A 72,089-nucleotide genomic window follows, 5' to 3' on the forward strand; every position below is an offset into this window, starting at 1 on the left:
ATTATGAAACAAAACAGATGGTGGAAAAGGATATGTTGAAATAAAAATGACTGGAATAGGATTTTAAAACTGGATGGAATTTATACGAAAACATGAAAAGGAGCAGCATCATGAACTAAAATGTAAAACTGTATGAAAAATGAATGCCTCTTTACTCAGACTGCTGCATATTTGTGATTATTATTAAAACTTATTAATACTTAATACATTTTTCCTCTTAATAATAATAATAATAACTGACCAATAAATGATCGATATAGACTTTAATTTAAATTGTAAGTTATTGTTAGTATAAACCATTATCATCATGTGCCTGTTTCATAAACAACTCTTTTCTTACACCGCTTATCCTGCTTCTCATTAAATACTAACCGATTTTGTCCTTTCACAGCCACCGTAGTGTGAAGTCACAATCCAAGATGGCGCTCCCCATGCGAGCTCACTTGAAGCAAATATTCAGATTCATTCAGAAGTTAAATTCACCGAAAAGGTCCTTCTGCGCTGCGGTCTGTCTGGAAAACAAGGTACGTGCTTGGTTTAATTCAGCTCCAGCTTCGTGTGTAATGACTTCGTCCTTCTGAAACGCTGTTTTGTTAAACGTACGCTGTCGGTGTTTGTTTCCTGATGAGGAGTGCGCGGAGGTCGCTTGGTTCATTAGTTGTTTTAATTAAAAGGAGGTGTGCTGCTTGTAGGGTGGTCTGCTAAGTTAACATGCTAAACAGTTTATGTTGTGCGCTTGGTCCCTGAAATGCTTTGACTGGCAGCTGTATAACACTATGACAGTTTTATGTCTTTATTGACATTGGTATTTGGCAAACATTAGCTTGTTTTATGTACTAGTGTGTTTACTCTGCATACTGTGAAGTCGCAGTAAATAGGTAAATAGGCAAGACTCTTTATTCCTAGTCAATAAGTACAAAAATATATCTTTCTCATGAATATTAACATTTCCCTGAAATGTTTAGCGCGCCCCTGTTTCTATTTATTTATTTCCTCCCTATCAAATTTAGTTTTAAGTAAATTAGTCGGCAGAACCTTCTCATCACAGATGATGTTTTCATTCTTCTTTTTTAAACTGGTTTAATTTAACAGTGCAGTCATGATCAGGTGTGACAACAAGTGACAAGTAAAGCAGAGTTTACCTAAAAAGATGTAAAAGTCATGTATTGGTACTTTGGAAAGTTATTTAGTGTCCTCTTCAGTAATTCCCTGACCTGATCAAGGATGGCTTGTAGATGACGACTGACAGATTCATTCTATCACCTGCTGACTGTTCTGTTAAAAGAGTGTGATTCCAAATACTGTAGTCTCCTATGGCAACTTCCCAGATGGTTCTCCCTAAAAACCATCCAGTGGGTCAACCTGCAGTTAACCTGTATTTTTAAGCAGCTGCAGAATTTGAATGTCTTTGAATCAAAACAATGAATAGTGTGGATGACTGAGTGACAAAAAGCTCAAGTGTGCAGAAGTGAAATGATTGCTTTTTTTTTCCTTGGTCCAGTTCTTGTGCTTTTAAAAGTTTATATTTGGTGCATGTGGAGAATAATAGCAGAACTGCATCTGGAAGTTTTGGTATTTATGACAGCTGCACTTAATTTGACAGCAGAAGTGTTTTTCACTGTCTTAAAACCTCAACAGTAACTGTCAGCTTTGATGTCAGTTACTCAAAATCAAAGAAGGAAGTACAGATGAAAGCAAACATGTCCCCAGTCCCTTAGGGAAAGGAATTCTGGGAAATGGAGGAAATCCTAAACTGTTGAAGGAAAATGTGGTGGGAAAGAACTTGAATTAAATGTTCTTATTAGTAGACTTGATTGGCTCAGAGTTTATAAACCCATAAAATCATTATTGATATTATTATGACTTACGAAATGTTTTGCGCTATTTATCTGTCCCAACTGCTTGTGCAGTTTGCTTTCCTAGTCTGGCATGTGACATAATTTCCTCAGTAGCAGTCATTGAGTGTACCTTCCAGAAACACACCTATTATAAGTCAGCTTAGTGTTTTCTATCATTGCACGGCTCCTTTAGAGAAGTAAATGGGGTGTTAAGGCAAACAACGAGTCTCCAGACACACATAAGAGTAACCAATTTGTTTTAGTGTAACTACGTTGCTAAATATTGAGCTGTTCTTGTATTACGGTGGAGTTTAAAACCTCACCCATCTGCCCAAAGGCCTGTTGCTGGTTGATGTATGAGCTGTAATACAGTATGCATGGTCACTGCCGCGCGTCTGTATTTGGTTAAGACAAAGTCTCAGGAGAGACCAGAGAGGTGTGCGACGAGAGGGGAGGAAAGGGTAAAAGTGGAGGGAGGGGGGGACTGAAAAAGCATCACAGCAGTGCTTCATTACCAGCAATAACATCGAAATGAAGTGTTGGTTTTCATTTGTTTTAATTTTCTCCAAATGTGGACGGCTGAGTGCAAACACCAGCATGCTCACAATGCGCCGAGGTGTGATGTGCGTCAAACATTTTGCTCTTTCTGAGGTTTTTCTGCACTGGAAAAAGTGCTCTAAAAATGTTACTAAACCACATCGTGGGATGCGTGACCTTTGTCAGATGCTTTTTATTTCTAAGGAATGTTTGTCAGTTCTGGTGTGCTTTAATAAGAAGTTTTAACACTTAGTAGCCAGGTTAGCTGAATGCTAATCTATCAACATGATTAGTTACTGGGTCAGGGCCCAGTTTTTTTTTAAATGATTAGTGTATGATTTTGTGAAGTGTAACTCTGGAAAATTTACACGACGAAGTTCAGGTTTGAAGGCTTTAAATGCTAATGCCACAATTGTTTTTCATTACCTTGGTGATTGCAGTTCTATTTTAACTGAAAGCCTGATGGAGAACTTTGAACCACATGAATGTGTAACATCTGCTACATTGCATGAAGGCAAATGCAGGCTTCCTCCCACAGCCCAAACAGAACGTTTAAATGCCCAGTGACACTGTCTCGTTGTCATGGCTGCATGGCTATTCCGTCCTGATTGTTATTCTCATGCCTGAAATTCAGGTGTTTTCCGATTTGTGTGTCTAAAAAAATATACAGTATAATTTACATAGCATAGATAAATTGTTTAGACAAAATATAAAAATACACAAAAATAGTTTAATAGGTTAAAACGCAGTGTTGTGCTTTCTTCTTAGTGTGGTTGTGTAAATGCTTTCTGTCATGTCAGTTCATAGACTTGCCTTTTTTCTGTTCAATGACAAAAAAAGTATGTGTGTGTTTAGCCTATGACAAAATGTAGGCATATTTGTTTCTGGTGGAGCTACACAAACTATTAATCTGTCTTTAAAACCAACAACTAATAAATTAGGTGTATGTATTGTACATGACATTTAGTTCTAGTACATTTTTGCACTGGAATCTGTTCCTCTTACCAACTGGCCTGTGTAAGTTTGACCCAATATGTTATAAGTTACTAAGAAAGGTTTTCTGTTTGAGGAATTCATTTGAGTCTGAGTAGAGTCATTTGTGGTTAGTTAGAAGATTGTTTGCATCTCCAGTCTTACATCACCTGTAAATATGGCGCTCCCTGTCCAGCCTTCCCTCGCCTGTGGTCCTGTTATTGGCTGATATCAGTCATGTCAGCCCGTGGCTCCAGGAAAGAGGAAGTGACTTCTAATTTGCCTCTCTGTTCTCTTCAACTCTGAATTCACTTACTCGAGTGTCAGCTAAAACCATTAGAGCAGCTCCTGCGCCACATGGGAGAGGCCAGAGAGAGCGAGGAAACATGGTCTCCCCTTTGAGGATGTTCATTAACTGCCCTATTTATTTTCAACTGTCAGAAAAGCCAGCTAATTCTCAGCAGTCCCTTCTGTGTAATTAGGTCTGTCGTAATCATTCTGCAGCCCAGGCTCTCGCTCAGATGCTGCGCACATTATCCAGTTCTTAAAGCAATCCCATATGTCAGTTTAAACCTTTTCAAAATATGATCCAGCTATGTTGAATTACAGAATCAGTCTGAAGGCACACAGCGGTACCCGGGGAGTTTTCCCACATTTTAGTTCATGCCTGATACAGTAACTTTTCTTTGGCATCTGACATTTTTAATTAAAACATAGCAAGTACCTGATATTATGCCTTTGAGCTGCACTCAAATCAACAGGCGGAAATGACTGCACTCTTCAGAGAGGCTGTTGGTGGAGGTTTGCCCTAACTGTTACCATAATTACATATTGATAAATTTATGAAGTGTGCGCTAGTTATTTTTTGCTGTCTTGTGACTTTCCTTTGTTTTTTCTCCAAGCATGATTAGCTCTGCTGTCATTCACTTGTTTCCTGTAAGTGAAATAAAATTCAACATGTCCATTGTCAACACCGAAGGAAAAGGAAGTGGTTTAATGAAGCTATTTGAAACAGTTTGAACGGCCCCACTGCATGGAAACAAGTAGCTCTGGCATGAATGTGTTTATTTAACACAGAAAAAGTTACATATAAATTGAGCTGGTTTTGGCTTTTCCAGCTGCACACAGCTGCTCTACACATGATCACAGACATGGAGACAGACTGGTTTGGTTTCCACAGGTCTGAACCTACAGTCAATTTTAGTCACTGGTTTTGAGCTGATTAGTTTATTTGGCATAGAAAATAGATTTAAAAACACTGACCTGTCTGCAAAAGTCAAAAATGTTCAGTGTTGGGTTTTTTCTGTTGTACTGGTTGAATGTATGCAGTCAAATTCTAGTGTGTGCTTTGTGATTGTCACAGCAATACATAAGTACAGTTTTAAGTGTTTTAGCATTTGATATAAACTCTGTTGTACTTGAAACAAAAGGTGTGTAGTGTTTAGCTTTAATGCTCATTTAAAGAGCAGCTATTATTTGTATATTCTGATATTTTTGATCATCTTCTTGGTTACATTTTGTTTGTGTGGTTATGAGCCAGGTGTGCATGTTTCAGTTTCATGGTTTGTTGATGCCGTTGATTGTATCATTGGTTGTTGTTGTTGATGTTTTTGACATATACTAATTTCTTCCTTGAGTGTGAGTGATTTCCACTCTGTGTTTGGGCAGCCTGGCCATCTGTTTTATCATTTAGAAGCTGCAAGAATTAGTGCATTAGATTCAGTATCAGATAATATCGGATAATATTGAGTTTGCAAAATAAAACTATCCTGCTGTTCAGATTTGGCAAAAGAAATGCCATGAAGCAACATAGGACTGTGCTGATATATTGGCTATGTGTTGGTCTGGTCTAGTTGGAAAATCTTATTACAACATTCTTGTGCAACACTAATTCAAAGCTTGTCTTAAATTCTGTTTTAGTTAGATGTTTTATTGTGTACCTTATAGGGTGACCATCCTTTACACATGTTGTGTATAATAACATCTGCATGTCATACAATGTTAGCATTGATACACTATCAGTTGTCAGTGTTTGTCACTTCCCATAAAGTAGAAGAGTCATTAAATGTTTAGTTTCTAATGAGCCAGATCACAGTTTCCTGTGTTAAGTAGGCACTGCTCCTCTCAGTTATCTCCCCCCAGGCTGCATTGAAGTCTGGTTCCTTCAGAAGCTGCAGCCTGTTAGGGCCAGAGGCCGAGGCTGCCTCCCCTTGCCTGGTTATTTTTGGAGCGCCGTCGGGCCCTGTCTGCGGGGAGTGCTGTTTTTGAAGGGCCTCCAGTCCCATTAATCAGCCGAGGGACCCCACGGCGCGAGCGGGCCCCGAGCCCTGGCCCGCCACACTGCAGCGTTCTGTTCCTGTACCCTCGCTCTCCGCACAGTGTGAAGCTCAGAGGAACCTCATCAATCTCACCTGTCCCACACGTCAACCGCAGATTTAATCAAACGCTCCTTCCCTTCTGTTGCCCCTCCAACACACTCGCTGGGTGGAAAACAAGAAAAAAAAGTTCTGACTGGACTATAGTCACACTTTTATTCTTATTTTCTTTTACCATGTTGCTTCTACATTCACATTTTTGCTTTTTTCCTAGCTCCAATTTTTTTTATTGCTAGTGTGTTTATAAGCATTAATGTGTGTGCATGTTTTCTCTGTGGTCATATGCACTTTGTTTCAAGCTGTGGTGTGTTCCCACATAGGCTAAACACACACATACTTTTAAGGATAGAGGGGGGCAATACGGTAAGCCCCATTTCCTGTTTGATACCTCACTGAACTCTGTTGGTTGCCTGCTTTAACAGGTCCCAAAGTAAGCCAAAGACAGAGATGAAGAAAGATACACAGGAATGAGGGGAAGGAGTGTAGAGGTGTATTTCAGCATGATCTCAGCGTTAATGGGGTGCCTGGGGCGCTCAGGACAGAAGAAGAACACTGGGTCCTGTGTGTCTGACACCCTGCGGGAGAGCCGTGAAAATCTGCCATCCGTCTGCCCGTTGCGGTGCTGTGCGGACACAGTCAGATCTGGAGCGCTTTGCTAGCCCACAAAGAGCTGATGGTAATTCACAGCGGGGCAAGCGGGTACAGTCCCAGAGGTGGCTCAAGCGACGTGTTGAAATTGGCGCGGTAAAAAGGCGTCAACTGTCGTCCCCGCTTCTCAGCTCCTCGGTGAAAGAGATGTCAGTGGACCACTCTAGGACACTGAGGCTCTGATATGATGTATGAGCCCTGAAAAGCAGCCCAGTGCAGATCTGAGAAGAGAAACGCACTGTTTCAGCTGTTTCAACCAAAACCATGGCTGTGATTAATAACATTGAACGGAGTGAGGCTCTATGCCTAGACAGGCTGGAAGCTGTAACTGCTCAATAATAATAATATTGGTGAATCTCTGTCTGTTTTGAACACTGTTCCCACATAGCAGCTTTACGGAGTTCCCACAGTCATGAAAAACCTGGTAAAGTCATGAATATAAGTCTTTAAAAGTATAAAGTCAAGAGTTTCGCTAATTATACTAAATTCTGTAAGCCTAATATATGGTTGAGAGCGTCAGTAAAAAGATCAGTTGATTTATAAACAGCGCATGCCATATTTTATAAAGCAACTAGAACTAGAATGTGAGCACCACTAGTTGGATGCTGTAGAAATATGTCATTCTTATTTAAGCTGCATTTTTTTTTTTTGTAATTTTGCTGCCATTTGCTTTACTTGGTCTTTCTTCTTTTCCCTCCTTCCCTTCTTTTCTCTTATTCCATCTGCTTCTGAATTTGGACGGCCTCCATCCATGTCCAAAAGTCTGCTTATGCCTTCTTTCTTGGTGGTGATCGTGTGCTTTGCTTGTCTGTAAATACATCTGTCAGGTGGCTCTCGTGGCTTCTTGCACATCTAAAAAAAAAGAAAAAAAAGCTGACACCATTAAATGAATGGGGACAGACGTACACACCTGAAATTGGCTGCATGCATCTTTGTCCAGTTTAGATGTTTTTGGTTTCGCACATATGGGCTCATAAACCTGGCAAATGTATGCAGATTATTGATACCTTTACATTTATGCATCTGGTCCCAGTACTATTTATCACTGTTAGACATTCAAGGGTGCAATTTCATTGTGCTCACTTCAATGATAAATCCAACATTTCCCAATATGCAGTTGGCTCTGGTGATTTTGGAGCAGAAATGGAAATGCTTTCATGATATCCTGGAATGATGTTTTCTCTGAGATTCTTTTTGTCTTCATATAAATGAAGTGAATCCTCTCCAGTAGACCATTCCGTTTAATATTGCAGCTTGTGCGTTGGACCCGGTCATGTTTCTGTTTTTGATGGGCTGTCTGAAAGTTTTCTTTCCACCCGTGTTGATCCTTGATGAGAGCTGTCAAACTCATATGGACAGACACCTTTGCAGCTTCATTGCTGTTGATGTAGGCAAAGACTGAGACGTGTGCGGACGTACGTCTGTGTTTGCACATGACCTCTATCCCTATGGATATTACCACACACACCGACAAATGAACACATATTCCCGGAAAGGTAGTGCGAGTGTGAAAACATGGCCTTTTAGTGTATGTAACCTTCTAGCTGTTGGCGTTAATATCACACACACACACAGTTTTTAAATGCGTTCAGCATATGGCAGACGTGGATGAAGAAAGCTTTCGTCACCTTTGCAACGGTGTAGTATGAGCGTGCCGTGCCTGTCAGTGTAAAATATGAGGAGAGAACAAGCGGTGCTTCCCGCCATCATCAGCAGGCATCCAATGACAGAGAGAGAGAGACTGGAAGACAGATAACACTGCTCATCAGGGCTTTGCTCTTTTAATAAACTGTAACCGGACAAGAAAACAAGTTTGAATTTAGCTTGGTGTTTCTGTTACCCTGGGGTTGAGTACTTTCTTGCCACACTATCTGTTTGGCTCTGTAGGAATGTTGTTCTGTCAGCCGGAGGTCCTCCACTTTGTTCCAGACTGAAATATCCTAACTGCTGTTGGATGAATTGACACAAAATTTTGTACAGACATTCATGGCTCCCAGGTGATGGATTCTAATGACTCTGGTCATCTCTTGACATGCTTTTTAAAGCACCACTGGGAGTATAACGTTTGTAAATTTGAGCAAAATGTCTGAGGTACCATACTCAGGCATTTATCTCTTCCTCAGAATGAATTGCAATAAACTTTATCCACAGCTTTTTTTGTGTGAATGTAGTAGACCTAATACTTGATAGCAGTTCAGACTTCACCAGGTAGCTCAAAGCACTGTGATGTGATTGTGATGCAGTTATCGATCATACAAAACTTCAGGCACATATTGCAATGTCTTGTCTGCAAATTTAAAGCTTAATGCATGTTCAGATGACATGCTAGGGGCTAAAGAACATATAAACGTGGTTGTCAACCAAGGAGTTCCTGTCGATGTCATCTTGGCAGTGCTTCACTGCTCTTAACTTCTGGCTAAGCTGTCAAATTGTCATGAAATTATATGATGTTTATTTCTTCTGTAGATTCAGTTTCTCATATGGCCATCTATGAAAATGGACTTGCTTTTGGAGCCACCATCAAGTGGCCGTTAGAGGAACTGCAGTTGTTTTTCCAGCCCCAAAAACTAGCCACTTGCTCTAATCGACAGGCGTTAGTGGTTCGTTGTCAGCACACAGCAAGGAAGAAAACTAAAAACCACAAAATGTGAACTAATGAAATACAACCTGATTTGACATACCGGTAGTTAAGAAAGACCAGGCAGGTCTTCTTCCTCTCTGACCTCAATAAAAATGTCGCTGCAGATCTTCATCAGCAATAATATGATTGGTCCAAAATGTTGAAAAAAAATTACAGCTTTAAAATTTATGTATACATAAAATTGCCATGATTTCTGTTTTTTGTGTGCTGCCAAACATTAGTCCTTATTTTATGATGTTTTCAGATGTTTATTATGGTGTTATAAAGTTTTTAGCTTGAACTGCTTGAAGTGTACTTGATTTATCTGAGTGGAATTTTTTAACAAGCCACAGGGTGTCATTTCACCTCCACGATGTGAAGTCAAGCCCTCTACAAGTGTTTCACAAGTAAATGAATTAACTTGCACAGGTTTAATGTAGGACATGGTAGATGATAATATTTTATTGCTGTTGGCCCTGCTGTGCTGTATTCATTACAAACATTAATTACTTTACAACATTTGCTGTCTCCTCTGTCATCATACGGTGGTTGATTTACATCCCCGTGTAACGCACTATATTATACAGGCACATGTTTAAAGACATTTTCCTCTCAACCAAAAGTAACACAGAGGTGTCTGGTGAAGTAGCATAATGCATGTTAGCCTGTGATTGCCCAGTGGCTAGTTAGCCGTGGCGTTGACTCTCATTTGACACTCGATTGGCTCAAATGACACCATTACCATGTCTGCATTGCTAATGGCTTCCCCTGGGGGCCGGAGCAGAGGGGGAACATGCGTTTGGCGTGTCAGCTCGAGGTGAGAACACACATGAGCCAGACTCAGGGCCCCGTCCGCACCCAAATCAATCCTGACACCTCTTAAGAGGCTCTCAGCATCAATGGCACTCCAGTGCAATTACCCCGTTGGTAATGACATAAGCACCCAGTTCCTTCCTGCCTCTCTCTTGCTGGGCAGAGAGCTGCTCCCTCAGGCCAGTAGATGAAGACTTTTTGTGGACCACGCTGGCCTCAGAGCAGTTGTTATTTGATCCCATCGGGATGAGGGATGGAGAAGCTGTGGGCCACGCTGGTGAGAGAGCCGCTGTTATCTGATCTCAGATGCTGTGCCGAGCCTGTCCCTCAGTCAGATTGAATGTGATGTAGCTCAGCAAGCTGTCAAGATAACCCACTTCTCAGCGGTGACCAAAGAGGATATCCTCTGAAAGCTTCAGGCTTTAATGATTAGTTATGATAACCTTGAAAAGTGCAGCCAGAGAACATATGATCGCCAGTCAGATTTGAGGTGATAACACAGAGATCTCAGGGGATTTGTGGCTGAAGTCTTAAAACGGGTTTCTCTGTTGAAATGTGCAGGTGTTGCTGTTTACGACCCATCTGTACAGAAAATGTCTCAGAAAATGAATCTGTGATCATTACAGTTTGCTTCATGATAAAAAGGATACTTGATCTCCTGTCAAAGAAAGCTGTTGGACAGTTATTAAATGGACTTTGTGTGTGGATGATTTGTCGGTCATTGAGCCTCTCCATTTACCTGCTCCGGTGAAAGCAGAACTCTTAAATGTTCGATCATTTAATGATTGTCAGTTGGCACCAACCACTGATGTCCTTAATGCTCTGAAGCAGGCAGTCAGTTCACTGCAGTGTACAGTCCTGCACCTCTATGGAAGCAGTGTAATCATGGCTAGAAGTAAACAGAATGCAAACATGTCTTTGCAGTAACTAAGTCATAAAAACAAAACAAAAAAAAATACAGAATCATTCAAATTCCTGTGTTTTGGGGGAAACGGGTGCTTTTTTTAAAATTAAAAACCTGATTTTCACACTTATCTGTGTATTAGCTCTAGTAAGCTCCTCCGTTTCCTGAAGGAGGTAGATCTTACCTCACGTGCCTGTGTAACAAAGTATGTTGGAAGTTTGTGGAACAGTAGCGACTAAAACAAATAATTGGCAATTGATTAGATGAACTGACGAACATAAGTTAATAGTTCAATTCAAAATCTGGCTGCCTCAAAAGTGCAAAGATTACTACCAGTTTTCTATCCTAACGTCCCTTATCGCCTTCTCTCCTTAGAGCTGGGAACTGAAACCTAGTCTCTCACTGTGGGATCTGATGTGTACCACCCAGGCGCCAAACATTTTGTCTTCTTAACAGCCCAACAAAAACACAAGTGTATGTTTCTGTGCGTTTCTACTCTGTCAAAGCTTTAATCTACTGTGTAACGGCTTTGGTGAAGAAGCCTGATTTTTTTGTGTGCCAGTGCGGTTTCATGTCTCATGACAGGTGCCGCTCTGCTTGCCCTGTAATTGTATCATGTGGTGCCACAAACAGGGGTGGTTAAGCTGCTCTCCTGGTAAGGCCAGCTGAAAGCCAGGGTTCAGTGGAGCAGGGTGATGCCAGAAGAAATGAGGTGGTCTGGCTCAAGCTGGCCCCGCAGAAAGAGAAACACAGAGTTTGCCCAGTGACACACACACACACACAATGAGGATTTTTCTATCAAACGGCATTGCTGTCTCAGCTCTTACTCTGTAAAATGGTGTCCTTGTGGTGGCTTCATAAAAATATATTTGATGTCTCTCTGTTGTGCCTCCCCCTGCTTCTCTGAGCGTCCTGCCCTGTTGTGGTAATGGAGGCCTAGAAGCTGGTCAAAATGGATGTTAAGTGATATTGTTGGCCAGGGAGGTGATGCATTCTTTGTACTGGATGTGTCTGGCAGAGAACAGAGGTGCTAGCCATGGAGTTAGCATCTCAGTAATACAAGCATGACCGCTGTTGGCCTCCAACCTGCCAATAGTTTAACACTGACACTTTAGCCTTTACAGGCTTCTTTCAAGTTGTGACTTTCTCCCCTTTTCACCTTCACCTTGCCTCCAAACATTTTAATGGCCTTCTTCTAGTCATTAGTATGCTCAGACAAACTCTCCCTCTGCCTTCTAGGAACTTCCAGGAGGTGGCCGTGTGTTCTCAGGGATCCAGCCAACTGGAGTTCCCCACCTGGGCAACTACCTTGGTGCTCTGGAGAACTGGGTGGCCCTGCAGAGCCGGTACCCATCTGTGCTCTACAGCATTGTGGACCTGCACTCCATCACGCAGCCTCAAGATCCAAAACGGCTCAGGAGCAACATACTGGACATGGCTGCCAGCTTGTTGGCCTGTGGCATCGACCCGGAGAAGGCGATCCTCTTCCAGCAGTCTCAGGTGGGTTGGAGAAGGTGGATGATGGATGGATGAGCTGCTGTTTTCCATTAAAAGCTGAAATTCAGACTTTCCTCGCTGGTGCAGTGGTTTGGTTAGAAAAATACAAAGTAAAGAAAAAAATCTGATCATTACAGGATTTTTCCTTATCTGACATTTAAACATTGCACGTTTGGTCTTCTGGATGGTATTATTTTAGGGTTGTTAAAACATTTGATCTGCTGGTTGTTCAAGAATAAAAAAAAAAATTCCTACCAATCAGATACCTGAACTTTGATTACCTTACACAGGAAGTTGCACTGTATAGTGTTGGGGTAGTTGAAAAGGTTTGTCTCAACAATAGCCACGGCAACCACTGTTTTAAAACGGTGAAGACATTTTTTTTTCCTGTTTTGTAGCCAGGGATGGCTATTACTGCTAATACCTGCCTATTAGGTGTCCTGTAGGATTAGAACACTAAATCCTCAAACTTATACCTGACTAATAAACGATTAATCAATCAATCAAAATATTTTCTATGTTTCAACTCCAGCGTTTCGAATTCTACTCCAGATGTGTTTATTCTGTGTTTTCTGGGAAATCGGTTTATTTTACTGCTGTCAACTCCCATGTTTACCTACTGACGTGCCGCCTGGCCCCAAAATGTTTATTTAATTGCTCCTGATTTTTATCTCCACTGTATGCTCTGCAAATTAAGAGACTGTAAAAATATATAAACTGAAAAAAAAACTGTGAATGCTTTCGTTGGCTGCATGAAGGAGCTGAGAAGGATAACGGCCATCCACAGCATTTTGCAACAAAATGGAGAGAGAAATCAGAATGGCTCATCCTGTATGTGTGTGTTTTCTTCTCTTAGTCCCAAGAAGTTGAAGTGTGTGTGTGTGTGTGTGTGTGTGTGTGTGTGTGTGTGTGTGCTAGGAAGAGAAAAAGAAAGAGTGTGAGACAGTTATGTTCAGTCCATCTGTTTCTTTGCTGCCTCCCTCCTCCTCTACACACACACACTTGGTCCTATTTTTATTCCTGTTTAGCTTTTTGCCACATAACTTGGCAGCGAGGCGACCCCTGTGTTGAACACGCCTGCTCCACATGTAAAAATATGATGGCTGCCCAAAGAAAATACTCGGCTTTATTGAAAAAAAAAAAGGGCCAGAATGGTGACGAGCTGAGGATTTGTGGATCTGCTAATTCACTGGCTTCGTTTTTTGGTACCCGCTGTGTTTTATAGAAGTATTAAGTAGAAATATGTAGGCCAACTGTTCACTCAATATCCGTTCTTCACAGTCTTTAGTAGATGTAGCCACGGCTGTGTGATAACACACCATGAGTCTAATGCCGATATCATCCGTAACATTAGCATATCTCTCGTTGCAGCGCATTCTCGCCGTGCACCGTGAATGGAGGCCTTGTTCCTCCCAAGCCTTTAAATATCAGGGTTTTATTGCACTTCAAACCATATCCATCCCCTTTTTCTGTGCTGTCATCAACATCTGTCCCATCTCTTGTCTGTCTGCTGCATGTAATGAATACCGCCCCACATGTTAGCCCTGAAATCCTGGTTTATGTCCCTGCTGTCAAGGTGTTGACGTCACGCTCCCCAGAATGCTTTTCAAGCAATGAGAGACACAGAGGATGGCAATATAACCAGCATCCATAAACTTTAATTTGCTCAAGCACAAGGATATTTCCTGCATCCCTCTACACACACACACACACACACATATACAAAGAGCCTCCATGAAAGCGGATATATCATGTTGGAGTTAATTTACCGCTGCCAGATGCAGCAGCTACACTGCATTTACATTCACCTCTTCATCGCTTCACAACATGTTATTAATTTATGTTTCTTTGTCATTCGGCTAACTGATTAAACACCAGTGACAGAGGGGGGAAAAAAAAACACAACCAGAACTTTAACTGTAAATTTATATCGATGCAATAAAAGATGCAGCTGTTATGTTAAAAAATGAAGTGAAGCTTTGAGCGTGTGTGGCGGAGGGTCTGTTTGCTTTTGCTGCAGTTCTAATTTATGGCAGAGATTCTTAAAATAAAGGATCAGTGACAATATAAAAGATTTCCATTCATGTTTGAACTTTTGGGATGGCTTTCGTTCTAATATTTGTCTCCACAAAAAAAATTGTTTTATGTTGAACTGTTTAATGCCCATAATAAGTTTCTTTTCTGTTATATTTTTTTAAATCCTCTTGTGGTGTGTGTCAAGCTGTCTTTGAGGACTGCCAAAGAACACAGAGAGCATTTATTATTAATTTAAAATAAAAATAAAAATGTGTGACAGGGTGCACCTGTATGTGTTAGTTGTATGACACAGAGGTGGTGCTGGCAGTGCTTATCTTTTCCACTTGGAGGCGCTATGGAGTTGCCTTCCTCTTCCTTCCTCACTGCAGCTGACCCACAAAAGCTTTTTCATCCATTCATCTGCATTTGTTTAATGTCGCTACTTAATTTACTTCTGCTGTTTCTCTCCTGACTGCGTCTTTGAAGTATTTTTTTACTAACGTACGCACGTGTAGTTTGAATGTGTATTTATGTACATATACTGTAAATTATGAAGTACAACAGTAACAATCTGTCCACAGCCAGTTCTGTACGGTTGGACAAATGTTTTTATTTATTCTCATATAAATAAATCACTTCCTGTATCCAGATTTTAAAGGATCTGGATCTTCAGCTGTGTGAAGGATCTGTGTGAATTAACCTCCGGAAATGGTCTGAATTTTATTATTGTCTTTTTTATTAAAAGTAAATTCAGACCGGCTTGTGTGATGGAGTGTGAAAGTATTAGATGGATTGCTTAGATGTGCCTTTGATAAATGTACTGACCTGTGGATGTGTCCTGTCTCTTCACCATGCAGGTGTCTGAGCACGCTGAGCTCTCCTGGATCCTGGGCTGTCTCACCAGCATGCCTCGTCTACGGCACCTACCGCAGTGGAAGGTCGGACTCTTCTGCTGCACACATGCGTTACACACATTAACTTTAGCAGACACATAATCAGCAAGACTGTCGATTGATTGATTGAGGCTATAATCAGGTGTGCTGCCAATTGTAAGAAGCTTTGATAGAACATTTTATTGTGGCAGAACTACACACGTTTATCAAATCCAGAGTTTATTTTTTTGCTGTTCTATATTCCTTCTTTCACTTACAATGAGAAAACACACAATATACTCTTTTATTAACAGTAAAACAATCATTAGAATATTTAAAAAAGATAGTTTTGTTTTTCCTGGTAGCTGTGTTTGTAGGATGGATGGAGGAGGATGAGGTTTCAAATCTGTCTCCTTTTTGATTATTTTTACTGAAGTTACACTTATTGCTTTTCTAGGTTATATACTGAAATTGTGACTAAATGAATGTTTGTGTGCAGACTGTCATTATGTAGATGCAGTCATGCCAAACACTATTTTGAATCGACTGATGTAAAATCCAACTCTGAAGCTGTGTTACTCGGTGTGGTTAGATTTTTTTTTTCACCACATCATCAGAAGCATTTATTACATTGCTGAATTTAATTAAATGGAGCGAAGCGGCCAGCTTTAAGGTCCAACATGTATTCCTGTGATTAAAGTCATTTTTCTAAAGCCAGAGGATAATTTCTTTTATAGTAGGTGGAATATCTTGTGACTATTTTTGTCAAAGGTTGGAGGTCTTGTTCTCTGGCATCACCCTCGTCCATTTTTTTTTATTGAAGTCAGTATAATTATAGTTGTTACACGGCTACAAATATTTTAAACCTGTAATGAGAGGCAGCCACTTTTTTTTTGTTTCTGGTCTTTGTTGCTGAATAGAAAACACCTTTTGTTTACCCTACAGACGAGTGGATCTCAAACACAGTGAAAAATGTCACGTGAAGTCATCCGTAGCCCGTTTGTCTGAGAGTCGATGAGTCGTAAAAGTGAAAATGGCTCTTGGTGGAGGGAAATAAAATGTTGGGCTATCCTCTGGCCTGCTTTATTTTTGCCTGTGTTTTTTTTTTCTAGCTGAACTTCCTTTGCTTTTTTTTCCCCCTCTAGATGAAGAGCAAACAGAAGAATGAAGGCAGCGTCGGCCTGTACACATATCCTGTCCTCCAAGCTGCTGATATCCTCCTCTACAAGTGAGACTTCATGCAAGTTGGATAGTTGGATGTGTTAATGCATACTGGAGTTTGTGGCTGGATCAGTGTAGATCAGTGTTTTCAACTGCACATGTAGATGTTTATCTTCAGCTGTTTCAATCTTAAACCCTGAACCTAACCTCCAGTGAACTGCAGCAGAGAAAACCTCATCATTAATGCAATCCGGGTTTTATTAAAGAAGAACATTAATGGATGACTTCCTCCTCTGTGACACATGCACATTGTTGTTGGACAGACTCTTCAGCAAGTGTCTCTAATTTGTGCTCCCATCTTGCCGTGTGTCTCGCCTTCCTTTGTTCAGTAGTTTAGGGAGTTCACGTTGTGTTGTCGTCTCTCTCAGGTCCACGCACGTCCCCGTTGGTGAGGATCAGGTCCAGCATTTAGAGCTGGCTCAAGATCTTGCTCGCATCTTCAACAACCGCTATGGAGATCTGTTCCCTGAACCTCAAGCGCTTCTAAGTAAGAAAACCTGACACAACAGCACACATACACAAATGTACACAGATTAGCAAGACATGCTGATAACATGATAGAAAGCTGATGTTTTGATAGCATGAGTGGAAATACTGCAGAGACGGTGATTATGGTAACAACATTAAACACATTTTAAATGTGTTTATTTAGCAGCTGTGTAAATGTGGTATCGCTTAGATGCTCATACTGTTTGCTGGTTTCAATTTTTCACTTCAATTTTATTTATATAGCATTTTATTTATATATATATATATATATATATAGCTTTGTTACAATTGAAGTCGCCTATGTAGGTGCTTTACAGAAACCCAGAGCCTGAACCCAGGGCAAGCACTTTAAGGGAAGTAGTGACAGGGAAAAACTCGCCTTGAAGGGTGAGAAACCTTGAGCAGGACCCGGCTCATAAGGAGGGGGTGACATTTTAATGTTTGTAAAGAAGCTTTTAAACCTTTTAAACCTTTTGTTAAATGAATTTTGTCACTGCACTGATTGAGTGTGACTGACTGTGTTGTTTTAGTTTGTGCGTCACATGTCTCTTTATGCATTTCTCTCTGTGAATTTTTTGTTAAGCAAGGCAGTCAAAACAAGTTGTTTGTCTTTAGATGAAGAGGGATTTACAGTTTATAGCATTTACCAATACCAGCAGTGATATTATTCTTTTGAATATTTTAACTTCTACAGTCTTGTCACCAGTTGGTTTGACGTGAATTTATACTCTATAGTGCTGGCAATGCAATGTGCATGTGGACATATTTTCTGTTCGTTGCAAAGTCTTGGAGGGAGTTGAACAAGAAAACATTCATATTTTCTGATTCAGCCTCTTGGAAAAGTCTCTGGAAGAACATTAAATTCGGAGAACACATAATCAACAGTTTCATCCAGGAGGTTTCCAGTCTCAGTATGAGTTATAAGTGGAGACGCCAATCAGAAATTACACCACGGTGAAGTTCGGGGAAAGATTCGAACGCTGTGTCATACAGTTTGACATTATTATTATATACACTTTTATTTTGAAATCATCACTTTGTCCTTTCCAAAACGCACTCACAGTTCTCACACACATGGGCAACATGTTCAAAGGTCCCGCCCACCTCCCTGTTTCACCCCCCCCCCCCCCCCCTTGATTATCAGCATCATAAAAGCACAAGATGGAGTCAGTCATGTGTGCAGCAACGGTTTGATTAAAGAAATATTCTCTTCCTCTTATATCAGAATAATGAAGGGATAATAGATGTCCTCAAGATGACTTGTGTGTGCATGCTTGTATGTAATCAGGAGCCCAGCAGTATTTGGCTCACACTGGTGGATCCCATCCTCATTTCTGTCTCTGGCAGAGCAGAGTTGCCAGTCACCACCTTCCCTTTGAAACCAAACCAATGGTGCTCCACATCTCTGCGGTGATAAACGGGACACATGTGGGCTGCTCGAACGGGAACAGAAAAAGAGTCAGAGTTGGAAAGATGGTGGCAGGATGAGGTTGATGCATGTAAAATGATGAATGGAGAAGGAGTTCCCACAGTGACTCCACAGTGAGATGCAACAGCTTCACATAGAAACAGAATCTTCAGCTCCGACCTTTAAAGGCCTTCTGTGTCAGATAACATTTGAATTGAAAGAATGAAAAAAGGAGCATCTGAAGTACTTGACACTTGAACTCACAGCCATCTTTACATGGAAATATTGTAAAAAGAAGTCAAGGTCCAGAGGTTGATGTCCGTCAGTGACAGACGTCTAACTTTGATGCCCAGTTAAATGAATAAATTTTGGAACCTTAATTAAAGATAGGATATCCTAAAGGCTCTATGAATAAATACATATTTTAATTTAAACATTTTTTTACATTTTCTTAATCTACTCTCTTTCCACAGGCTCTACGCGAAAGGTCAAATCCCTCCGAGACCCTTCTGCCAAAATGTCCAAGTCTGACCCCCAGGCAATGGCAACGATTACCATCACAGACTCTCCCGAAGACATCGCCTTAAAGATCCGCCGCGCTGTCACCGACTTCACCTCCGAGGTCACTTATGACCCTGAGACGCGCCCAGGTGTGTCCAACCTGGTGACGGTCCACGCCGCCATGGCGACGATCAGCGTGGAGGAGGCGGTGTCCCAGGCGAGAGGGTTGGACACGGGAGCCTACAAGAACCTTGTAGCCGAGTCTGTGATCCAGAGGTTGACGCCCATCAGAGAAGAGATCGAGAGGCTGAGGGCTGAGCCGGGACACCTGGAGGCACTGCTGGCTCGAGGGACCAGGAGGGCTCGAGAACTGGCAGCACCTGTGCTGAAAGAGGTCCGACAGAAAGTGGGTTTCAGCTGAGAGGCAGCGAGGTTGGAAAATAACCCCCGAGTTCCCTGTTAACTGCTGCTGTATCAGCTTGATTCCAAAGACTGTTTAACTTTTAAGGAAGAAAAGGTGTTTAAAGCAGTGTGGCTGCAGGGTGATGCCACTTACAGGTGACCTGTGCTTCAGTTGCCTCCTCAGGCAGTGCCCATGTGTATTTGTACAAGTTCTACATAATCATTTTTAACACTTTGTGGATTATTTATTTCCCTTTAAAGTCTGTGAATGTATTTCTTTTTTTATTGTTACCACACAGAGTTAAAACTGAAAGAATAAATATTCACATGTGGGTTTTTGTCCACTTTTGGAGTGTATTCTTCTGTCATCACAGCGGTCATTGTGGACCTGAACACCAGTTGTTGCAGGGACACGGACATCATCATCTTCTTCATCATCATCATCATCATCACACCTTGAAATGTAAATTCAAAGGTAAAAACAGACCTGGGCACTGAGGTGGAGGTGATGGAAGGGTGTGTGCACTGAAAAATTATGATTATTTCACTGTTTATTTGTTTTTCTGGGGAAAAAAGTAAGAATACATTTCTTCTGTGTTCCTGACACACAAACGCACATTATAAAAATGTAAATTCATAACTTTTTTTAATGAAAAACATTGCCTACATGCAGGTTCCCTTGGCCTTTTTTCTGCTTCCTTTGAACTTTTTCTTTTTTTAAATTCTTTTTTAAATAATCTTCTCTTCAAAGTCTCATTTCCTCTTCTTTTTAAGGTTTTTATTTGTTTTCATTTTTCTTTCTTTCTTTGCACCCTCTCATCTGCACGCCATCCATCCTCCTCATTTTCTGCTTGCACAGCTTTAATTTCTGCTCTCTGTAATCACACTTTCTTTAATTGAAAATGCACTTCTGCAGTGAGTCTCTCTCTCCCTCTCTCTCTCTCTCTCTCTCTCTCTCACTCTCACTCACTCTCTGCGGACTTGGTCTGCGCAGTAGTTTTTCCATCTCTGTGTTTACCTGGGAACTGATCGTATCCTTGCCTGGTTTGCTTCCCTTCTAGTGCACCTTATTTCTCTGTTGGCATAAGCAGCTGACGGAATATAAATAAAACATATATATAGTCTGCATACAGTGCTCGGAGCAGCAGGCTGTAAATCACTGCAGGCCGTGTGACAAATACCTGTTTCTGTTTCACAGCAGACAGCAGTGATGCAGCTGCGGTGTAATAAGTGCTGCGTTTTAATGCGAGCGCGACACCGCAACTGAACCGTTTTACGCGCAGGAGTAAAAACTTTTAACAGAGTTGTAATAAATGTTACTTTTTAAAGAAATGGTGGCGTGTCAGATGGAAACAGCCGCAGTCCTGCTACAGAATAATAATATAGAAAATTTTACTGCTGTTGATCTAACAGGGCGTGCATGCAGTGAGCAGGAGAGGAAACCAGTAAACCTAAAGCCTCTTAAACTTCGGACATTATTGCATTTTCCTCATGCACAGATTGACCTGTGAGCCGTTATTGCGCACTTCACTTAGAGAACTTTTCACTTTAATACGCAGCCTCGGTGTTTCACATTTTTTAAAATCAGGGTTTTATTGGAAATGATATATATGCACGTGTGTTTGTGGACATTTTGGTGCGACTTACAGAAGCCGAGTTTAGGGTTAACTTGGCGTTTGTTTGAGATAGTGAAGGGAGGATATAGGGACTGGATTGTGCCAATGAGCGCGTCTTAGCGCACGGACAGCAGCAGTTGTCTAATCGTGCCATCTGCCATTTGTTGCTGAAGTTGCATTGTAGTGACTTGTAAATGATCTTTTACACATGGTTATGGGATTGTGTTATAATAATATAATATAATAATTCATTTAAGTCGAGAGAAAAATACGCATCCAATTTCCCAGAGCCTTGAAATGTTGCCATATTTAAGTAGTAATTTACGCGTTATATATTTAAGTATTTTATAAAAGTATATTACTACATAAGTAATCACCTGCATCTCATCTGCTAAACGGATGTGCAAAATTTGGAATACTTTTCCAATTTCCACTGCATCGATGCCTACAGTTTTTATTTATTTTAAAATATTTCATCATGAAAATGTTGCAGTTTATAGAAATTGTTTTCCTATAGGGAGACTTTGTAAAATTAACCGTGCAGGTTAATTTTTCCTTTGTTCACATGATCACATCACATGATCTTTCTGTTTTTTTTTTTTATTGGTGCATTCACGTCCTCTCGTTTTTCAAAACACAGTTGATGCGTAAAATGATGGCGCGTATTCTCTAGGTCTGGACCCTTGCAGTGTCAAAATGATCAATAGCTACTAATTATTAAATACAGATTAAGTGGATTTCTGTTTGAGCGCCAGGTGAATTTATTCGTACCGCACAGGGGCCTGTAAGCACGGACCAGCCTCAGTCCTCCAGGGTCCGCGGCTCCTGCAGTTGCTCTCCTCACTATATTTAGAGCGTGGAGCTTCGTGGGGAAGCGCGGTCCTTGGCCTGAGGCGGAAGGTGCTGAAACGAGCCGAGAGTCGCTGTCAGTTCGGATGCTTTACTGCTCGCTGCATGCTTCATTCCCCGAGGTCAGGGGGGGTCAGAGGCTTTCTTGTACTAATTGAATATTAACGACGCGTTCGGCCTTTTCCGCCCACCTCATAGGTTTGCTGGATTGACGTCAGCTTTGGGGTTTTTTGTGGCTGATTGTACACGGAGCATGGATGGCAACCTGAATCAAAACGTGAGACGTCCCTCAGATGAATCCAGGGAGAGTTTGAATAAAATATTCGTTCGATTAAAATCGGGGTTAGTCGGGCAGAGGGAGGACGACGTGGGGCCCGCTTCATGCTCCAGGTTTGAATGAGATGCCATCGGGGCCATAATTGGGATCTAAACAGCAAACAGTTGGTTTTAGTTTTTACTGCTCGTGTTTAACGAGTTTCCTCCCACGGGGATGAAAGCCCCCCTCCCCCACACCCACACGAGATTGCGTGCGGTATATTTACTCGGTAACTTTACGCATAAATTCGCATTTACCCGCACACAAAATCACGCAGAATATAATAAAACTAATCCAGTTTAGTGGCTTATAGCAAACCTGTATGAATTCAAATTTGAATCAGACTCCTGTAATTTCTCATGATCACTTTATTATTGCTCATTATTGGATCTGATTTGACGCTCAATAATTTTAAGGTCAAATCAAGTGCCAATAATAGATCAATCCATCTGCAATCATTTGTGACATATTGATGTTAATGTCTGCGTTTTACATTTGGACATTAATATTTCTTTGTAGCTACCAGAGCCGCCGGCAGCACTTTGTGGAAGCCTGGTGTGACTGAGCAGCGGGGCTGGGCTCAGGCCCACTCGGTGCAGACAGACATCCGAATCATCTGCTGCTCACTTTTCTCCCTCTGATCCTTCTCGTTGTAGCAACTCTGACGGGAAATGAGCAGCAGGAACGTCTTTCAACCAGAGAGGCAGAGAGTGATGAGTCCCTGTCCCTCCGGCCTGCAGCCTGGGAAGAAGTCAGCCAATCACCTCCGCTTTAAAAATAATAATTATTATTATTATGTTTAATACTTGTTGGTGAAATGATCTGTTTCATAGTTACATATAAAACAGTCAGTCAGTCACAGTGTGTATTTGTCTAAAATAAAGGGTTAAATGTGCTGAGAAATCTTTAAGATTCGAATAAGGATTCTGGATTTTAAACGGTTAAGTTGCCCCTGAATTAATCGACTAACTGACTAAATTACATTTAATTTAAAACTCACTTTTGCACTTCATTGATTTTAGGTTTGTAATAAATAACACATCATGATAAACAGGCTGATAATTGTTGTTTACTAAACAGAAATCGTTGTGGCAGCTTCTGAAATTTCTGGCTGTAAAATGGATCCTCTTCGATCGTTATAATATAAATGTATTTTTCCGTTATCGACCAGCGGAAAAAAAATACATTCTCAACAAACCCCGCAGAGCTCCTGAATTTAACTCGCTGATCCTCTCGTTCCTTTTCCAGCCCACCTGTCCCCGCCGCAGCTCCTCAGCTGTCGGTGACACAATGAAGCTGTAATCTGACTTTTCCTGCAATCCCTGCTAATGATGGAGTCAGCGGCTCAGGCACATGCTGAGGAGACACATATTACAGTTGCTTCACCATTCATGCAAAGTTCTCAGCTGGGGGCCGGTGAGTCCGTTAAAACATCGTTAAATAAAACGTGGTACTGGGTTATTAATTGGTTAATCTGTTGCCAAGGAAACTATTTAACACTGATAGGGCCAAACATGAACAAACAACCAAACAAAGCACTGATGTGTGTTTCTGACTCTTTATGGAATCTGTTCATTAGGCTGCTGCAGTCCCGGTGATGGCTTCTCTTCCAGGACGCGCGTCTCTTCTCTTCTGCTATTGGACAAAACACTTTGTCTTAGTGTCTCTTCTTACTTCTCATTGGACACACAAGGTTGACAAGGAGCGAGAGGGCCGCCCTCTGCGCCTGGAAAAAAAACTCCTCCAGAAGTGAGTATCAATCAGACAGAAGTTAGGGGGACAGAAAGAGAAAAAGAAAGACGCGGAGTGGAAGGACGGAGAGACGCGTAAAGCGGCAGACCGCATCCAAACTATCAATCCTCCCGGACTTGATCCCGTGCGCAGCCAGGATGGCACAGTCTGCCCTCCAAAGTTTGACGCGGTGTTTGTAGTCACAGTTGGGATTACTTTGGACACTTGGTGAGTTTGCGCCCCGCTGTAAACACTGACGTGTGCATTTTTTTTTTGATTGTTTTACTTCACTGCGTTGGACGGACGGAGTGGGTTTTCACCGCGTCCCCCCTTCGGGTGGATTTGAGAGAAATGAGTGAGAGGAGGCGATCTGCCGCAGCTCTGAGCTCTAGAGCCCACGCTTTTTCCGTGGAAGCCCTGATCGGCTCCAACAAGAAGAGGAAGCTCCGAGGCTGGGAGGAGAAGGAGCTGGAGTTGTCCATGGAGAGCCTCGCCACGGACGGAGAGGATCCGGCGCACTGTCTGGATATGGACCCGGGTCAGTGCGCAGAAAATGCATTAACACCGCTCAAATGTCCGGATCTCCGTTTTTTTATCACTGCAGGGCAAAGCAAGTCCACAAGTCCGGAGTCAAAACATGGCTCCAAGTTCAATGACCCAACCCACGACAGAGCATGTAGGCTCCACAGGGTCCGTGTGAATCTGGAGTGTGAGATTCTGTGCGGTGGTTCCGCTCTGCTGCAGCGCAACGAAGGAAAGGTTTTAGTTTATAAACGTGATGCGTGCAGGCCTGTGGAGTCATGCCTTTTATTTAATCATAGGGACATGACTGTGTGTGTGTGTGTGTGTGTCCTCAAAGGAACCAATTACACAAGTACACAAGTATCTGGAAGATAAAATCAAATTTTATTTTCGGCTTGTTGTCGAGGCGGGTTGGCCACGTTTTGATTCCGGGCTGGTGGATTTCACTGTGAGACCTCACAAAACAAAATGTTCTAATGAGTCAAAGCGTCCAGTTGTGTCCCTGCGTGTTTGCAGCCTACACTTGGCTGCAGGCTGCAGGGAGGCCTCGGCTTGCTGCACCAAGGTGCACTGAAATCAGACAAATAAGATCATCTGGTGCGTTTAATTCCCAAAGAGGGACAGTCTGCAAATATTTTAAATTATTTCATGCGCTGCTGATAAATACATTCATGTGCAGAACTGCACATAAGTATAAATCAGAACATGCAGTAATTTAGAGGCATAAAGCGCGCAGATTTTTTTAAAGTAGATTTCAAAGTTAAGATAAAATGTGAGCAGTAAGTAAAACAACAATCACACAACCTGCGCGTAAAAGCTCTGATTCACTGCAACAGTGGAAACAGGCGGCGTAAGAGAAAACTAAACATTCACAGTACAAACCGTAAATATTCATTTTCATTTAATTAATGTGAATCATAATAAATAATCAAAAACATAACAAGTCGAAATATGTTGTTATGAAAGCAGGTTTATATTGTCCTCATAATATTTTCCATATTATGAGTCAGCCATGTTTGTCATTTCGAATTAATTTAATGTTCCGCCACAACACTGCAGCACGTTGCTATTACTTTATTACACCTGTGATTGAATAGTTTGACTCTTTAGATTTCAGTCTCTTGACACACACAGATAAACCTGCTGACGTCAGAGCTGAAGTGACTTTTAACCTCGATCTATCGCTCTAATCTCAGACATTTATAAAAATTTATTTTTTTAGTAGGTTATAATCTGAAATTTTTGTGTTTTCAATTTCCTTTAGTTTAAGAATGTTTTCAATTATTTTAATTAATTTAAATGTAGTTGTCTTCCTGAATAATCCGAGATTTGGGGATTTGTGAGGGTTAGATCAAAGTGAAGCGCATTGATTATTTATTATTTTTATTTATTGTGGCATTAAACAATAAGAATCGTGCTTTTTGTCACTGCTTGTTAGATCTTCTCCAGAAGAGTGCGCACAGGCTGAAGTGAAGTCGTTCTTACCTCTGTAGCTGCCGCTCGCCGCGGCCTGACCTCCCAGGCGCTGCGCCTTTACGCACAGCGCCTCTTCGCCCTGAAGCTGCTCCGAATTGATCGAAAAGGAATTTTTAAAAATAGAAAAGAAGAGTAAATCATTGCAGGATTTGAGGAGGGGGGTTAAACTCAGGATCCCTCATGGGAAGGTTGTTTTTGTAGAACTGTCTGCGCTGTGGTTAGATCAGGGAGGTCAGACCAAACGCTGATTACAAGCAGTTTGTTTGTGTGCTTTTAAAAGGGCAAAATATAATGATCAGAAATTAAAGCGTAGACATCCTCAAATAACCATGCACTCATTTTAATCCTGTTTGAGTTAAGTGGGGCAGAAAAGTCTTCGAGTTCATCTTCTCCCAGGTTGGGTCCTGGGGTAGTTTCAGGATTTGTGGCTGAATGAATAAACCAACTCCTCGCCCCTTCTGGTCCCTCTCATTAGCAGACGGGTTCCTGGCAGGTTCAGCGGGTCCTGCTCGGGTCCTAAAGCCTCCGCTTTGGCGCGTCGTATGGGGGTGACGGAGAACAGCGAGTCTCTGTGGTCAGATTATGTGGTTTAGAGGAATCCTTAACGGAGTGATTTTATTTTTACTCAACTCCAGGCGAGGCTGGAAGCCGGCTGGTCGTATAACACGTTTATTAGCCTCAGAGACAAGGGCAGGACTGAGAAACGCACAGGCTCCGAGGCAGGCTTGCATTTAACGGCCTGTAGGAGCTCAACAGTTCAGTTAGCACAAAACTATTACCACCACACAGCCACAATATGTATCCACGTAGACGATACTTAATGGGAATGTATGTTTGTGTTGTTTAAAATGTGTCGATTGCACTTTTACGCACAGAACTGATTCTCTACAAACACCTGGCGTTTACGCATCTGTCAGTTAAATATGATAATGTTTAATAAGTAGGCAAACATTTTCACATCCACCCTAATAAGTGATGTGTAAGAGAGGGACTGAAGTTTTCACAGCTTCCTTCGTGTCTGAGTGTCCATCAGCGCAGAAACAGGCGCATTGTATCTGTCCACTCCAGAAACCTGCTGCATCTTTAAACAGGTTCATAAAGAAACTTTATTTAGCAGCCATATAATCAGAATCAGATATTTTATTTAACGTGTGAATTCAGCAAACTGCATGCTGGATGTGTTGGTTGGTTTTGTGGGCTCTTTATCCACAACATCACTTTTAAAAATCCAGATCATTTTAAACACGTTTCACAGCCTATTTAGTGTGTTTGTAGACTTTATGGAATCAAGTTTATAAAATGCAAAAAGGTGCAAAACAAATTCAGATTCAGGAGATTTATACTTGTAGAAACACTGCAGGGAAAAAAAAAACATATTTTGTGTTTAGATTTAGGAGAAAAAAACAAAATCTGCATCAGATATTCCCTTAATAATTCACAAAAATTAAAAACACAAATTCTTTTCATAAATGTTAACTGTATTTGTGCGTTGTCATCCCATGTTTGAACACTCTGTGTGTGGTTAAACACATGAACTGTGTCACAGAGGACAATTTGACAATTACAGCACTGAGTTGATTAAATTTCAGACCAATTAGTGACCAACTATGAGTGTTTGTCTCATTTTAATGAGGCCTGGCAAGAGCTGAGTGTGTGTCTGTGTGTCTGTGTGTGAAGTGAACCACAGCAGATGTCTGGGCAGCATTCTGCTGAGTGGCCAAATTTTTGCTCATCAATAAATGTCAGATTTTATTCATTCAGCTTCAACTTGGAAACAAAACCACATAAAATCTGAGGACTAAAGTTATGTGTTGTCTTTCCTGTTCTCCTAGTTTTTGACAAATTCACTCACAAACTTGTGTTTGATTTTATTTATTTCTTTTTCTGCTGCTATTGTTTTTTGACTGTGTGTCTGCTGAGTGCTAGAGGACAGGTCCCCACGCCTGATGACAGGACGGCTGGGCGGAGTCGTCGGCCTCCTGCCTTTCCCTCCTCTGAGGCGTTCCTGCCCAATTATCTCATTTAATTGAGGCTGCTTTTGCTGCCTGGAATGCATCTGAACGCCTCCTTTTTTTACACACCAGCATCCAGTTTTAGATGCCTATAGTAGATACTGAGTCGCTCAATGCTGCTATTCAGAAGAGTTTATTTGCTGCAAATATTCAAGGAGCTTTCAGTGTTGATGCAAAAAAAAACCAGATTTTTCTTTTTTCTGTGAGAAAGCAAATGCGTTTGGATTATTAGGCCACAAATATTCTCTAAAACTCTTTAGATTTATACATTTTTAAGGTTATGATGGATCCATAGGTAACAGAGGGCCCTGAAGCTAAGATAATCAGAGCATGTCAGTGCATTTTCTTAGACTGACAACACAGGGGAAACACAAAATACTCACAAAATAGAGGTGGTGTTTTGTTAGGATTTAAAGTGTCCTCCTCCTCTTGCACCGGCAGTGTGTGTGTGTGTTTACAAAGTAACTGTGTGGGTGTGAACATTTAAAAGAGGAAAGAGTGGGAGAGTAATCATGTGTGGCAGTCCTCAGTGGCTGCAGTGACACTGGATGGATCCCCTAAGATGATGGAAAGACTTTCTGTGTGTGTCTGTGGTCATTACACACCTCCTCTCCCCCTCCCTCCCTCTCCTCCTCCTCCCTCTGCTCTTCCTATCTCCATCTCCCCCCTCAGCCCCCGCTGCCTCCTTCCCTTCTCTTGTTTCCAGTGAGGTTGGCTCGGCCTGCGCTGCAGCGGTTTTGCCCGGGACGCTGTCCAGTCTCTCAGCAGCTCTGCATTTGCATAACCATATTTGTGTGCCCTTAGTCTGCCAAGTGAACCTCCTTGTGTCAGGGCCCCCAATAAATAATACATTATTAGATTCTTTTTTCTCTCTCTCTCTTTTTTCTTGGGGGGTGTTGGAGGAGGTGTAAGGATACTCAGCTATAAACTGTTTCTGAGAAAGGTGAAATGGGAGCTAGCATGTGGTGATCTTATGAGGGTGATGCATTATGATATGTAACCCCCATTTTATATATATATAAATATATATAGGAATAATGACGTGTTTGGAAGTGAGTTTTCAGGTGTGTTTCAATGTATTTTTGAGTGAACTCTTTATAAAGGTCATGCAGGAGTTTGGATGGCACAAGATGCCCAGGTGTCTGTTATTGTGTCCTCCATCTTTCAGCCTGCTGCTTTGTGCCGTTAGTGAGGAAGGCAGATGTAAAGGAGGCTGAGGTCATCATGGAGGGTGTCTGGAGGTTAGAGCTCAGACTGATGGAAACCTCTCCTGTAGGTCTGGATGTGTTTCAGGAGAGAGGGAGCGTTTTATCTGCTCTAACATTGTGACTGCGTTGATGACTTTGAATGGCCACTCTGTAAAACTCGCTCCAGGAGGAGCAATAGAAGGAAAATTTCATTTGCTGAACGTCTCCCTTCGGAATTCTTCATTGTGTGGCCTAATTTAAAATTTAATATTTTCTACAACGCTTTTCAAAGGCGTTACGCAGCATTTATTCTGCTTTTGACATCAGCCCAGAACTCCCAATGACGAGCCGAGCCAGCGAGCCAAACTCGGCCGCTCGTCTCCAAGCTGTAAACGGCAGGTGATTTGGAGTCAGCGAGGAGAACCGCTGTACTTTCTCACCCTGCCAAGTTTCCTGCGGAAAGCCTAAAAGCGCATTAATTCCACTGTTTCAGAGCTGCCTTCTCATCATCTCCTCCATTTTCCCTCCAGACTCAGAGGCGAGTCCCGGCTCGGACGGAGAAGGTCTGGCCGAGAGGACGTCGTGTTCCTTCGGCTCACCTGCCGACCTGGCCCCCGGCCCCTGTGATCCGTCTCCACCGGCGTCCATGGAGGAGATCCAGGTGGAGCTGCAGTGCGCGGATCTGTGGAAGCGTTTCCACGACATCGGGACAGAGATGATCATCACTAAGGCGGGCAGGTAGGCCGCACACACTTACGCATAGTCAGCGGCTGGAGGTATGCGCAGCTCTGGCGGATGTTTGGCGCAAACTGCGTAAAGAGTTTTTGGCGAACTGTTACGCACAAACCTATATAGTATAGTAACTTGTCTTACTATTAAAAACTACATATAGTTTTTAATAGTGAGACAAGTTACTTATCGATTCCAATACACTATTTGCTGAATTATTCCCTAAGGGTTAAGATTATTAAAACGCACGAGGACTCGTGTTGGCACAGATAAGGGATTTATCAGATATTCAATCTGCAGACACATCAACCCACAAACGCACACAAATGCATCATTGTAAAGACACGCACACACCTAATGCACCTCTGAGCTCGGTTTGGAGGGTGTTAATGTGTTGCACATGCAGGCCGCTCTGCTGCGTTCAGGCCCTCACGACGCGGCAGGTTATTCCTGATGTCGGCGAATAAGGAGAGCTGGTTCTAATTAATGTCTCTACAACATGTTCTCGGTTTCCTCGCTCTCTCGGGCCCAAAAAAACCTAAACCCAGAGCAAGCACGGAAGTTGACCTGCGGATCGTGGCGGAAGAACCTTTCCCCGCTCCGCGCGGCCGCTGCGCACACATTTCCTCCTCCTGTGCGCACCAGGCAGAAATGGCTGATCTCTTATTACTCTGCTTCAACTTTACGCACAGAGCGCTTCCGATAAAATCGTTACTATTGAGCTGAATGGTTAAAGATTTGGGGTAGATTCTGAAAGTTTTATGCAACCAATTTTATTCGCTTAAATTTGAATTGATTACACTATTGGACAGATTGTGAAATTTCCACGTCAAAAGTTGAATGGCCTCTTTTATGTTTTTATTATTAATAACGAGAACCAACCAGACTAAACTATTTTCATAATTTTACCTTCTTCAAACTGGGTTCATTCAGTTGGTCAATACCGTAATTTATGTGGGGACTTTTCTTTCCTGCAAAACGACAAAAACTACAGGACACTATTTATTCGAGGCCTCTTTGGACAAGCGGAAAACTCATCTCAGTTGGCTGCAGCTGAATTAAATATAAAACACGAACCCAAATGAGGCCGAAGCTGTTTCTCAGCTCTTCCTCTCAGACTTCAGTTTGAAATATACGGTCTGCCGTCTCGCTCCTTCTCGTTATAGACTACACTTGGTTCTTTTTTTATGAATTGGCTTTAAATTGGTAATCAGCTCATAAATAGAGCAACAATCGGGTTTTGCGCTGAGGCAGAGTGAAGGCGGACACGACCGTCGCCGTGTGTATTTCACGGCCTGCTCATAATAAGCCCATAAATCCAGAAGAGAAGGAAGCAAGAAAACAGCCCTCTGTTCTCATTAGGCAGAGCCGGATTTACGACCATTAAATGAAAAGGGGAAAAAAACGCGGCGTTTGAAGTGCAAAAGGCGGAATTAGGTTGAAATGTGTCCCTCTTCGTACACAGTGTGTTATTTAAAATAGCTGCAGTTTTCATGCGTCATATTAAGACTCAGGGTTTATTGACTGCAGCTTTAAAATATGGAGAGCTGGTTGAAGACATTTAGAGGACAAGAAAACATGCATGTATTTATATATAAATGGCATTATATATATTTCACAGTTGGACTATTGTAAAAAAAAAAAGGTCAGAGGTCACAATGTATTTACAGTCTGCAATTATAGAAGTGTTAAAGGGACAAAAGTGAGCAGGGCAACATCACACAATGAGCAAAATAGCATTTTAAATCAATGAAAAGAGCCTCCTTTTTATTTTATATATATAAAAATCTGAGTTAATAAGATAAACATGCCCTCAAAATGCCGGACACTTTCAAGGAGGATGGAAACTAGGAAACAATTTGTAAATATTTATGCACTTTCAATTTACATCACAGCATCATTTTTTTAACATGATTTATGAGGACATAATATCTAAAAAATAACTAAACAATGAAAGCTCACAGAGAAGAAACATCTTGCTGCATAAATAACTGTTATAAAAAAAAAACAAAGCTTTTAGGCAAAAAAATGAAAATCTATAAATTCTTACCAGTTTGGCTTTGATTAAATTGAGTCTTGCCTCAGTGATGAAAACATGGCTGCACTTTATCAGTCCATGCAGCAGTTTGTTATGTAATGGCCGTTAAATCTGGAATGAGTCATGATCAGAGTTTGACTGCACAATCAGCAGGATGACATCATAATAAACATCAGGAGCCCTGACAGATGTGCGCCTGCGACAGTTTTTGTGATGTACTTTTTTAAAAGACTTCTTGCACAAATATAAAGTTTTAGTGCCTTTTTTATGAACTGCAATACATGACAAAATTAGCATATGTGTCATTTTATAAAACAATAACTAGGTGTAAGCAGGTATAATGTGCATGTTTCTCTCACATTAGGGTTCATTTTACACCTGAAGAGCTTGTTTTTGTTGCCATATTTCTCAGCATGTGTGTTTGTAATGATCAAAACTGTAACTGTAGCAAGAAGGGAAACACAGCTTGATTATGTGATATGATTAAAATGAACTTTAGATGCTCCCATTAGCACAAAAGTGACATTTAATGTGCAAACACATAAAGGATCTGATTAACATGTAAAGGTGAAGCAAACAGCTGAATGCACATGAGACTGTGTGTGATCTGACTTGAGTCATGTTGCTCTACTTCTTTACCTCTGAACATGTGTTGTGGGTCAGTCTGCCTGACATCCATCAGTCTGGTTTCAGCCTTCTTGTCCCAGGAGGAGAAGCTGAATTTTTTTGGCACTCTCATTCATTTTTAGAGCTTTTTTTTGTAATGTCTGAACAGAAAAGAGCATCTCTCCATCACTGTTTCTTCTTCTCCCTCTGTTCAGGAGGATGTTTCCTGCCATGAGAGTAAAGATAGCCGGCTTGGACCCTCATCAGCAGTATTACATTGCCATGGACATCGTGCCAGTGGATAACAAAAGATACAGGTACACATAAAACAGACATTCCTCTGTACTCTAGATTACCTTTATCTGGCTCCTCTAAATGCAGCCTTGAATCCCACTGTTTGCTTTTAATCCTCATTATTATAAAATTCTTTTAGGACTCATTGGGACGTTTAGTGCCCCACAATGGTCACAATGCTGTTTTAGATGCTTTGAGGCACAGCAAGGATTAAACTGAGCAGAAAAAAAATGCTTTTTTAAAACAGTCTAAATAGCATTAGAGACCTTTCAGTGAATGCACAGCTGTACATAATATGCACAGCCACATCTCTGTGTGCTAATGCATGAACCCTGCCGTGCTGCTGCTGCTACAGCTGGACACAGAGCTGCAGTTTCCTGGACGATTCTCACATCTGAGCGTAAACATTTCGACCTGCTTAGATTCTCCTCCTCTTGGTATCATCTCTTATTCAGATGAAACAAAAAATATTGCAACTTTTGTTCCTGCTCAGAGTGTTCCTGTCTTCTTCTTCTGCTCCCATCATTTGCATTAGTGAAGTGAAAGTGATTAAAGAGTGCATGTGCTGGAGGAAGGCTTGTAGGTAGGTGATGGATCTCTCTGGATATGCAATAAGACGGTGCCGGCCCCTGAAGCCAGAGCCAGAGAGAGGAGATTGAAATGTATTCATCATCCCACTGGCTGAGCAGCAGAGCCAGAGGCTGCAGGCTGCAAATAGGATAACTCTCAACATTCATGTCTAATGACGGAAATACAGACCCGGAGAGAGAGGGAGAGATGGAAAGAAAATGCTGCTCTTGTAAAGAACCTGCTGCTCCCAGTGTAGAAGCTTTATAGAGTCATTTTTTATGAAGATGATGAGGAAAGTGTGTGAGGTTCACCTGCACGTTCAGTGTCCGGTTTTATAGATGTAGCTGCTGATACAGGCTGTTACTGTGATGAAGTGATAATGTGGCAAATAATTCAGACCCTGCATCACATCTAAAATTAGAGTTTCACCCGTAATGGCTTCTCAAACGGATGCTCCTGTTTGTGCCAGCAGACGTCTTCTTCTTCTTCTTGTTTTATTGCTCATATTTATGATTGAGAGGAAACAGCCTTTAAACAATCACAGTGCAGTGAAGCAGACACTTGGCCACGGATGGGGTGTAGAAACCTGAAAGGATATGTTTTTATTATCGTCATAAAATCAAGTGAAAACACCAAAGTCTCTGTATGTTCAGCTCCTCCAGCCTGTTTATGTCCAAACCTCTAAAAATGTCTCTTACACACATATTTACATTTTAGGAAATGGTTAAAAAAAGCCTGTTACTCAGACTTAGAGTTGATTTGTTGAAGACACAGACACATTGTGTTGGTCAATCATGGAGCATTTATGAGGCAGATCGGTTGACATTAAGCATAATGTGAGTCACTTTTTACATTTATTTATATTCAACTTAGATGACGCCTCGATGAAGAAATGCAGCAGGTTTTAAAAAGTTCTTAATATTGACTGATGAGACGTGCATGTGCGGGTCGGTTCAGTCTTCTGTCGGACAGCACCGGCCTTCATGCAGCCCTCTGCCGACCCTTTCTCAGTCAAGACGACTGCACAGAGGCTGACAGAAACGCTTCTGCAAAATCACTTGGACTGCATGTACACACAGCGAGCGCTGAATAACTCATCTCTTCTGCTTTTGGCCCAAAACCTTTCACCCCTCATAACTCACTCACTTTAGCATTTGTGCAGCTACTTTGCTGACTATGTGCCCCTCATGTTGCGCCTCTTTCTGCAGTCTGTCTGTCTGTTTACACCTCAGCTGTGAGCTGAAACATATAAATATTGTAATCTGTTTAATCCCAAAATTACTGATGGCTTCTGGAGATCATTTTTAATAGCCAGAAAGTGACTTTTCCACCTGTTAAATATGTTTAGTGTCCTCTGAAACATCCTGAAAATCACAAAAACAACAATGGTCAAAACACTGTTGTGTAGCAGTTCAGAGTGTGTTCTCCGTAGTATATCTGTGTTTCTGTGTGGCCTCTTTCTGCAGAATACAAGCAGACAGTTGTCGGTGACATCTAACCTGATTGTGTTGTTATATGTGAGGGTATTTCATTAGAGTGTGCCACACATTATTTAAAACAGGATCAAATCTTCCTGCCTGCTTCATCTCATATTGTAAAGTTTTCCACCAGAGCGTGTAGCAGACGTTCTGCCCTGCCGCTCTCTCCCCGCTCTCTCCCTCTCCCAGCGAACCAAGACATCATGGAGGATTTTTAGAGGCCAGAAGATCTTGTAAAATTAAATAGGATTTTCTTCCTGGCTGGGGAATTTACCGCAGGGCTTTGCAAACTGAGCTGGGAGCTGTCACTGGTGTGCCTCACAGTCCTGGGGAGTTTGGGGTCTGGAAACGCAGCCTTTATTGGAATCGACTTGCTTTACTTGGGCTCCCTGCCCCTCTTTAGGAACGTCTCATTGGTACCGCGCTCATTAAATCTCCATATATTATACTTCTTTTATGTGGACAGTCGCTCCGAGCTCGAGCTGCTGAACGTGGGGGCTGTCTGGCTCCTCAAACATACCTCATTCCTTTGAGTGTCTGTGTGTGTGTGTGTGTGAGACAGGGCATGCTGATGTTCTGCTTTAGCACACACAGGTACACACACACACATTTTAAAACATACAAATGGATGGATTTATTTCCCCAAGACACACCGACAGCGATGAAACTGGCTATTGTGTTGCTATGCTTGTGAGGACATTTGAGCGGTTCTGTAGATAACAACCCTACCCTGACTCTGTCCTCAAACGTAGAACTGCAACTCTCTTGACTTACAAAATTATCTTTAAAGTTGACAAATGACATGTAATGGATGGCACAATTAACAAACACACACATTCATAACATAAAAAAAGATTTGAACCGCTCCCCTTTGCAGTCTATCATCAGCTACCCTCATGAAACGTCCTCCCTGAACACATGGAGATGTGACTGGAGAAATTGGCATGTTTCATTTCACGGACTAAAATATTGACTTCATGTTGTAAGACAAACTCTAATCTTTACTTAACCTCCCTCCCAGTTTTTTAAGGCTTAACCTTACCCAGTAGTTTTTAAAACTTAAAACTTAACAGCAAGTGAAAACAAACCAGCTTGTGGTGTTAGGGGGAGCTGAACCACAGGCTTTGGTGTGAAGGTGCATTGTGCTGTCTGACGGACTTCTGGGGCTGTCAGGCAACACGATCATATGTTCTGTTACCATATAGGTAACCTGGGGGATGTATTATTGACCAAATGTGGCATTTTTATTCATGAGGACTTGATGCTGGCCGCCATACATAAATAAGGCACCTTCATGATCCACAGGACTTTGACTGCACTCCCAAAACGTAACTCTGAGACGTTAACTGTAACTTTATCGTTACGTAAAATTCATCTTAATTTAAACTTTGCACAAGTTACAACTAAATAAAACATAACAAAGAGATCTGAAATGAGATTTCAGAGGACAGTCCTTCATTGTCCAACTCCAAATCTTGATCTGTTTGGACATTGTGTCTCTGTCACACACACACAGCTACCAGCTAACATTAGAGAATACATTCTTAAAGGGGTCATCGATATAGAAATACACTCAGGGGCTTTTATATTAGCATACTAGTGAGGACATTGTCTCAACCTGAACCTGATCTGAATCCTAAACCCAACTTAAAATCAGCTTTAACCTAATATTTATCCTATAAATAGTAAATCTTGGCTTTGTGTTGAAGTGACCAAATATCCATCTCTGTGAGGACATTTGGTCGTTATAAGTAAAGAAATTCAACATCACACACACAGAGCTGTTGGTCTTCTCTTACAAACTCAGAACACACACACCAGTCGACCCTGACTGGTAATTCAATAGCAATATTTACCCTGTCAGTACAGTAACTCAATATACAGCCCGGCCAAGTGTGTAAATGTGTGTGTTTTTACGTGCATGCCTGTGATGAGCTGGACACACACACACACTCACAACCTGCTGTTACTTGCTTCGGTGTGTGTGTGTTTCTACATGTCTTTGTGGGAAAGAAGTACAGAGATTATTTGCAGTTCAGTTTTGTCAGCTGTATGGTTTGGTGTTGGTTGAGACGGCCTCCTCCTCTTCCTCCTCCCCCTCCTCCCCCCCATCTGTCCAGTAAGAGTGTCACATAAAGTCCAGTCTTTATTGATCGTGCCGGTGCCAGATGGCAGATTTATGGAAGATGAAAGCGAGGGACTAATCAGATTTCCAGTCCTGTTTGGGGCTAAAGTTTCCTCGTTCCTTAACACTTTCCCTGCTACGCAGAGCATAACCCTAAACAGCACTCCAAACAGGAAATTACAAAAACGCCTGGCACCCTGTGTGAGTGTGTGTGTGAGGGTCAAAGGGCTGTGTGTGGAGGTGTGTGCTTGGTATTACCTATAGTAAAACATGGCAGTTAAGCTCTTTTTCGTGCGTTTTTTGCATGCATCACAACATTAACAGTAATTTAATTTTAATAAATGGCTATTTTACATTTTTGTGTGTGTAACATCTTGTACTCTGCAAAGATTGTAAAGCCACTAAACAACCTAACAATATAAGTCAGTCAGTCAGATGAACTATAGGCTGTGTCCCAACTGAGAGCCACATCCTATGTAGGATGCATTTGCAGACCGAATGCAACACAGAGGCGTGATGAAGGATACATTTGATGGATCTTTCACAGATCTATCCCAGGGGTCATTGCGGCATCAGACAACAGCTGGATTCTTTCACAGCAGACCGTAGCCTAGCAACCTAATAACTGTAGGTGCACGATTACCAGAAGCTCTGTACCATTTACCAACCATTGGTGCGACCTCCGAGGGCGACGCCTGCAGTCTATGAAGTGCAGACCTCTGTAGAACACATCCTTTGGAGGATCAAGTCTTTCAGTTGGGACACAGAGAAATATCTGCTGTTTATAGTGATGCTAGCTCATTGCTAATCACGCAGGAGATGCAACTTCAAATGAATGATGCATAAACCTGTCGGTGTAACTTTTATTTTGCTGCTTCTAATGAGCTAAACATACATGTATATTTAATATTATCTGTCACACAGGAAGTGCACAAGGACTGATCTGAAAGTATTTACAAACTTCCAATATGGCCGATCAGAATGTGTCAAAACGTTTAGTTAAGCCTTTTTTTTTTTGCTGAGTCATGGAGTTCTGGTGAACACTGGATTCCTGTGATGATTACTCTGGTTTTGTGCAACAAACAGGACAGAATATAAGGAAGACCCATAAAATTGTTGGTTTGTGTGGCTTTAGGTTGTTAACGCGGGCCATTTGCAGATGCTGATTGTTTCTGGTGATTTTTTTTCAGCACCAAACCCCTGGAGGAAAACCTCTGATTGAATGAAACGTTTTAACTAGTCCAACTTTCACAACCTCTTTAATATTTCCTTGTAAGAGTTTAGCCCAGATGTTATTATGCAAAAATCTGCAGCTGCCACTGATGATGAAAAACGATGATTCACAACTCGCTGTGCTTTTCAGTAAGACCCACAGCTCTGAAGTAACTTTAGTCTTCTGAAAGTGACAGCATGCCCTCAAAGGTTTACACCTTTAAGAATGCAGAAGTGCCACGACAATTGATTTAAGGTCATTAGAGCCTGAAGCTTTTCAGTCCATTTCTGTATTTTTTTCTTATTTGTGGAACTAAACCTGAGCATGCAAGGCACAATTCCAGGCATTTTTTTAACAGATTCCAGAGCTGCACAACCCATTTTAAAAGAAGTTTAACCTTGCTGGGTGCCTTGTGCAGGAGAAATAAGGACTGATTCAGACACTTAGGTGACTTTTTTTTGTTACTGTGACTGCACCTGCAGTGTCAGAGCGTCCAAAAGTGCCATGGCGATGAGACAGGTTTTGTGGATAAATATGGCAGATGGAGGACAGGTTGGACGAGGGGTAGCAGCAGCATTTCTGCCTTTTTGTTACTTCCTCTTCTCAGCTTTAATGACTGTGAGGTTGGTGGTCAAGCCCTGGGCCTGCCTGCATGCCGATGTGTCCTTGGGCAAGACACTGAACCCTTGCTTCCAGTGGCTGCTCCACCGGTGTGTGTGTGTGTGTGAAGTGTAAAGCGGTATAAAGCACTTTTGTAGCTTAAACAAACTTCTATATAAAAGCAGACCATGTGAACGAGAGGGAATGAAACAGCTGCTCTTCCTTGGCCACATTTCTAGCATTATTAGCAATGCCAGCAAACAAACACCTACCCGCCTCGTAGCTGTCAAACTTTATTGACAAATGTTAACAGACAGATGTTAGGAAGGGCCTTGGAAGCACGCACAGTGTGAGCACTCCGTCAAGGTGTGACTGTAAACCATGAGCTTTGGATCCACAGCGCAGATGAATCACTTCCCTTCATGTGTTCAACCAGCGAACACACATCTCTCACAGTCCCTGCGCTTTAAAAGCACCTAAACATGTGTTTAAACAACATTAAAAGAGCTACATACATCTTCAGTTCCTTCAGTGTGGACCCACATAAACTTCATCCTCTGGTTATAGGAACTATGAAACGGTTCCCGCAGCCTGAACGCTGCTTATGTTTATAACTCCTTATGTTTAAAAGTCCTCCCTTTAAGTGGTGTAATAAAGTGGATTTATTCACAAATGCAGTGTTATAAACCTGCTGCTCTGGCATTCTCCATCACATAGAGTTGAATTTAGCTCCAATATGGCGGCCGGAGGGCGTGTGCTTTGCCCGCCTTCCCAGAAACGCCCCCCTATATGCTTTTAAATGTGTTTTTCTGTGGCAGAAAGAGGCTGAGTATGTAGTTTTTCCTCAGTATGTGTGTGTGTGTGTGTGTGTGTGTAAAACGGGGTGGTGCAGCCCTTCAAGGCAATAACAAAAGGACCAAATGAGAGTTTTGTCCATGTTTCAGGAGTGAGTGATGACTTTGGCAGAGACGCTGCAGATAAAACACTTTCAACTGAGAGCAGGGCCAGAACTAAAGGCAAACAGCTGTGCTACACGCTCTCTCTCCTCTACTTATTCTCAGCCTCACTCGCCCACTCTGTGTTTCTCTCCTGTCTTATTCTACACTTCTTTTATCGTTCTGTCCACCCTCTATCTCATCCAGTTTCTCTTTTTCTCTCGTTATTTTATTTCACATTATTTATCGCTCCTTCTCTTTGTTTTCCAGCATATGAAGAGTTAACTTGTGGTTTGTCAGTTGTTGTTTTTTTTTAAAAAAGGAGGAGGCTGAAAGTCAATTTCTCATTCTTGCTTTCTTTTTTTTTCTTTCTCCCTGCTGTTTAATGGGTGGGACGCCTCGTTGTACCCAAACTCACACACACAGCATCATCAAATATTATGGCTGTGCTTAATTGAAACTATGCAGCCAAGCGTGCGACTGCATATGGAATATTTTATGTCGCTCTTGTTAGAAATTTCAAGCACAATGAAGAAACAACAGATGATCCTTTAACAGCCGGTGTTGTAGCAACGTGGCCGAGTGTTTGGAATTTGTTTTCCAGCGTTACATGAAGAAAAAAAAAAAGAAAATCAGAGGCTCTCCAGCCTTTTTTGAAATCCAAAACTGGCTTTTTTAATAAGCCGTTCAACCTCTAAGTGACCTCATGAGTTCTGAAGACAGTGAAGTGATGAGGGAATATTAGTCCCGCGCTCACTTTCTGTGGGACAAAAACATCACGAGAGAATGTGTTGGGAAGAAATTAAGGAGAAACAAGCAGGACACAGAGAGAAACACTGCATTTATGGATGCTTTAAATGTACATTTATATCAGGAACATAGAATATGGTTGAGACCAAGTCTTCCTGCAGGCTGTTCATGGCGGTTGTACACTTAATCGTGGCTGTGTGTTGATGTTTTGGTGCTTATCGTAGATTTCCTGCTGTTTCTTCCAGGTACGTGTACCACAGCTCCAAGTGGATGGTGGCAGGAAACGCGGACTCCCCGGTGCCTCCGCGGGTGTACATCCACCCAGACTCTCTGGCCTCAGGAGACACCTGGATGAGGCAGGTGGTCAGCTTCGACAAGCTCAAACTCACCAACAACGAGCTGGACGACCAGGGACATGTAAGTAAAAACCCCCTTTTATTTAAAAAAAATCTCTACTTTTTTGATGCTGTGACCCCATGAAACCCAATGAAAAAAACCCTTTTTACAGCACTGTTAAAACTGTGTGACTTAAGCCTGTATAATTTTCCCATGGCTTTGAAGAAAAAGTGATAAATGAAACATTACTTCATATCTGAATTACCGCTTTATTGTGTCTGGAATGGACGCACAAAGGCCAGCAGGACACAAAATTTGTCATCTGCCCAAATCTGCATTGGTCCACATGGATGTCCACATGCGTGCGGACTGCACTCACTAAAAGCTAGTGATGTGAATTCCAGCTTTTTTTATGACCCACTCAACAATAAGAGGCAGCTTTTAGACCATTTAGACCCATTTGATTCTTAGTGGAAGTTTATTCACAGCAGTCAGATCATGACTGTATGTGACAGAGGAACCAGTCAGTTTTAAACATACACTGCTATCCATTATAGTGTACAATTTTATATATATATTCACCATTAAGTGAAAACGCCTCTTCTAAAGAATGGGTCCACAAGTTGGCTGCAGAAGATTTAATGAGAGTAGGCGAATACATTTACCAAACCAAAATGCTGCAAAATATATTTTAACATGTTTTCAATAACGAAAAGTTTTAAATTTATCAAACATAAGCAGATGAGAGCAGAAAGCACTGATGAAGAAATTTGCCATTTTGTTACATTTAATGCTGCTGCTGGAGTTGTTCAAGCACAATTAATTCAGATATTTCCCACTGCACCTGAAGGCAACACAAGACTCTGTCTGTGCATAAACCGATAAAATGTTAAATTATATTTATCAGATCTTTTAATGGTTATCGACTCAAAGACCGAACAATATAAAGAAAGAAAAATAAAACCTGCATACTATGTGTAGGAAGTTCTATCACACCAACCTGTTTGTTGTGCTTAAAGCTGTGCGTTTGTCTCCCTTGTGTGTGTGTGTGATGCTTCACGTCTCTTCACTGTCCTGTGGAAAGAGATGTTTTTAACACATTTACTCGTCACTGACTTTGATGCCACACTGAGCCACGTGACCTCCGCACAGCGCCGTCCCACTCTCTGACTGAATATTATTCAAGTTTGAGGATTAACATGGAAAAGTCTGGGATTTGAATCTGTGCCCTTGTTTTTAATATATAATATTAATTTCCGTTGTGGCGCTGTGGAGGATTCTGTAATGAAACGGTTTTGTTAAGGGCACTTAATGACCGAGTTTGATTTGTAGTCCACTGCAGCGGCCCACACCACTGAGCTAAATTTTAAGTCTGACCACAATCTGTCTGATTTACTGCCTTGCTTGTATCCAGTCAGTAACAGAGGTGGTGAACTGAAGTGAGCCTCTTATTGGTTCCTGGCTGCTCCTAAATGTGTAATGTGGGTTTCGTAGGTGAAATATTCAACTGTATGGCAACATGTTGCACCATAATTTGTCTGATTTACTGCTGTCCTTATGTGTGATCAGCAAGTGGGCAGCAGGCTAAAGTGAGTCCACTATTTACACTTAATATTTCTCTAAAGTTAGACACCGGTTTCATGGGAAAAACACAGTATTAGGTGCAGACTGTTAGCTTTGATGGGCTCTTAGTTTTAACCTGGCAGTGGAAGCTCGTAGAAAAATATTATAATGGAAATGACTATATATGTAAAAAAGTGACTATAAGAGTTTTTTATGGAGCCGCAGCTGCAGCATGTGCTGTTTACATTTTCAACATGTATTGTACGCAAGCCAGTTATGTAGCTGGTGGAGACCAAAACAGAGCTAAAAAGGAGGTCCCTGTCAGACCTAAACCCTGCTAGTGTTTGCTAACATATCAACAATCCCAGTGGGTCTGACCCCACCAAAAAGACATATTCTAACTCTGTTAAGCCGCCTTTACGTCACCCAGTGGTTGAGCAGCAACCTGCACGTTATATATAAAGTGTTGAAATATTGAAGTGGCCACTGACCTGAACACATCTTGCTACTGATCCCATCCACAGAAGCTCATTTCTTAGTTTTAATGAGGAAACTCATGTCTGTTTCTCAAACTGGGAGTATATGACCAATATGTACTGAAGGTCACACTCTGACTATTGAAAGAAACCTAACTATCCTTTAATTAGTGTGCAATATGTAGGGTGGCCAGAAAATTGATAAAGGCGGCTTTAAAAGCAACGGCAAAACACAGGTTAGTCCATTGTCCCAGAATTGATTTATTTATTTTTTGTTACTGATCCTAATTATGGAGGGTTCAGCCTGTAAATAAGTCTTTTCTGTAAAATGTGTAGCTACTTATAATTCAGTGCTTTTCTTTAATGATGATCTCCTGTTAAAAATGAGCAATGCACAGGTGATGCGATGGTTGTAAAAGCCGTGTAGTAACGCCACCATGACAGAGATGTTTCCAGTCCTGCGACAAAATGGCGGCTGCAGTGTAGCGCGCTGCGTGGGGCTGGCAGGTTCCTTCTCTGTCACAGCTCACTTCAGCTGTAGTGACAAATGTAATAACATATGGATGTTGGTGGGCGAGGACTCTCGCATGCAGGGCTGCCTCAGAGTGAGAGGAGGTCTTCTTTCCTCTCCCGCTGATCAGTTTAAGGGCTTTGTTTCCCTGGAGGCAGCGTGGGGGCCAAAGGAAATTAATTTCGGAGCTTTCCGTGTGGGAAGCCTCACGACTTCTCGCTCATCCTCCTGACTTGTGGTGTCATGAAAATGTCTGCCTCATCAGAAACAGACAGCATAGTTGTCATGAATCATCAGACGTCACGGCGAACAACAGAAGCAGACGCTGTGAGAAAAAACAATATTTATTATGTCTCGGGCGGCGCGTCGTCAAACAGCGGCTCCGCTTTGTAAACTGCAGGTTAAAGTGTTCACTGTGTGTGTAGCTATTCCACATAAAACCAGACACAGAAGCAGCAGTTATACTGTAAAACGGGTCTGATCACAGCCTCTGTCAGAACACATATTTGTATTTTTGATGTCTCCTCTATAAAAACACAGACTGTAGTGGAAGACTCTGACCTCCTGACCTGGTGTATTTCCTTTTTATGATTTTCTTTACTGTTTCATGGAGCACAAGCTGCACTGTTCTGGTTACAGTTGTAGAGAATAAAAATTCAAACACGTAGGCTTTACTGCTTATTGTATTTATGTAATGGTCCAAAAAATATACAGCCCCTTAAACCGACTTCTAAGAATTCCATATTATAAAGGATTACAATACAGATTTACCCACTGTTAAAGTTTTTATAAAAAAAGCACCACGTCATAAATTAAACAGACATTATTAGCTCTTTCTATCTTTATGCAGACGACACGGCTTTCTACTCATACGCTGATTCTGATGCTGCCAAACAAAGCGTTACAGCTTTCGTTTATTACAAAGAGGCTTTGATGTTATAAATATTATCTTTACGTTTTAAAGTCCACATTGATTTACTGTTGTGAACGCCGCTCCCCTTTTATTTCCAGTACATATAAGAAAAAGTGCTCCTCTCTGTATGACTTAATCGCTCCACTTTGAGGTTCATTACTGGAAGCAGACAGGTGTTACATACCACATCTTGCTTTATATATATAGCAAGATATATATATATATATATATATATATATAAAAAATATTTTTATTATTTTATATGAAGCAGTCAAATGACTCTGTTCTCCTTTTAATAATACTAGTTTTTACATCTGTAAACTTCACAGCATTGTTTTAGTCTTTTAACTGAATTACCAATATTAAAAAGTTTATACAAATTAAATAATAATATAATAGTAACATTTACTTTATTTTGTAGGGTAGTTTAATATTTTGTAGATTAAATACATGTATTTTAATGCAATGAAACTCAAGCAACTACCTGACGTGAACTGTTTGTAGTAGCATCGTGGAGAGGCTATCACAGTGTAACCTAGCAGCTCTTTAAAGGCTTCCGTCACACCTCTGCACCTCTGCACCTCTGTTCCCCTCAGGCCTCGTCCTCGTGGCTTCAGAGCCGCCTCACACTGTCACTCTCGCCTGTCGTCTACTTCCTGTCTCGCTGCTCTGTGGGAAAACCTAATAAAACGCCGAAGCTGGCTGGACTGGCCGATAGATTTTTCTTTTGTTGCTTCTCTTTTGCTCTTGATGATCCATTACGTGCTGATGTATCGATGCTGTTGTGTGAGATCGTTCAATTGAAAATATTTTTACACAGTCTGTTTTTGACATCTGCCTGTTTTTCCACAGTGTAAATGACCTCTCAGTGATTTTTCACATGTATTATGTGTAACATATTGCAGTGGTAGAGTCTTCATTGTTCTCAGCTGTAAGTTCAGCCACAGTCCATGTAATTCATCGCTGTGATTGCTCATTTTTTATGGTCATTTAAGTGTTTTTAACAACATCTTAAAGAATCAAAATATGTTTTGGAAACAAAATCTAACAGGATTTAACTTCCTAGACATCTGCTGGTGGTGAAAACGTCCAGATGATTCTCAGCGAGGATTGAAAAAGGACGTCATTACCCACCGTGTGGATAAAAACATATTAACCTAATTGTTTTGGAGCGAGAACAACTGTCAGCCGATGGCCTTTGGCTGCTCCCTCAGTGGATGTGTGATGTGAGGACACATCACCTCACACTGATGAGGGACAGAAAGCACTTTCTAAAGTATTCTCTGCACATCAAAATTTTTTTTTTTATCGCCTTTTTTATCCCATTGCAGTCTTAAAAAAAAAGATCTTCAGAGTTATATTTTGCACTTTTGGCTAATTTGGCTGAACAGACAAAAAAAATAATATCATGGTGGAAAAAGACGCTAAAATGTTACTTTAGTTTTTCTCACTGATGCCGAGTAAAAAGACACAACAGAACCGCCCACACAGATTGATTGACATGTGGGGGCAGAGCGTGCCAACACACCACAGAATTGATCCACCACAGATAGAGACGATGTTTTTTTAAAAATGTGGATTGCAGATTAAATCTGTGTCTCCATGCAGCAGCACTGTCATAATCTGTGTGTGTGTGAGGTCTGTAATGTTTTTGATATTTAGAGGTGTTCAACCCCACCCGTTTGAAATGACCCCCTCTGTTGTAGCAGAGTGTGGGGGGGTCGTGGGTGTTTGGCTCTGGGGAGGTTTTCTCACTCTCAGATTAATCAAGAGCAGACTGAGGGCCCGAGGCGAGGCTGGGGCCGACGCTGCCTGACGCCTCCGCTCTGCTGTGAAATAATCCTCCAGCAAGCGTCACCGAGCTGCGGCCTCGGTTTCTGCCTAATGTCACGTAGGCCTGATTGAAGCTAATTGAAGTGAAGCAGAGAGGAAGTTTTGTATTTTGAAATGCACCTTTGGAGGCGCCTGTCAGCCGCAAGGTGTCTGCAGAAAGCTGAAGTAAGTGACTGTTCTTCACCCTCTCTCTGTGTGCACAGATCATCCTCCACTCCATGCACAAGTATCAACCTCGAGTTCATGTCATCAGGAAGGACTTCAGCAGTGAACTGTCTCCCAACAAGCCAGTGCCCAGCGGGGAGGGAGTGAAAACCTTCAGCTTCCCTGAGACCGTCTTCACCACCGTCACCGCCTACCAGAACCAGCAGGTACACAGCAGCAACAGTCCTCTACAGAGAACCAGTGTTCACCTCGTCCCTGTGTTCTGGAGTTCTTATCACAAAACTTCTCTTTTTCTGCAGATCACGAGACTAAAGATTGACCGCAACCCATTTGCCAAAGGATTCCGGGACTCAGGCAGAAACAGGTACATCATCATCAGCTACACATGTGACCTGCTCATCTCTACAGGATGGCTGGGTCATTCAAACTCACCTATCCAATCAATTAATCTGACCGAATACCTCAAACCCCACAATCTGCTTGTTTAAACTCGGCAGTGCAAATTGGTGCCATGCTGTTCTTTTCTGTGTGACTTTATGGAAATAATCCTCAGAAGATCACACATCGTTCCATATGCTGCTCCATATAAAAACAGGCTTTGTCTGTTGCCAATAGGAACACGTCAGATCTGAAGCACGGACAGTCAGTCTGGGTCACTTTACCTCCCGCCTCAACGTCGTCTTGCTCCTCTCATGAAAGGCTAAAAATATAGATCAGGCATTGCATAACTGAATAGAAGGGAACAAACAGATTTCACCTTTTAAACCATGAGAGACATGAACTAAAGTCTTCACATGCTGCCAGGCCAGGTTGGACTTTAATTCTTGGTACTATCTGAGGTTTTTTTAGTGGGAGTGGGCAGCCATGAGTTAAGTTACTGTAGTGCACTGTACTTCACTCTCAGTAGTTGTTCTGGCTCATAAACAGTTGGTTAAAACAATATTTAAGGTGTAAGCCTCCCCGCCATTTTTGGTGCCATCTTGGTGATCCATACACGACCGCAGGAGGGCTCACATAAACACCACAGACTGTAACATAAACAGACATCCGAACGTTCCATGAGCTTCCCCATGAAGCTTTTTGCCGTAATATAATAGAAAACTTCATTGTCATTGTACAGAATATAAAGAGTTAGGAGTGTTACGTCAGAGTCTGTCCAACAACTAGTCCAAACACAATGAAGTGATGTAGCACTGGTGGAGATAAGGTTAGCGGCTGTATAGGCAGGTAGGTTGCAATAGGATAAATCACCTGTCAGTCAGGCACATTCTCTTGAGTTCTATGAAAGTTCACACCATGTTCAGTTGTCATAAGCTTCATTCTTTTACTTTTGTCATTTAACCTTTTGTGGTGTGAAGTTCAGCATGGAGGCCGGTGGGGGTGGAGTCACTTTTTGACACACCCTCCAATGGACACATGAGGAACTGCAATTTTCACACTTTATTTGAAAATTCAGCATGACACCCACAGCTGCTTTTCTGTGGATGGAACTTATAATTCTACCTTTGAACTGTAAACTCGAATAATCACAATTTCCGAGCCTGCGAAATCTACAGTTCATTTATGAACTGCTCTCATTTTGTGAGGGCTATTGAGTTTGTTGGTTTGGTGCCCTCGTCCCCACGCTTGTAGCTTTTTTTTTAGACATTAAGTTACATAAAACCATAAAAATTTCAACACATAGTTAGGACCTGCTTCAGGCTGAATCATGGTCGTAAAATGCTGTCGGAAAAATGGCTACATGTTAGAAACTTTAGCCCACTTCAACCTAGACGTCTAGACATCTTTTGACCTGCAAATCACCACATCCATGCTCACAGGGTTATTAACACTGTCTGAACTATTTTTTTTATTACACACACCATACAGTGCAACACAGTGACACACAATGCATCATGTATTAGAGGACTGAAATCGTTGCACTCTTATTTTGACCACAGTCAGCACAGACACAGTTGTCAGACCCAGAAAGGACAGCTATTGACTGATGACTCCTAGAATCCTGTCGATCTAACATGAGTGTATGTTGTAATTTTGAAGCTAGCCTCTCTTTGCCTTGATTTTTCCCTCTGCCTTCTCTCCTTCTCGGCCTCTCTGCTCTCTTGATTTTTCTCGCAGTCTCTGAATTATCATATATAACACTGGTGGAGGAGGAAGAGGGGGTGCAGTGAACCACCAGACCCCTCCGCACATGAAAGCAGCCCCCTCATCTGGTCTGCATTATTGGCACACAGATATTTGAGACATCTTTTTTCGTTTTTCAAACAATAGACTGCTTGATTTATGAACTGGCATTAGAATTTCATTGCAGAAAAGCTACAGATGAAAAGATAACGGGGGATGAGATATTTGTCCACAGAGAGAGAAAATGAATTTATCCTCACGTACCAGGCTGCTCGGGATTCCTTCTCCTCAGGGGTTGCGGGTTGTTGTGAGGACTCTGCCTCTGTTACCTTAAAAGCCCTCTCTGGGTCATTCTGAATTTCATGCTTTACATCCATAGCTCCCCCCCCTTTGATCATTCATGAATATTGTTAGTGAGCTGCAGCTTTGACCTTTGACCCACACTGGCATAATTATGGTGATTTAGGAGTTTAATTGGTCACACACTGTAAGTCACTCTGGATTCTGCGGTTTGCTGAACCATAATGTAAATGTGGATGTTTTTACTTCAGTGCACTGTACATGGACTGTTTTATTATTTTGTGGCTCAGATTTGATTTTTAAACAGGAAATACTCCTTATTTTATTTTATTTTATTTTATGTTACCTTAAAGGAGAGTATGAAATGTTTTAACGAAAGGCATTCTGGTCTGAGGTATTTTAGCATCATATACAGCATTACTTTCAAAAATGTGCAAATCTAAGAACATATGATGGATTTTATTATTAAATTGTGACTATTACACCTTCTGTTTTTCAAGAAATAACAGGTGCATTTTAAGATCTTTCACTGATAATATTGGGAAAAATTCCTTTTTTTATTGTCCCAAATCATTACATACACTTCATTTAACTATTAACCAGATATAGTATATACCCAGTATTAATATCAAGCCATTGTCTGAATATTACTGACATATCGCATCATACAGGACAGGCTGCACAGTGAGGTCAGAATCGAGGATACTTGGATTGTTATTTATACACTCTGACGGAGACCAAAAAGGTCAAAGTTGAGACAGAATCTCAGCAGAGCATACCCAGATAGATATTACAACAACATAAATAAACTAATATCTTGTCATGGAGATGACGTCTTTTTAATTACACCAGCTGTGATTACTTTAAAGGCACAGTAGTTTGCACAGTGACTAAGGAGAGGCATCAACACTTCAAACGTTACAAAGCAGAAGAATAAAACTATAAATATACTTTTATAGTATTAAGCTGTGATGCTGACAGTCATGACCTCTTGTGGAAAACGACATTAAAAGGAAACTCCACATCGCTTTCACTGACAACTTCTAATGAAAAACCACAACTATAGAGAATCTGCAGAAACAGGTACTCTGTTATTGGTGCCATACGTCTTTTAAACTGGTTATATTGGTCTCGGATATGAGTGACATAAACAGTTAAAATGAAGGTGCTTTTCTTTGGGTTTCAGCAGCCTGTTTGCGGTGGAGCATTACCAACTCATTCCACATTCAGGGGAAATTCCAAATTAATAAGGGCGAACCTGCGCTGCTAATTCTCAGATTAAGCACCAGCTTGTTTTCTTTTTTTCTGAATTTCTTATTGCATCTTAATGCAGACCCCTCCCAGTCTCTGCAGTAAGTTATGGCGCTGTCGTCAGTTGTGTCTGGTGACTGGGCTTTATGGCCCCGGCGGAGGGATACAGCTCATTTGTTTGAGTTTTGGTCCCGCAGCAGTGTGACTGTATGAATGAGCACAGTGATGGCGAGGGCCCGGGCTGATTAACATGGTGCACTAACGAGCTGCTGCGGCCTGGGGAGTTAGTGGCCCTAAAATAACACGGGGAGCAGCGACAGACGCTGCGACGGGGCCGAGCGGCGTGCAGGGAAGTAAATCAAGCAGGAAGGAGAACCATGTACAGATTCAAGATGAAACGTCACCTCAGATTTATGTGCACAGTAAACCTGCTCCTTTTTAATGGCCACAGTTTCCTCCAAGCAGGACTCCAGTTTCTCCCGCCTGTCCTCTGTCAGACACACACAGGATCACTTCCTCTCTGTTTAACTGTATAGTTTTTGTGCATATTTGCTAAACCTTTGACCACATAATAAAGCACATCTACAGTGTAACGACAGACTGAACCTGGTATCATACATTCCTGGGGAGTGGAATACAATATATTTACATGCATAATGAAGGGGAAACACCAAATGTAATGCCATTCAGTTCAACAATAGCACTTTATGCTGTGATGAATAATTGAAATACTTTTTTTTATACTGTGGGTTTCAGAAAAGTTGCTTAGAGCAGAAAGAGACTTGAATGTGCGAGAAAAAAAACAGAAAACGCAACAATCTGTTTGAGATTTTTGATCAGAGAGTTCTGTACACGGCTTGAACCAAAATCCTGGTCAAGCCCGTAGAGAGGTGAAATTTCAGGACAAGAGATTATTTAGCTTGAAGGGACATGTAGCCATAAGACTGAGTCTGATCAACTAAAGCTTCTCTCTCTTCTACTCCCCACATGCAGAGGCCATTATTACTCAGTGTTTCCTTTTTTTTCTGACTCGTTTTCTGTGTGTCCTGAAATCTTTTCTCTGTGTGTGTGTGTGTGTGTGTGTCTACTTCTGTCAGGACTGGTCTGGAAGCGATCATGGAAACGTACGCATTCTGGAGACCTCCAGTGAGAACCCTCACATTTGAAGACTTCACCAACATGCAGAAACAGCAAGGTGTGTGGATGCACATTACATCTGTTCAGAAATCCAAAGTGCTATATGCTATATGCTAATAGCATTTGTTTATTTGTGAATATGCTGTAAATGGGACACAGTTTCTGTCATATTGGAAACTCTTTTGTCCTGATGTGTACAATCTGGTCTTGAAATCCATATATTTATATATTTTTTGTTGTAATATTATAATTTAGCTTGTGTAAAAGTACAAAAAAAAACAAACCACACACATGTTATTTTAAAGTTCGGAGGGCTTCCTCCATTATTTCTGTAGTTGAAGTCTGTCAGGAACCACAGCAACACATCACGACAGCCTTAACCCTTCTCAGCCAATCAGGCCCTTTAAAAAACAACCCTGCAGGATCAGATTTATGTTGCACTGACTTCCATAGAGCATTCTGAAGTTTCTGTTCCTCCACTGTGGAAAGTTACCTGTTCATTTCTGTGTGAATCATCTTTTTAATCATGTTTGCGTGTGAACAACAGGCCATATAGGCAAAAGCTCCAATGTACGTGGCCTCTCTGCAGTGTACAGTTGCACTCGGCGTGACCTTGGTGTGCTGCTGTCCCAAGCTGAACTCTCCCTCTGCATATTTTCCCTGCGTATATCACCACACACTGCATCAGCTATGGTTGTCCTTCATTTGAGCTTGGCCATACGCTGCTCCTCTGGCTCCGTCGGCCCACGTCTGCTGAACTTTTCACATCACGCGCAGCCCCTCCAAAATAAAATCGTTAAACAAACCCTGTGGCTTTTGGACGGCTCCTTGATACGAGTCAGCGTCAGCCGGGGCCACCTCCCTTTTGTCTCAGCTCCACTGCCCGCATCAAGGACTTAGTCATGGCTCCTATCAAGGGCTGCGGCTCTTCTAAAGCGCCTCTGTTACCTCCAGAGGTTAGCATGACGTGATGCTCCGTATGTCTGAGCAGGCTGACATGTGTTTGTTATCTTAAAAGTCCTCCATAGTGATTAAGATTTAATTAAAGTCCTTGCGCCGCCAGTGAACCCTGTGTCACCCTGTGAGGACACTGCGGTGTTTATGTGTTGCATGTCCATGTGCGGTTTTGCCCTTATCGCACCCTTTCTCCTTCAAGTAATCAGCTCCTCTCCCTCAGCGCTGAAGCACCTCAAGGCCCTCAAACCAGAGGAAAACATGACATCACCAAACTAGCCTTCTGTCCTCTTTTTCTTCACATATCTACCTTTCTCTCCATCTTTTCTTTATTTCAATCCTTCCCTCCGTGCCCCCTCCTCCCACTCTCATCTCCTCCAGCAGAGCAGATTGATATTATCGAAGGCATATGGTCTAAAATCAGAACCCGAGCCAAGCGAGTCCTGGATTATTTAGTTATGCCTCCTCCTCCTCACTCTGGTTTCAAACTGAATTTCCCCAACAGCAACATGAACTCGGGCCAAATCCTCATTAATAGAGAAGAATGTGATTGATATCCCACAGCTATCATTTCACTATGAAAGACTCGACGTTATTGGTGCCAACAGACTTACACTGAATACAGGCTACATATACGTGGGGCGGCTCTGTTGACCAGACGCAGTCAAAACTCAATCCATATTTATCACCACATACCAGCAATAGATTTTACAATACGGCCATGATCTCCAACACAGAATCAAAGACTAAAACCTCCACTGAGGTTAAAAAAAAAATTCTCATGGCTCGATAAATTAGCGACAGGTGAATTTATAAAGTACTTTCTTCTGAGTTCCTGTATGAGTTCAAGTATGGTTGTAAATTTTCCAGATCTGGAAAAAACCAGTTTAGATTTTTGAAAACAGACTTCAAACCAGTGGTAGCAACCTGCACAGCTCCCATGTAGTCACTGTTATGTGCACAGTGATAGTGATTGTATTTAACTTCAACATGACACATTTATCTCGCATGCTTCCACGAGGATGATTTAGTTACATGTGTGACTATGAATTGTTGCTTTCGCTCACGCGTGTCACACAGATGAAATGATGGATGGACAGACCAGTCACCAGTCAAGGGCCTGTTGGTTGTTTTCACCTGTCTGGGGTCCTTATAATCAGGACTCCTTGCGTTTGAGCATTGATTAATTTATTTTCAATAATCAGCCCATGAATAAATTCCTGGACAGCCTTGCTGTTAGGTCCTGTCTATACCAGATGTAAGGATGGAGTCACCTTCACTGCTTAATCAAATCTCATAAAATCCAAATGTAACATACATATTAACAAATTAAGTGAACATTAACAAACGAAAAATCTACCTTTAACTCTGGAAATCAAAATGGAAAAAAGTGCTCTGAGGTCTGTCTGCCAGCTTTTTAGGAAGAGAATGTGATCATGAGACAAAAGAGCTTGGTTCATTCTGTGGAAATACAATAAACACATTTTAGAGAATTAAATGAAATTGTTCACATTCCACACACAGTTGTGAAAGACATTTTGTCTTTCCCTGCCACAGAGTGGAAAAGCTTTGGAAGTCTGGCACTGGGAGACTAATGCCTCCCTGCAGGGAAACCTTGTTTGTTTCTAGTTAGCTCATCGGAGGTCAGAGGCAGGCAAGTAGGGATTCATGTCACTCCAACTTCACCTATTAGAAGGTGTGGAAGCAGAAATAAATAATACGACGATCTAAAATGATACTGAATGTTTGACCTAAACTCAGCGCCACGGTCTTGCTTGTCATGCCGTTTATTTACTCTGCTTCACTGTTTTCCAGGTGGCAGCACCGGCACCTCTCCCACCACCTCCAGCACAGGAACCCCGTCTCCCTCTGGTGCGGCGCACCTCCTGTCTCCCTCCTGCTCCCCCCCAACCTTCCACTTGGCCCCAAACACCTTCAATGTGGGCTGCAGAGAGAGTCAGCTCTGTAACCTGGGCCTGTCGGAGTACCCGGCCTGTGCTCGCAGCAACATGGCGGCCCTGCAGGGCTATGGCGGCCTGGCCGACAGCTCCTACGGACGCCTCCAAGCTGCAGGGGGCGCTGTGGCCTCTGCCCAGCCCTCTGAATCTTTCCTGCCACAGAGGACTTCCTCTTTGATTGGTCAGGGAGGCGTGGGTGCCGCCCTGCATGCCGGCAGTGGCAGCGGTAGCAGCACTGGAGGCAAGATGGATGCCTACAGCGGTCAGCTGGGCTCGTTTCCAGCCTCTCAGCTCCAGTATGTGATGCAGGCTGGAGGCGGCTCCAGCTCTGCCTCCTCCTCTTCATCCGGGTCCTCTCCTTCCTCCGCTCACATGTTTAGCGGTGGCCACCACCATGTGCAGCAGGGCTCCTACAACGCTTTCTCGCTGCACAACCCTTACAACCTGTACGGATACAACTTCCCCACCTCTCCTCGCCTGGCTGCCAGCCCCGAGAAGCCGCAGGGGGGACTGCTGTGCTCCTCCACTCCTGCCGGGGCCTTCGCCGAGCGTCAGTACCTGTCCAACGGGAGCATGGACACTATGCACATGATTGGCAACACCACCGGCGGCCAGCAGGGCGGCAGCTCTTGTGACGGACGTCAGTACGGTTCCTCTCAGATGTCCATGCACATGGTGTAGGAACTCGGTGATTTTAGGGTCTGTCAGCTGAATTGATGAACCAGGTTCGGTGTTGATGAGTTTTTACATGAAGAAGGATTTCATCTCACATTTTTGTCTTTAAAGACGCTCCACCACTCATGAAGCATTAGAGAGGGAGTCAGAACTACTATTTAATTTTCTTTGTGTTAATGAAGAAACCAATCGGGACAGAAACTGGACTCGCTCATCAAAGAAACAACCGATCAGTGCGAGGATGATGAGTGCACACACACACACAGACACACTCTGGTTCAGAAAAGGATTATCAGTTGTGAATACGGTGCAATAGCAGCAACAAAGAGTAACTCATTCTTGATTTTTGGGGACTGGAAGGCCGCTCGGTAACCAAAGAATCTCCACTGTGACCCAGAAGTTTGTAACTTCACGCAGCACTTGTGCCTTATCGGTGTAGGAATGTCAGAGGGTCAGCGCTTCACCGCCATGGTCTGAAGTTTTGGCTGGAATGAAAAGGACAACTGGACAAGATCACTGCTCCACAGACACACACACACACAAAAACACAGACGTGACTGCCAAAGAGTGACTCCAGCAGACACGAGACTTCAGGACTCCACCACATATCAACCTGTTTTTCCTCATAGACTGGAATGGCTTCACTATGTTTGAGTGGATTATGTTTTTAAGCATATTATATATATGATAAGACGGCGAATGCAATCAATAACATAAGCTTAAAAAGTTGACGTGTGAAAAGTTATAAAATAAGCAAATAGCAGAAGAGAGTAAAGTATGACGTGGTGTGTATTAGAGATGTGTATTTAAGTGCTGAGCAATATAGCAGAAATTCTACAGGCCAATCTGTTATTAAAAATGTGTGGAGAAAAAAAAGGGAGGTAGCAAAGTAATTCTTCTTTTGAGGCATTTTAAAAAAATGTAAATACAGGTGCCAAGCACATAAAAAGCTCAATAAACATTTCAATTCATGTACATTGATTGGATTTTCTTTTTCCTTTTGTTGCCAAGGGAAAATGAGAACATGTGTGTTTTCTAACTCGGTTTTTATTGGTCATACGCCATGAATAAATTATCCCCGAAAATCCGAGAGGAAACAGGAGTTTGCACACAAGCAAAACAAATTACAGTGTTTACAGTAGGTAATCAATGGGATAATGGTGCGTTTACACACCGGCCGTTCACAGTTATTTACTGATTACCTCCTGGAAATGACTGCTGCTTTTTGAAAGGAGTTTTGACGTCGTGACTGTGTGGGTTGATTTAGCAGTCAGTCACAGCCTCTAGGCTACAATAACAACAATGACATGATTATTAATCACACAAGAGAGTGTTCTCTGCTTATAAAACACACACACACACACATCTGCTCTGCTCCACTTCACAGGATTCAAACACTGTACAAAGCATCTATCATACACCAAACTGGAGGAAAGTAAGACCCAGAAATTACAAATTTTCCTTCTCCCCTGCTGCTTCTGCTGTTTATTATGAAGAATGAAACCTTCCTGTGCCAGCTGCTCTGCTGTTGTGCACATAAATATGGCACCTGTTTAAAGAGACAGAGAAATCCCCTTGTAATCATTTGGAGGGAGAAAACATGCAGCATTTAGGATCATTGCTGCTTCCAGCTTTGCGGTTCTCCCTTCTTGTTACACGGGCTCAGACTCTGAGGATTTAGCCGGGGCCAATCAGCATCCATTACACGGATGTCTCCTGAGCAGCTCTCCCCAATCACTTTCTATCATGCGTACAGCTCTAGCCATGAAATATCATATCTGAACCATCATCAGAAAATAAAAGGGGGTGCTGACCGTGGAGACGGCGACCCAGTATTGGAAACACCTGTTTTTCCGAGCATGACTTCAAATAATGAGCGGGGGGGGGGTGATGCACCGGAGAGGAGCGCATGATTTCATAATTTGGCTGGACTCCAACTATCTGGACATTATTTCCAATAATTATTCACATTATTTGTCTGATATGCTCTCTTGTTCCAGCAGCATCCCCCACCCCCAATCCACTGGTCCCCACCGCAAATGCACCTCAGGGTTAAATTAGGAGATGTATTTGTAAAGAGCGGGCGGCATGACATAATGCACAGCAGATCTGTTTTTATACCATAAACTATCCATCAGGTCCTTAAGTGGAAAAGAATGGGCCGACTTGAGTAACAGCCACTCTGCCTTTCATCATAGCGTCTTTCGTTAGAAACTGAATGCAAACGGTTCCATTGATTGATTAACAGCCCGCTCGCCGTAAAAACATAAAACTCAAAGAATTTGGAAATTCAGTTTTTTTTTTTGTTTAACGAGGTCCTCTGACATTTTGAGTGACAGCAGACTGACTGGAAGGTATCCCATAATCCCCCTTTGTGGTGGCCATTGATCTGTCCCTCCAAACACATTTCAGACTCCCTAAAAGATTGCTCTCTGGGGAGCTCCTCCAAAAACACTGCTTTAATTTCTGGAGTCTGGTTTTGATCCGAAGAAGTGTGAGCTGATATCAGACACTTCAATCAGAAAATTCCTGGTAAACTATTGCCCTCTTGTGTTTATTCCTCTCTTATGTTGGAGATCCTTTTGGCTCCTTCATAGTAAATTATTGCTGACAGGAGACGCAGAGCCACTTTTCCTGAGGTGTTACAGTGCGCCTGACATGTGCATCCAAGCACTAAATCACTGCTCCTCTTGCAAAGGGCTCTCTCGCATACCTTCAGCCGCCCTGACACCGGCACTCTCCTCTCTTTAAAGGAACATCTTGAAGCTATTTTAGGATTGATAAAGTCATGATACAGATGTCAAGCGGCAGGAAAAAGAAACATCCAGGCTCAGGCGATGCGGCCGCGGTCTCAACAGACCTGTGAGGCTAAGAGGTGCTGTTTGGTCCTAACGATTCCTAGAATGATACTAAAATAGCTTGTTAGCAAAGAGGACACTCAATGAATGTGTGAGGTTAATGTTTATTTCTCGCGGTGCAGTCATCAGCTTCAAAGTTTTGATTCAGTGATTTCATCATTACAGCAGAATGTGACTCCATGTTTAAGAAAACAGTTGAAGTCATTTTCACAACAAAATAATGGCATGAACATCAGAAAAAGGGACTCAAAGGGATCAAGATTGCAAATGATAAGAATAATGTGAATAACATAAAATGTTTCTGTAGATTTTAATTTTTATTTTGAAAGTCACAACTCTAATCAGTTATTTGTAGCGTACTATGTGATGAGCTCAGCTAATTTAAACACTATCAGACATCACTCATCATTTTTTCAGTATTTCTGTTGCACAATTAAAATGCACTGATGATCATTGGTTGTGTACTAGTTTTCATGATGCATTGTGGGATACATTGCATCCATTGTAAAAAGTTTAAAGAGTCTCAGTACACATTCAGAGAGTAAAATAGCAAACACATGATATATGGCTCTATGTAGTGAGTAGTGTGATCTCAGACACAGGCTGTTCTACGTATTTCCTGTCCACTCAAAGGAGCATCAGTGAGCATAATCTGTATCTTTTAATAAACACAATCTTGAAACCCACAAACTTTAATCCTTAATCCTAAAACCTAAAATAGGGGATTATTTTCTGTGTATGTCAGTCAGTCTCTCACACACACACACACACACACAGAGGAGAGATGAAACCCTCAGATATTCTCACACTTTGAGAAAAAGGGCCTCAGCTGTGGCACACGGGTCAACAGGAAAACAGTCTAAATGATTTTTCTTCTTCCTCAGGAGGGAAGAGAGATGTTTGAGATACGGCCGACCCTGCTAAACAGGTGGTTCTGATAAAGACCTCAGGCCCAGATGCAGACAAGCCCGTCCTGGGCCGTCCCACGGTGCAGAGCCTGCTGAGAACAAAGACGCCCCGCTGGAAAAACCGCTGCGTCTAAATGAGAGAGGTCCGGCGCTCTGTGGACGTTTGCAGTCAGGTCCTCAGAGATGCAGCAGATTGGGTGACTGACCGGGCAGGTGACCCGGATATTGAAACCCCCATGGAGGGTTGATTTTTTTAGAGTGTGAGAACTGTGGTGGCGGAGCGTGAGAAGAGTGTGCAGGGGTAAAGGTAAGCTGAGTTAAACTGCGGTGAAACAGATCTGATAAGCAGAAAGTGATTGGCCAGAATATTGATAATGGATTAGTATTGAATCATTATGCAGGATATTAAGGAGTGGACAGTTTTGTAACATTAAAATCAGATTCTTTTTTAAGTTTGATTGAAAAGTACATGTTGAGAATCAATATTTTTAAAATAATGGTACACATAGGCTATAATATAAAGCTGTTCGTTGCATTGCTGTAATACAGAGAATTATTACAATGTCAAGACTGGTTTAAGGTGCCAAACACTGCAGTTCCTCAAAGGGCCACTTGAGGCTGTCTCCAGAAATGAGTCAATCTCCATAGACCCATATGTTAAAATATCTACATTTACTGCAGGGCTGGATGAATCTGTACATTAGATGGTTGTATATTACTCACTTGTTTATATTAATAAGGTTTTGCTTGATAAAGAGTGTCACTGCTTGAGTAACAGGTGGGGCCACCACAGGTTTCAAGCTGTGTCTATATGAGGTTCTCCATCCACCTCAACTCCACTTAAACTGCACCTCTTTGCCTCTTTTTGTTGCATCCTGGAGTTAGAAGGCATCATGAGAAAGACGAACACGTCAAAGCCCTTAAAAAAAAATCTGCATTTCTAGGATGATTTCATGTGTGTATCCTCCCATCTGAGCTTCAAACTTGCTGTGTGACATCACTGAGAGTCCATCCACATTTATTCAAAGCCCATGACAGCACACAGAGGTTGGTGGGGTGGGTGTCTGCTGCTGGGACGAATAGTGGGGCATGACACAGAGTCGAAGTGTGGTTTCAGATACAGTGAAGCAGGTGTCCTCAGAACTCAAGCAGCAGACGCTGTTAACAGTAAGACATTCAGCACAACAAATTCTTTGTCTTTAAAGCATGTAAGAAATCTTTTCTTCATTACAGCTCAGATAGAATGTGCATTTTATTTTTGTGGTCTGTAACACAGCATGAAAACATGTCAACAACAGCATCTGTGATTGACAATTCACACAGTCCTCACTAAGCTGGAGTCACCCGGGCCTGCAGAGAACAGAGCGGAGGTCAGAGTCGTACATAAAACGCCATCTTATAAAAACAACAATGCTTCTTAGCGTGTCTCCGGTGTCCTTGTCGGGTCCTTGTCGGGCCCTTTGAGTGGGGACTCAGGGTTTTCCATTCACTGCCCTCATTAGGTGGACAAGAAGTTTGTTTAATGGTCAATGTAGGGATGATGCAAACAAGCCGGGCCAGATAAATAATCTGGAAAATATTCAGCCCAACACATGCATTCTATAAATCACCTTTATAATGCTTGTCACATAAAATGTTACTACGACTGTGGGCTTGAGAGCATGTCCGCTGTGTTAAAGCTGGCCTGGTTTCAGGACAGCCATGCAGCCTCTTGGTCCCCCACCCCCACCACCCAGCCCCCCTACCCGACTCCGCCACCATCAATCTATCTATGGGGGCCATACATGCCTGCCTGTGCGTGTCTGAATGCGAGTTTGAGCAGGACAGCTGCGCTCTCTCATGGACCTCACCTGCACCGGCTGGGCAGAGGCCAGGGACAGATTCGCAGAAATTTCACGGTGACATTTCTAAAGCCGTCAGTGAGCAAAGTGTCTGACTTATTACTCTGATAAAACAACATTCTATTGTGGTCCGGATAACAGTATTAAACAACGCTGCGGTAATCCCTTGTAACAGGCCTGTTGAAAGCTGAATCACACCCGCGCTCATTGTGCTGCCCGGGGTCGCATTGCGACGTGCGCTGGGAGAGGAAAACAGGAAGCCACCGGGCCCCCTCTTTCTCTCTCTCTCTTTCCCGTGGTGGAATCGGAGTGGCTGCACATGTTCAGCAACCCTCCTGAAACCTGTGTCAAAAACACACACTGAACAACTGCGCAGCCAAACACGCTTTTAAGTCCCTGAAATGCACAGCTGGCCGTGGATGTGTGTGTGCTGTGTGAGCAGCTTCAGCGTTTAGTTACAGTTTTCAAACACACAGAAGCAAAAACAGTGAACAGAGTGAGAGGACTCAGGAGTTATGGCCTGTGTAAATCAACCTCTACTTACTTTATTACAATGCTATGCCCCGGGCAGCATCAGTACTTTAACTATTCCTAACGGGGCCTTCCTGATCATCCAAAATGTCCACTGCACTCTGATAAGTGATAGAATAACCCAGAGTATGTGGTTGCATGTATTAGAACAAACCCCCAAATCATGGGTGAAAGTCTTTCTTTCATTACGAATGGATGATAACGCACCTACTGGTGGGCCAAGCAGGGCGCCGCCTAGCTACTTACATGTCAGTGATACCAACTTAGTCTGCTTTGTGGGATATTTTCATGTCTTGTTTTTTATGTGGTCATTATCCAGCTTTGATTCTTTCGATTTTTCAGCGACTGATGTTTACATGTGCGCCCTCCTGTGGTCATGTTTAAAAGTCCAGGTAAGACTTCTTGTCACCATGGTAACTAAATGAAGAAGTCTGTTGCACATGAGAGGAAATTTGGTTCTATGTGCCATGCAGTTCACCTCTCAGCCTCTAGGGGCAGGCTGCAAAAATGAGTTGATCTCCATAGACTTCCAGCTTTACAGCACAAATTAACATGTTTGCAGCCTGGTACAAACATGATTTAAGTCTCCATTGATACGTTTCCTATTTGTGACAACTATACATGGGGTAACTCAGTCATTGTAATTATAAGGACCTAACATTACACAGACGTTTTTGCATGTATTTGGAGAGTTGTTTTGGCAGGTTGTGATGCTGCCAACATGGCGACAGTGGGAACCTCCTACAGAACCTCCCACAGAGGTACTTCGTCTATAGTTATATACTGTCAATGGAGATGGTGCCCCTGCTGGTAGGCCAAGCAGGGCACCATCTAGTAGCTAGACTTTGCAAACCTTCATAAACATCAATACGTGCTGTTTGTTAATGTAAAACACTTTGGACTGCTCCTGCAACAGTTGCTGTTACTGTGGTCTCATTAACTCTTAAATCCACAAATTTAAATTCACATTTAACTTCTTCCTCTATTAATATTAACCAGCAAATGTCTGTAGAAGCTAACTGTGGAAAATCTTAGATAATAATGATGGAAAAATATGTGCATTTGGAGAAGTTTTCACTTGTTGCACCATCAGACTGCTGAGTACATTTGTGCCACACATATATCACTGGGAGCATGGAGCTTTCACCCAACTGTTCACTGTGTGGATGCTCAGACACTTAGCTAACATCTGATGGTCAAAGAACTTTCAATGGTTTCAATGGTCCGCAATTTCAGGTGCATCAGGTGGTCTCTGTTGACGCCTGTTATGTTGCAGTTGCCGGCTCCTCTCCTTTAATATCTCCATGTTACAGTGCGCTGTATGATGTGATTTATAGCCTCCTCTTGTCTTCAGACACATCAGTATATGAATCAATCTGTGTGTGAAAGAGTTCAAGTTCATATGTCTCACAACATGTACAGTCTGTGAACACCCCGGTCAGCCTAATCCCTCACACCTGCTACAAGAAGGAATGCCAAGTTAAATTTACAACCACCACCAGTAAAGACCCAATGGAAAGAAGATTTTAATTGGCTCTGTGACGTTTGGACTGCACGACACCCAATTATTTTAGTTCGTATTAAATTAAGCTGACCACATTCTTACCATGGTGAGCAATTTTTTGGGGTTTTACAATTTTGGATTTTTTTAGTTTTTTTTCTGCCACAAAAAATAATAGAAAATCAACTTTTTGCTTAACTTATTTGCACTTTTTGTCATTGGAAAACTATGGTGGAATTTATAAACTGTCTACTGTGCAAGTACTCTTTGTATCAGAGAGCTTCGAGGATTTTGTTGTTGGCTACTATGGCTATTATTGTCCCCACTATAGTCACATTGTGCTCTCACATCAAGAGCCAGATATAGACACTGTAATGTGTTTATTTCCCTGACAACTGCACATGTCACATTTATGGCTATTTTAACTCTATAACAAGCACACATTATATTTGACATTTTTTTTTTGCAATTTAGCAGCCAGAAAAGCTGAATTTATCAATGGCATTGGATTATTTAAGGAATTTAATAGTGATTTAGTTTGCTTTGGTTCTTTCTGTATCTCCGGGCCCTCGGCGTCGTTCCTAAAACTAAGTGGTTGCTATGTGACATCTCAGCACTGCTTTGAGTAAACGGACAGTTTTGTAGTCACAGGTGGATTCTTATTGGGAACACTGACCGTGACACACAGACACACACACACACCCATACACCACATGCAGCCATATCTGTTGTCCAGATTGAGACCTCATGCTCAGTCACGGCCTGGACAACAGGTTGTGTTTCTGGCCGGAGCCGCTCTGCCCTGACTCGCACCTAATCCACTTAAAGCCAATTACAAGACTATTACTGTGATCGCCTTCCTGACAATGACAATAGAGCCTGTGCTGGTGGGAGGCAGAGAGCAGGACACGCTCTCAGCTCCGCTCCTCTCCCCCTGTTTGTCTGTAGGAGCCCTGGATGTAATTCTTCCTCTCCCGTGTGGCTGTTATCTCCATTAGTTGTGGCAGCACTGATTGATATAATCACTGTTTTGGCTAGAGAGGGGGGAAAGGGTGTCGAAGGATGAGTTCCTACTTTGGCAAAATGAGTCTTAGAAAGAGTTGTTTTAAGGTCAGAGGGCAGATGATCAGACAGACCAGCCAGTTGGAGATTTTAATTAATTTTAAACACTTTGGGTTTGTGTTTGTCACAGGAGAACGTACTTACTGAGTCCTCAGTGCTCAGCCCAAAACACCACATCAGTACTGTGCAGGGATGCACCATTCCAACATTCACACAGGCATATCAGCAAATATTCAGTTTGCAGGCTACATGTTTGTCATGTTCGCCCTTATGTGGTCCACCTGTGTCTTTTTACCCATCTTAGTCCTGTGCTCGACTTTGCTCTGTTTGTTCCTGCTTCTTGTTCCAGTGTTTCCTCAGCGTTTTGATTCTGGTCTGTTTGTTTTTTGTATTTTTTTTTATCACTAGATTTATAAAGTTCACTTTCTGCTACAATAGAATTTTCTGCAAGCCTGCATTTAGGTCCTGCCTCTCTGAAATCAAAATCAAATCAAAATCCTATTTGAATATGAATTTACTTTACATTCCTTCACCTTCTGGTGGCTGTGGTTAACATACTTAGCTTCATGGTTGGTGTTGAAGTGCTGAGTCACTGTTATGCATGCTGAAACTGCTCCTGTAGGAACTTTGTCAGGCTGTTTTGACAGGAGAGGAAAGTAACTGGTCGGGGATGCAGACAATGAAGGGAGGCTCATGATTCAAGTTGTTACATCACCTTGTGAATATGGTGGAGTTCCTGCAGTGGAAAAACACTGTTTGGCTTTAAAGGTAGGGTAGGAGGTTTTGAAAACTCAGTGAGAGTCAGCCAGGTTTAGAAAGTAAACACACGCCCCTTTTCTCTCGGAGCTCACCCTGAAGCCACGCCTCCCAATCGCATTATCTGTGACTTCGGCCATCATGCACGTACCTCTCTGGTGCACGCAAAGCAGGAAGAGAGTGACAACCAACCAATACTCCGTGCAGGGTCCACCCGGAGGATTGGCTGAGGTTTGTAGCGTTTTATAGCTTCCACAGATGATTCATATTCTTTGCTTTAATGTGAAACTGCCGAACTAATTGGTTGCTATTGGATTGTAAAGAGAAGTTACACTAATTTAACAAAAAGTGCATCAGAATGAAATCTCCTACCCGACCTTTAAAGGGCACAATTCTGACCATTCAAAAAACAAACTTGCTCATCAGAAACAGCAGCTGATCTGTCACAAACTGGCTGAATATTATAGACAGGTAGTCCATCTGAAACTTAATTTGAATCCCATTTTGTAATGTTGACTAATTCAGTGTGACATGCTTTGTTTCAGTCTGGTCCGCCAGTGTTCAGCTGTGTCACTCTTGAAGAATGCACCGACATCTTTTAAATCTAAGGCCAAATGAAAACAGCCGCAGAGGCTCTTCCCCAAATTGCTGATGCCGTTCAATAAATCCAGCAGCTGGATGTGAACCTCCTGTGGTCTTTATTAAGAGATACTGTTATGTTCACTCATAGAACAACACAGTGGAGTGTGTGTATATGTGTGTGAGGAGAGAAAGAAGACAAAGACTGTGTGTGTGTATGTCATCAGACATATGGCGAGCACACACACAGGCGTCCTCTAGCATCACATATAGTACATGTTGGTTTAATTACACAGGAAGTGGGCCCTATGACATTCTTCTTATTTATGATGTGTTGTGGCCATTTACATCCCAATCACCCAAGAGGGGGAAATCCAGGGCAGCAGTTAGTCAGGAATGTCAACCACTTGTGTTGTTGGAAAGCAGTTACAGTAAAGGCCGACAATCAAAACAACAACGTCGACAACGAATGCATATGAGAATCAGCTTATTCAGGAGTTTCTGTACGGTTTGAGCCAAATGTTTCTACCTGTTTATCTGCTCTGTAACAAACCATTGAGAAGAAAAACAGCATCAGATTAGCACGCAATCAAAACAACACGTGTTCCACATGTTCCAGTTACTAAACCCTGGAAGATGAAGTATGGCATGTGAGGGTGAATGGATGGACTGGCTTCATTATGCAGAAGCTTTGGTTTTCTCACTTGTTAAAACAGACCCTTTAACAATGTTAACCCCTTCTTCACTGTTTCATATATTTCTAGGTCTTCATCACAGCAAGGAGGTTCAGAAATCTAGAAAAACAACCTGACCCTTATAGCAGAGTTTCCATTGCTAAATAAGCTGTAATCAATGACCAGAGTTTAGAGAAGCCTGGTTTACTATTTCTACACATGTAGAACAAAACAAAGATGATGTACATCAAAATGTCCTGTTGATCCTAAAATGATAACGTACAAGCACAGTGACCAATATAAGAGTGAAGGCAGTAGAATTAACTAAAAGACAGCATGGCGGTTTAAACAGATGTCACAGCTCTCTCTCTCTCTCTCTCTCTGCAGGTCTCTATGTCTGCCTCCAGACCTGCATGCTGACCTGCAGTCCGGCCTCGGACCATACCAATGCTTATTGTCTGCTCCGCAGCCTCTGATAAAGCTTGGTTAACATACTTAGCTCCATGGTTGGTGTTGAAGTGTTCATCTCTGTCTGTCTCATGACATACACATAATGTAAACACAATAGCTTCATCTTGCTTGACAACATAAATCTGTCATGTTTGTTCTCTGTAATGTAAGATGTTTGTTCTTCTCTCTCTGTCTCTGTCCTGTCTCCCTCTTCTTCTCCTCCTCAACCCGGCCGTCTGTCAGCAGGAAGGATCTCCTTATGAGCCGGGTCCTGTTCAAGGTTTCTTCCTGTGAAAAGGGAGTTTTTCCTGCCACTGTTAAATCCGTAAGTACCATAAATATAAGCCACATCTGCATGAAAGTCCTGAATCGGCTGTTGATTCTTGGGACAGTCCACACTCCACCGTGTTTTTATTTGTATTTGTGTCAGCAGGACTTCAAAGGTGCCACCACATCCTGGTCCCTGTGCCGTAAAGCGTCTCATCTTGCAATCAGGGCAATGCAACAGTTTTGGAACAGTGAGACATGGTGCTCAGATGCCTGGATGTCCCAGTGTAATTTTATATTTCTTTTTTTTTATCTCTAGTGAGTGAGTTGCCAGCTTTAGTTGTGTAGGTTACAGAGCAGGCTCACTGGGAGCTATCCAGTTACCAGTGTGTGTGTGTGTGTGAGGAGAGTTTGTTGAGTAGAAAATGGCTTCTAAAGCTTCTCTACTCACCTTTCGCCGTGACAACATTTAGCACTGTGTGCTGCCCCCCCCCCTCACTCCCCTCTCTCACCCACTCACCACCCTCTCTCTCCTTTCCCCACCTCTCATCCGTATTTCCCTTTTTAAGGCGTCACAAACTGTTTTTGGAGTGATAGAAGGATAAAGCGATTTTGCAGGAGTAAATGCCCTTCAACAGATGGTCAGACATGACAGGGGACAGCGGGTGGAGGTGGTGGAGGTGGTGGTGGTGGTGGGGGGTTTACAGTCGGGGCTCCTGGTCCAGCCCCCACTGTGGCTGAATGTGACAAAATGCAAAGTGGAATTCGCCGGCCCCTCCGGTCCAGAATTGGCCCAGGGAAAGAGCATGTGAGAGGCACGATGGCATGTCCTTCGCAGTCCGGGCGAGTTTGGGTGACAGCTGCGATGTTTATAGGCCAGCTTCGATGACAGTCAGTGGGGTGGGGGGGACTGCTCGGCTCTTTTCAGACAGGAATTAGGTTTGTCATCAGATTCTAAAATCCTTCTGATTTATGACGTTTCCACTCCTGTTTTCCCCTCTACCCCTTTGACCCCCGCCGACAAACACCCAGCAGGGAGACGATGACATTCGGCAAAACTGTTTGTTTGTTTACCTCTTACTTTCACCTCAAAGGATCAATTTCCCACACCAACATACAGCATATGTTCTGCAACACCCAGCTGTAATCCCACTGCTGTGTGCTGCTTTGTTGGCAATCTGTGGTAAAATGATAATCACCCACTGATTTATTACACTTTCATGAAAGCATTTTTAGCCAAGTCAAGCCTTTTGGTGAGGGTTCCTGTTTCTCACAGGAAGCTTTAGGTGTTTTTCCACATCAGGAACCAATGGGCTCCACAGACTTGTACATTCATATAGACACACACACCCACTGTGGCCTCACCTATAGGTTTCTGCTTTCGGTCTATACAGTCGTGATGTTGGCAGCACCTAAACTTGCCGTTAATCCAAATACAGGCATGAGTGGAGCTGAGGTGAGCGGGAATCCAGCAAGCAGCCTGTGATCTGAGCGAGCACCTTTGAATATGTGAAATATTTCGAAATAATTCCCTATAGTCACCCTCCAGTGGCTATTTGAGGAACTACAGTTTTTGGCACTTATGCATTTGGTTCATCTTTGAGCCCCTGAGGTTGTTATTTGTGCCTTAAAAATGTTAAATTTATCAATTTATCATCTACTCGTTTCTATAATGAGAGGACATAAGAGAAGTCAACGTAGAACTGACATAAACAAGGTGCATGTCTAAACACGTCGTGAGCGGAGCCTGTTGCTGTGGACATAATCGTGCATGTGTTCATTATGATTATAGTTGTCATCCTATTATAGTGTGTCCCCTGCTCTGTCTAATCCCACACACACACACACACACACACCTCCCCTGGCCATCTAATTAATGGAGACTATGTAAACCTATCATTTACATAGAAAGGTCCTCTGATAAACTGATTTATGTGGAGCAATGTCTCACTTGAGCAGAGAATGAAATGACAAAATATCTTGCCTGACAGCCAATTAATGAGGAGATTATGTGTGGAACATCTCTTTTAATAGGAGAGTGTCATCAATACCAGCAGGGCTGTGTGGCAGTGCAGTTATGTGGGGAGGCAGTTTTACAGGAGGCACGCAGGCAGCTCACCGGGGAGACAAGCTATTTTAGGAACCACAGTTTTGGAGGAAACTGAAACTATTGATTATTGATACAAATTATTGACACAATGCTGGTATTCAGTTTTAATTGTAACACGTCCAGTAATACAATCCTGATATTAACAATGAATGTGTGTAATGATGGGTTTGTTGCAGTGTGTCCTAACAATGTCATCCCCAGCACTAAGTGTTGCCAGATCTAGCTTAAAGTGACCTCACCTGCCTCATCTGACAGTATATGCTTCCCATTTTCTTAGTCATTCAGGAACTAGGCTCATATAGGTTCCAGATATTTCTCAGCCTCCACTAGTCACTTGTCATCTGCACATATCAGCAAATTGTGAATGAGCTGCTCCTGGAGCAGAGAAGAAGAAGAAGAAGAGTGGCGAGAGGAATGTGTGAATGAGAGTGGGGAAACATATTTTTCAGGGGATGATGGAGAAAATAGGACATAGTTTTCAATGTTGTGGGGTGGATTGTACAAAGAAAATAATAATTCTTTGCTGTAGTGGCCGTTGTTGTGATGTGCACCATTGACCGTGGTGTGTTTTTATCTTTAATGGTGCTGAACGCTGGATTTGTAGCAGTTTTCCTCTGGCTCAGGATCTCAAATGAACCATTTATACCACAATATTATTGATTGAGAGCAGAATAGGGCCAACGTGTTTGTGCACTCTGGGAAATGTTTTTTTTACTATTTTCAGTGTTGCTATATTTCAAAAGGAAATCAAGGAGGGCGGCATTTCCTCACATCTTAAAAAAATGACACCCAGCTATGTGACACTTCCCCTCTCCTTATCGTGGGAATTTATAAGCTCTCCTCTGCGCCAGGTGTTCTGGGAATGCACACACACACACATACAGTGCAGACATATGTCACTCACATGAATCCTCACATTAAAACACATTTGTACATCCTCAGGCATATCTACACACACACACACACACACACACACACAAATCTAGCCCTTCTCTTATGCACACTGTATGTAACATGATTGCACACATGTTAAAGCCCGTGTTATCTCCTCAGTGCTCTGCACACATCTGTGTCTGAGTGGAATTATTCGTCCAGCTCCACCTTGGGTCTCCATTCTTTCTTGTGCTGCTGTTAACGGAGAGAAATTCACAAGCTGTAAATTCAGAGCAGATATATAAATCACAGAGGACACAGTGGGCTCAGGAGGGGGGGTCGGAGAGGGGGTGTAGACCTTTTCCCCTCTTAAGTCACCAGTGATATTCCAAACCCAGTCAAGCTGTTTGACCACACGATGGAAGGAGGAGGGGGGAGGACGGTGTCCCTGCACTCAAACAGGGTGCAGGGCATAGGCAGTATAGGCAGTATACTGCAGCAAAAAATCCATGTGAATACATTGTTTTTGTTGATTTCACATCTGATGCTGTTCTTGAAAATGCACATAAAAACAGGGGGAATGAAATAAAGCTAATCTCTAATCTCTCTGCTTGTCCCTCTCTCACTCACACCTGAGCGTCTTCTACACTCAGGTCTCCTTCAGGCTGTGCTCACCTGTGGCTCATCCAGCAATCAGCCTCATTCACCTGCAAAATTACCCATAAAACTGTTCATCATCTCTGCATTTGGTCCACTTTTTGCATTGGATATCACAAGTGCATGCACTCAAATAAAACCAGCCACATCTTGCAGAAGTAATATAACTACGTAGAACATCATTTCAGAAATAGATAAAAGCTGACTCAGTGCATGGAGGCTTAAATGTTCAGACTCTCTGTTGATATGAAAGATTCTCTTAAGCACTTTGAAGTGATAATCACAAAGAATGGGAGTATTGCTGTGAATGCTGAAATGCATTCACAGTAGCCTAGCCAATGAAACATTTTGCAGCAACAAAATGACCACAGCTGCTGAGCCACGAGTACAAATGAAGGGTGTGTGTGGGTTTGTGCATTAAGCAGCTTTGTGCAGCACATGGAAGATAGGAAGTAAACTAAAAGCAAACAAATAGGTGTAAACATCAAGTATCAAGTATAGCAGTGTGTGCAGGTTGTGTTACAGGTCAGACTCGTGTGGAGAAGTTTGGGTTTTGATGGCCGGGCACACAGCTTGGTGGTCCAGATTAGTTTTCTTCTAAAACCTCAGTGTTGCAACGAGATGCCCCCTCCTCCCCCTCTTATCTGTTTCTCTCCCACTGATCCATCATCAGATGACAGTAGTGTCCATAGCTGAATTTCTGCTCCACAAATAGCCCAGCCAGACAAGCCTCACTTTTTTGAGCCTCTGCAATCTCCTGCTATCTACAGTTAGTCATGCGTTACGTGTGCTGGTCTGTGAGCACACTCTTGGTCTTGGTGGGTGAGCACGGTGACCCCCTGTTGCTGCCCTTGCCGACTCCCCCACGCCAGGATATTTTAGGCCCACAACCCCCATGTTTTCCCTCTGTCTGTCCTCCCCTGTTTCTCCTATTTCTCCCTTGCTACCTCTCTCCCTCCTCGTGTCATTAATCATCTGCCTGCTGGACGTGGAAAAAAAAACCAACACAAACAGTACCCCCTCTAGGACACAAGGGGCAATTTTCAAGTGGTGGCAACAACTTTGCAACTTTTCAAAAATATTCTTCTCCCAGCAGGAGATTTCATGAACGTCCGCCATGAATCTGCCAGCTGACAAAAGTTAGCACTCAGCGGAGTCTGTCAGTAACCTCAGCCCCTGTCTGACGGAGAGACATCCACACCAACAATTAGAGCTTAATAAATCAGTTCCCCGTTTTAACACCTTGATTCTCCACACCGAGGGGTGCCTCCAGGGCATGATGTCTTGGTTGGAGATGTCTTCTTTGCTAATTAACTGTTCAGGTGCCTGAGGTGGAGCAGGTTGTTTCTGGTTCTTTGAAAATCCTCATAAATGTTTCATCATTATAACCCAGGTGTATACAAGCATTTTAATATAACATATGAACTCATTTCTATTACATGGCCTACCCATCTTTCCATATTACTGCAGACATAAAGCTGTTTATTTAAATTAGTTATATAATTACTACTGTTACACTGCATGCGTGATTTCTCTGTATACTTCAATGGCATCAGAACAAAGTTAAGGTGACTGTATTTCAGATACTTCCTGTTTCTCCTTGTCTGTCATGATACTATTCAGATTGGAGGGCAAAAGTACAGTTACATATGAGATGGTGTGAGTGTCTAAGTGTGTGTATGCATGCAGGGAAGGGGTGGGGGTGACTGGGAAGAACACCTGTGCAACAGGCAATCTGTCTTTGTCTAAAGAATGTGACACTGACCCCAGGATGAAGGTGAGTGTGTCAGTGTGTGTGTGTGTGTCCCAGTACAGTTCTGTGTGAAGAAGCAGGTGCTCAGTTTGTGCTCATAATAATAATAAGAGACAGAAAGTTATATTAAGTTTAAACTTAACAATATTCTTACCGAACAAAGAGTAAAAATAAAATGAGTGGAGTAAAAATGATAGAATCACGTGTTTCAGAGGGATCAGGGTGAGTTGTTGGCTAATTGTAAAGTTGGCGATTTGATTCCTGCGTCCTCCACATGCTGACATGTGCTGACATTATAACATGGTGAATGCAAACGTTACTTCCTGTACAACACTTCAAGCAGCAGAAATCAGCTTTGAGCTTAAACTTGTCACTATATATGCTCTAAAACTTTCAGAGTATCTGATTCTTTTGCATGACCTCAACTTTGTGATAGATGCTGATTAACTGAGGTTCATGTTTCCTGAAATGGTCAATGAAACTACATATAATATGTTATGTTAGAGGTGAAGTTGGGGTCATATTACCTGCGTTTGTTATTTTAATCTTCCATCTCTCATTAAAGGAAGCCAGTCCAAGTCACTGACATCAATACTCATGGCTTCTCTTTATGTTTTGTTATAAAATCAAATGAGGCTAAATTTAACGTATTGTGAGTCCGTGCTTTAATCCTTGTGCAGTTCCAGTGACATTTCTCACATCCATTGACTATCTTGGCCGTCTAATTTTTTATTAGCTTAAATGTTTTGTTGACTGCTATAACATTAGAAGGTCTAGTGAAACTTAAACCTCCTCCCAAACATCACCTCTCGTTCTCACTTGGTATGCTCTGGATGGTCAAGTGGAACATTCCTGCAGACTGCATTTCACTCGGTTGGCTCAGATCTGCTTTAATCACCTCAGCGATGGCTGA

General features: G+C 42.3%; 2 protein-coding genes and 1 long non-coding RNA gene across 4 annotated transcripts; 2 read left to right on the top strand and 1 right to left on the bottom strand.

The window, feature by feature from the left end:
- Positions 1–406: 406 nt before the first annotated feature.
- wars2 (tryptophanyl tRNA synthetase 2, mitochondrial) lies at positions 407–19,446 on the top strand. Its single transcript, XM_028393909.1, has 6 exons — positions 407–524; positions 11,947–12,207; positions 15,078–15,158; positions 16,238–16,320; positions 16,682–16,800; positions 18,684–19,446. Exons 1-6 carry the CDS (start codon positions 420–422, stop codon positions 19,130–19,132), a joined length of 1,098 nt encoding a protein of 365 aa, XP_028249710.1. The 5' UTR covers positions 407–419; the 3' UTR covers positions 19,133–19,446.
- LOC114426478 (uncharacterized) lies at positions 6,425–7,897 on the bottom strand. Its single transcript, XR_003669361.1, has 3 exons — positions 7,454–7,897; positions 7,046–7,222; positions 6,425–6,591 (listed from the first exon to the last, which is right to left on the bottom strand). It is a non-coding gene; the product is annotated as an uncharacterized LOC114426478 (long non-coding RNA).
- A 4,196-nt stretch (positions 19,447–23,642) lies between the features above and the next one.
- tbx15 (T-box transcription factor 15) lies at positions 23,643–54,693 on the top strand. Of its 2 annotated transcripts, none has more exons than XM_028393342.1 (8): positions 23,643–23,853; positions 29,353–29,560; positions 32,411–32,512; positions 40,406–40,577; positions 45,996–46,163; positions 46,257–46,321; positions 50,730–50,827; positions 53,539–54,693. In XM_028393342.1, the coding sequence occupies exons 2-8, from the start codon at positions 29,469–29,471 to the stop codon at positions 54,360–54,362; spliced, it is 1,521 nt and encodes a 506-aa protein (XP_028249143.1). In that variant the 5' UTR covers positions 23,643–23,853; positions 29,353–29,468; the 3' UTR covers positions 54,363–54,693. The 2 variants fall into 2 exon arrangements, with proteins under 2 accessions (XP_028249143.1, XP_028249142.1); XM_028393341.1 differs by having other exon boundaries at positions 23,644–24,163.
- The last annotated feature ends 17,396 nt before the right edge of the window (positions 54,694–72,089 follow it).

Source organism: Parambassis ranga, chromosome 21 (assembly GCF_900634625.1).
Source record: "Parambassis ranga chromosome 21, fParRan2.1, whole genome shotgun sequence".
NCBI classification, from domain to species: domain Eukaryota; kingdom Metazoa; phylum Chordata; class Actinopteri; family Ambassidae; genus Parambassis; species Parambassis ranga.

Excerpts from the sequence above, each read along its gene's own strand:
- wars2 (XM_028393909.1), top strand. The coding sequence starts at position 420 with ATGGCGCTCCCCATGCGAGCTCACTTGAAGCAAATATTCAGATTCATT. Across the intron at positions 12,208-15,077 it reads TCCTCTTCCAGCAGTCTCAG|GTGTCTGAGCACGCTGAGCT; the intron begins GTGGGTTGGAGA and ends TTCACCATGCAG. Across the intron at positions 15,159-16,237 it reads GGCACCTACCGCAGTGGAAG|ATGAAGAGCAAACAGAAGAA; the intron begins GTCGGACTCTTC and ends TTCCCCCTCTAG.
- tbx15 (XM_028393341.1), top strand. The coding sequence starts at position 23,977 with ATGAGTGAGAGGAGGCGATCTGCCGCAGCTCTGAGCTCTAGAGCCCAC. Across the intron at positions 24,164-29,352 it reads CTGTCTGGATATGGACCCGG|ACTCAGAGGCGAGTCCCGGC; the intron begins GTCAGTGCGCAG and ends TTTTCCCTCCAG. Across the intron at positions 46,164-46,256 it reads CCGCCTACCAGAACCAGCAG|ATCACGAGACTAAAGATTGA; the intron begins GTACACAGCAGC and ends CTTTTTCTGCAG.